General features: G+C 31.5%; 2 protein-coding genes across 2 annotated transcripts; both read left to right on the forward strand.

Annotated features, from left to right (window-relative positions):
- Nucleotides 1-2,995: 2,995 nt before the first annotated feature.
- Nucleotides 2,996-5,517, forward strand: LOC120089772 (GRB10-interacting GYF protein 2-like). Its single transcript, XM_039047163.1, has 4 exons — nt 2,996-3,479; nt 4,532-4,642; nt 4,783-4,863; nt 5,154-5,517. The coding sequence occupies exons 1-4, from the start codon at nt 3,243-3,245 to the stop codon at nt 5,226-5,228; spliced, it is 504 nt and encodes a 167-aa protein (XP_038903091.1). The 5' UTR covers nt 2,996-3,242; the 3' UTR covers nt 5,229-5,517.
- A 39,466-nt stretch (nt 5,518-44,983) lies between these two features.
- LOC120089713 lies at nt 44,984-48,699 on the forward strand. The gene is made up of 3 exons (XM_039047079.1): nt 44,984-45,915; nt 46,444-46,621; nt 47,950-48,699. Exons 1-3 carry the CDS (start codon nt 45,211-45,213, stop codon nt 48,453-48,455), a joined length of 1,389 nt encoding a protein of 462 aa, XP_038903007.1. The 5' UTR covers nt 44,984-45,210; the 3' UTR covers nt 48,456-48,699.
- Nucleotides 48,700-72,089: the final 23,390 nt, after the last annotated feature.

Raw genomic sequence — 72,089 nt, forward strand, 5'->3', positions numbered from 1 at the left:
TTTAATCTAAAATTAATTTTAAAAGAGAGAATAAAACTGGAATCAAAAGATCATTGGGTGTCTAGAGTTGTAAAGTCTTTAGTGTACAACTTTTGACACCAATGAATGGATTTGTTTTCCTTAAAAAAAGGATTTTATTTATTTATTTATTCTTTATTTTAGCCCTCTGCTTTTATAAAGTAAGTTTATCTACCAATAATTTGCTCGTCTTCACAATCTACCCATTTAAAAATGTCTCAGAAATTTCTAATCAAATAATTTTTTTGTTTAAGAAGTTTCCAAGTTAATGTATAATCATTTTTAAATTTTCTGATTAGGATTTCAAAAGGAAAAAAAAAATTAAAAAAGCATTAATACATAAACCTAATTTCCAAAAATAGAGATGGTATCAATCAAATGGGGCCTATGTATTGATAACTTTGATTTCTTAAAAATTCTCCATAAAAGTTGAAAATATCAAAACATTATGTGACTTCCAAATTTCCAATCATTGCCTAGAGACAGGAACAGGTTTATAGATCCACTAAAAAAATGTTCATAATTTCTTTTTATTTAGGAATTTTTTTAGAAAGATGTTCCTTTTATTTATTTATTATGAAAAATATTGATTTGGAAGAATATTTATTTATAGAGTTGTGGGTTATGCACATGTGTAGGGAGTTGGACAGCAGAGTTAGTTGAAGTTTGCTCCTTTACCAACTTGTAAAGTGACCAAACCCATTCCATTTTTTGTACCATTTTAGAACATTATCAAATTTTAATTTAAAAATAAAAAATTTTTAAAAAATTAAACTTAAATTATAAGTTTTATTTGAATCAAAGTTAAATTAAGTTTGTTGATAAAATTTGAGTACTATGTCTTTTTATTTTTTATTTTTAGAAAATTTTGATTATATTTTTAGTATTTAGTCTTTATGATGATACTAATAAATAAAATGCTAGCATAACATATTTATTACTTAAACTTTTTATTGTGTTTATATGATGTGGTAGATAACGAAGTAGACTAATTGATAGATATATTGTATCCACATTATGTCAATCGTATGATATAATGATAAAAAAGAGATGATTCAAAATGTTGTGTTTAGTTATCATTATAATTTTTTGGTTGAAAGTTTTTATTTTAAACCTTGAACTCTATAATTGTTACTAGAAATATGCATTGAAATTTTTGTTTGTCAAAATGAAAGATGAAAATTGACATGATGCATGTATAAAAATTGGAGGCATAAATGACATTATTTACTATTCAAATTTAACTTTGGAACAGTACTTAACGCGTTAACTACAACACTGCACAGGTTGATACGCACAGCGCCTAGTATCCATCGTTTACTGCTAGGACTACTGGGGTATCTAATCCCATTCAAAACTACCATTCATCTCAACTCAAAAGATATTGATATCGTTGACACCGTCAATTTTTAGACATTATGTGTCATATGGATTTGATGTAGTAAATAATGTAATGCGTGTATTTCAATTTTATATGTCGACTACAATGTCATTTTTCATCAAATTTGACGATAATAATAAACTCTCTAGGGTTACTTTTAGAATAGTTTCAAAGTTTAATAGCTAAAATTAAGGCCTCGTTTTATAACTTTTTGGTTTTAGTTTTTTTGTTTTTGAAAACTAAGCCTATAGACATTACTTCCACCTTTAAATTTATTCTTTTGTTATCTATTTTTAACAATGATTTAAAAAATTAAGTCAAAATTTGGAAACAAAAAAAAGTAGATTTTAAAAATTTGTTTTTATTTTTAGATATTGTCTAAAAATTTAACCATTATATGTAAGAAATGTGCAAATCATCGTAAGAAATGAAAAGGAAAATGATATTATCTAATCAACTAGAATAAGAGACCAGATGTTGGAATTTCGAAATAAACGTTCACAAGTGAAAACAAAAAAGAAGGCCCTAAAAGACATAGTGTAATCAAGTGGGATTTGGAATATTGTGGGAAAGGAATTTAAAATTTGGAGAGAAAACAATAAAATATAGTAAAGTTGGGACAGCACCACATCTCCATCAAGTGGCAATGGTTGGCAGTTGGGTCTTTTCATCTAACACCTTTGTTATTTTCTTACTTTTTATTTATCCCATTTAATTAATTTACACATTAATCTTTTTTTCCCTTCCTAAATTAAATTATAACCATATTAAGATTTTCACATTTCCCTAAAACAAAATAGACAAAATCTATGTTTTACTTTCACTCTTCATACACATATATTCTATTATGTTTTTTTCCTCAAAATTTTATATTTTCAAACTTGGTACATTTTTTTCTATTTTTGTTGGTTCCTTATCACAAACTCCATATTCAATTTAATAAAATCTTAGACCACCAATTTTAAATTTGAAGCAACGTTTGAACATAATAATTTATAATTTTACACACACATATATATATTTCTAAATTACCATTTTAATCATATACTTTTTAATTTATTAAATCTTAAATTTAATAAATCAAAATTATTTTTTTCGAAATTGGTTATACCATAATGTTTTTGTAACAAAGAAGATTATGTAAATATATTTTCGCACTTTATAGAGGAGATGTTTATGGAGATAATTTTTTTTTAAAAAAAAAAAATCAATAAGAAATTAACTACTACGACTAATTTTATTATTTATTGAAAGTATATAGAACAAAATGATAACCTATAATTTTTTTAAGAAAAAATATTTTAAATCATAAAATTGCTAAATTTTTTTACAAATATTAGTAAAATCACAGTCCATCAATAATTGACAGCGATAGACTACTATAAGTGTCTCATGATAGATATAAATATGAAAATCTAGCTTTGGGTGCTAGATTCTTTTTTGGAAAGAAAATGTAAAATAAAATAAATTAGGGAAAAAGATTAGAAAAATAGAATTTCAACCATTTTTTAGGATTTTTTTTAAAAAAATTCATTCAAAATACAATACTATTTGATAAAAGGTGAAGCTGGGTGGGCAGTTTCAAAAGGGCATTGTATTCTATTCTTAGTTTTTTATAAGCACTTCGCAATACCCATAATCCACAGCTGAAAAGAAAAACTGAAATACAGCACAAACCCCATCATTTCAAAAGCAAAAGCAAAAGAAGAGAGAGAGAATACACAAACCCAAGAGAGAGAAAAAGCAACAAACCCAGAAAGAAAGGAAGAAGAAGAAGAAGAAGAACAGAGGAAAATACAAGGAATTTCAAAGAAGAAGAAAAAGGGTTTTGTGGGTTAAGACGATGCAGACCGAACAAGCTCAGCAGCAGCAACAATTAATGGTGCAGAACAACACAGGAAGCTTAAGCTTCAGCAGCCATTTGTCCAAGGAAGATGAAGAGATTTCCAGGTCGGCTCTCTCCACTTTCCGAGCTAAAGAAGAGGAGATCGAGAGGAAGAAGATGGAAGTCAGAGAGAAAGTTCAAGCACAGTTAGGCCGAGTCGAAGAAGAAACCAAACGCCTCGCTTGCATCCGTGAGGTAAGGAGGGAACAAATTTTTTTCACAAGATTTTAGGGGTTTTTACCTCGAAATTTTTCATGAGTTTTTCCTAGATTTCGGTTTTTGAGATACCCTTTAACTTTTCTGCTGCGTTTTACATGAATTTGCTGGGTTGGGTTTGGGGGAAAAGTTGGGTATAAAATTGTAGAAGATCTCTTCAATACTACTGTAATTTTGGGGGAAATCTTTGCCAGAAAGGTCTGAGGACAAGGGGGTTTTAACCCCCTTTTGCATGATTTAGTTCTATTATTTTTGGGGTTTGGGATTAATTTAATGTTTTATCAAGGGATTAGGAGCAGCTTTATGTCAGATTTGTAAGTTTATTTGTGTTATTTTGACTTGCATTCTTAACCTATAACCTTTTCTAGACTAATGTTCCATAATTTCTTTCTCTCTTTCTCTTTCTCTTTCTTTTTCTTTTTTTCTTTTTTCTTTTTTTTGTTTGTGTGTGTGTGTGTGTGTGTTCCATACTTTAGTTACCTGAAAATATTAGAAGAAATATGAGGCTCTGATCTGAATTTTAGCATTTTCTTTTGGATGTTCTCTTCAAACCTTTCTATGGGCAAGGAGCAAGAGAACTTGAAAGAGCTCAAAACACATCCCATTCCCTAGTGAGAGAAGAGAGATTCTCATTTGCACAGTCCCTCTAAGGTCTTCACTCATGGATTCAAGGAGTAGAAGATTATGGTGCTAACACATAATCAACAATGCTTTTATGTTTGTCTGTCGGTTGGTTAGTCGACATTTAGTTCTAAGATTAGCTTAAGTGGACAAGTAACTAATAGAAGAAGAGTTTGTATATCAAACAGAAGATATGGCATTGTCTAATGATTTGTATCAGCTGTATGTAAGCAAATAAAGAAAGTTTGTAGGAGTAGAAATATGAAGCTATTCCTAGATAACTTTTTTCTATGCATAAAGAATCTAATTGATAGAAGAAGCATCGTAAAGATCAGTTTTTGGCTGGTTTCGAATTGGATTTTGTTGTTCTTGTTGTCTCTGTTAATGAAATGAAGTTTTGCAAACACCAGGAACTTGAGGCGTTGGCAGATCCAATGAGGAAGGAAGTGGCACAGGTTCGTAAAAAGATCGATGCCGTAAACAAGGAATTAAAGCCTCTAGGACATACCTGTCAAAAGAAGGTAAGATTTGGGGAAGGAATAGCTGTGTGGACAAGCATTGCCTAGCATATAAGATGATGTTGCATTCTGTGAATGTCAATTATTGTACCTTGCAATATCAAATAGGACCACTGAGCTGGTTTTTCTATTGTCTGTCATAGGAAAAAGAGTACAAGGAAGCTCTCGAAGCCTTTAATGACAAGAACAAGGAAAAAGTTCAGCTCATCACGAAATTAATGGAGGTAAGCTCCCTTGAATCCCTTTCGTTTTCCATTATCTGCATGTCAAACGTTATAAATAACCCAGCAGTAGGAACCAAGTCAGTCTTCCACGTCTGGGGGCCATTCAATTAATTTTGAACCTTATCGATTTCGACGATCAGTTCAGCAATTGAAAAACCATGCTGAAGTCTGTGAAATCACAACTGGTCAAGGCAACTTGAATGGGTTCCATCACTTGGAAAACTTTTTCTTTTCATGTATTGTCGTTCGGGTTTCAATTGATGGGTTGATTTGTTTTTTTCGGTGGGCAGCTGGTGAGTGAAAGTGAGAGGTTGAGGCTGAAGAAGCTGGAGGAGCTGAGTAAGAACATAGATACGATTCGGTAACTGAATTGATTGATTGATTGATTGATTGGAGCGACGGATGACAAAGTGATAACCCTCTGTTTATTAGGCTTTTGGTGTGTGATGTATTTAATATAAAGAAGAAAAAGGACTTGTTTGTGTATTTATTGAAATCTGGGTGTTCTCTGTGTTTTGGGTGTTATTTTTATAATTTGTCTTTGTTTGTTTATTTTTCCTCTAGAGAAGTTACTCAGAAACATTTAACTGATTTTAGGAAGGGAATTGCCCTATAAACAGGTTTGTAACTGATCTCCCCCTTTGTTTTTCTTTATCCTCTTTTCTCATCACTTCACTTATCTCTCTCTCTCTGTCTATAAAATGAGGGAGAAAATCCAATTAGTCAAAGTTTAAATATTTGTAATGTTGAAATATTACTAAATCCCAAGTTTATTGATGAATTAGAGTATGTTTAATCTTTAATTAATCTTAACCATCACTATTGACCTCTTTGAACAGCCCTAGTTATTTTTAGGGGATATTCCCTAGGCATGGAGAAATTATTCGATGATTCATCGCATTGCGGCTGGTAGTTTTGCATTGTTGGATGTGAGATAAAAACTGTAAAAGTAGGTCGAATTAGGGATGTATAATCTTGGGGTTGCAGGCCTCATTCCATCGTTTTTTCCAAACATGGGAATGTTTGATTTATGTTGTTTTCTAGGAAAAGTTTATGTTGCCAAGATAAGACAATTTTATATGGAATGTGATAGTTTCTTAGAATAATCAGATTTTATTGAATAATATTCTCCAGTAATTTTTAAATTTAAAATAATAATAATTAGTTTTCTTTTTGGAGAAAATATTATGTATTTGTTTCTTAAATTACTATTTTGTATAATTATTTTTAGTTTAGGTTTCGTTTTGTTATTGAAGTGTATTTAGCTTGGAAATTGTATGTCTTATTATCAAAATGAGGTATTAGATAGAGATGTTGTCAAAGTGAGTATACTTCGATTGATATATGAGTGTGTTAGTAATCACGAAGTTTGTGATTCAAATCTCTTCTCTAATTGTGCTTTAAAAAAAAAAAATAGTTTCGCTTAAATTAACTTGTTTATTGTTATTTTATATTTTCTTAAATACAAGCCTATATGAGTATAATGGTTAAGACTAAGACAGTTACTATTTAATATATCTCTAGTTATATTTATATCTTTATATCTCTTGTTATTTATCTTTTTATATAGAGTGTTTTTCAGAACCAAGCAAAGTTTTTTTTTTTTTTTTTTTTTTTTTTTTTTTTTTTTTTTTTCCAGTTTTTGGAATTTAACTAAGAATTCAAAGGGGAAAGATAAAAATCATAGAAACAAAGTCATAAGGAACAAACACAATATTTAAAATAAAATATCAATTTGCAATCAGACTTTAATATATATATATATAATGTGTGTTATTGAGTATATAACTTATACGAAAAATTGAAAAAAAAAAAAAAAAAAGTGTCCTGCTTGGTTGGCCAAAGTTGAGCCCATTGGGCCTTTATTAGTTGATGGGCCCGTATACAAACCATCTTGACCAGATAAGGCCTATACATAAGAGCTTAGAAAAATCTTCTGAAAATGGGTCGGGCTGGTGTCGATAGGGCCACTAATGCGACTCGAGGTCGAGTTGGGCTCGCTGATCTTAATCAGTTTTTGACCCAAAAATTTGGAAATAAATACTAATTATTTATTTAAGTTCAAGTAATGCGGGGTGGAAAATGAATGATGTGTTTATCTACTGAATTATATTAAGATGATCTGGAATATAAAGTTACTAGCTAGACTTAAGAGTGTAGTAATGGAAAGACAGTACGAAACATGGCAGGAATTGGTTAACTTTTCTAATAAAAATAGAATAATATTTCATGAAAGGTTGAATTTAGAGTTTATAATAGGTTGTAAGTTGATTTATCAGTGTCAATTTAATGAGAGAAATCGAAACTGAAAATTTAATGGTTAAGTTCCATTTGATAACATTCTTATTTTCCGTTTCCTATTTAGTGTTTCTTGTTTCCTATTTTCTACTTTTTAAGAACTACTTGTTTTTTGAAATAATAATTAAAAAAAAAAAAAAAAAAACAAACAGAAACAGAAACTTCTTTCATAATTTTTTTTTCTTGTTCCTTTTATTTTTTCCTTACATTTTCTCCCATTTTGTAGTTTAGATATAACTTAATTATGTAAAATAGAAAAATATATAAACATGCATAAATATATATAAAAACTAATTATAAAAACATAGTTACATCATCAAATATCCATAAGTCCCGATATAAAAATTAAAAAGTGATAAATAGAATTGTTTCTATCATTCATAAACCGTTAAAATTTGATTTTTAATATTATTTCTCACTCAAGTCATTTATCTTAAATGATGCCGACTCAGATATAACTAAATTATATTATTAAGTTACTATTGTGGTTGTAAGAATATTAAAGTAAATTAAATGAATGTCTTAGTAAATTAAAATTTATAAATCGTAGAATCTACCCGGTTTTGAAGGTATACAAAAATTTAAAAAAAAAATTAAATTTATAAATAATATATAAACATTCCAATGGCAAAAAATAAAATTCAAAACTAAAAAAATATTTAAATATAATATTAAACATTTAAATTTTTGAAATATAAATAATAAATAAATCTAAAAATTTAAAATGAAAATTAAATTAAGATATAAATATAAAATATAATATAATAAAAAAGAAAGAAAGAAAGAAAACATAAAAGATAACATAGAAAAGAAAAAATGTAGAAAGAAAAATATATAAAAAAAAAAAAAAGAAAAGATTAGCCTAGAAATCGAATCTAGGACGTTAAAGCTAGAAGACAAGAGGGATAAACCTCCTTAACAACAGACATTGCCAATATTTGATACAAATATGAACAAATATGGCTAAAATAAAATAAAAATAGGGAAGAACTATTTTTAAGTTTTTCAAATTTGGCTTCATTTTTAGAAATGTTCTTAAATTCTAGAAATAAGAATAAGAACAGTTATCAAACAAGTTGATTTCTTAAAAAAAAATAAGAAATTGAAATAGTTACAAGAAAATTGAAATGTTATCAAACGAACCGTTAGTTTTCCTTCCATTTCAATAGAAGCCAATAGGTTATAGGACTTGACTTAATTTTTCGTTGTCTTCTACTTTTTTTTCAAATCATTATTTCAATTCAACACAACTATAAAATTTTTTTTTTTTTTTTTTTTTTTTTTTTTTTTTTTATTTATTTAAGAGATTATGACCAGTCCTCTTTAAATAAATTTTTTATATGTATATAAAATTTATTCTTTCTTTTTTATTTATATTTTTTAATTTTTAGTAACAACATCTAACGGATGGGCTGGGCCTTTAATTTCTTCTGTATTATTCAGATTTGGGTCGTGGCCCACTTGAATTCTGAACGACCATAAGAAGACATTTTGGGATCCAGTGCCAAAGGTCTATTTATTATTATAATCAGTATTACGAAATAATCATAGATAATCATAAAAAATAATCAAATCATTTCTTTTATATCAACTCAAATTATTGAATCAACTAGAGGAAAAAAAAGATGATACGATGTCAAACTATTGATATGTCAATTTATTAATTATTGCACCAAAATTATTATTTATGACATTCATAACTTTAAAAAAGTATTTATTTTGTTAGTTGTTGGATGCATCATCAATAAACACAAAAGATTTTGGTATGACATTAATTATTCAACCAAATAGTTTCTTTAATTATTAAATCAAATAATTACCCAAAAAACAGCACAAAGCAAGCTAAAATGACATGATGTGGGAAAATTTCTTATGCTATTATAGTAGCATAAATTTCTAGTAATACTTCAAATTTATTTTCAACTATATATATGTATATTTAAAAATGATGTTGAGTTCATTAAATTAAATATCATGACATAAGATGCATTAAATAAATAAATTTATTAGTAATCATATTTATAGGAAGTCTAACCAATTCTAGCAATATTATATATTTTTTTCCTATAAAATCGTATGATATATCATATATATATACAACATGATATGTTTACTAATTAAGTAAATACAAAATTCATATAAATCCTAAATTGATGATACTTTCATAAAATTATAGGGATTAAATTAAAAAATAGATATAAAAATAAAAATATAAATACTACCGTTAACAAAAATTGATTTATAAAATTACGAGATGTTGTTTGATGTGGCTTATACTTAAAATCTATTACATAATTTATATGGAATATATTTGTCACATGAACGAATATAATTAGCCTTTATATACATTTTTCATTTAAAAAAAAAAATCATTTAGAAAGGGTATTAGTAACCAAAGAAAAAATGACTAAAAAAAAAAAAATCAAGGAAATGAAAATGTAAAATGCAAAGTTATATGTATTTTGGTCCAATATTAAGTATAATTGTCTGAATAAGAGATAAAAGAAATGATATTGATATAAATATTCTTAATTCTGTATTTGTAACTTGAATAGATTCTTTGAACTATGTTTCAGATGTAAACAAAAAGTATAACTTTTTTTCGATTTATACATACAAAAAATTAAGTATAAAAGAGACCTACATTTATATCGACTTTAAGACAAATGGAATGTCGATAGTTAAAATAAAATGATGAAATTAAAATCTTTCAATGGCATTTTTTTTTTTTACCTTAACATGTCGATGCCAAAAAATGTTGCAACGTTCCATTAAGGAGAAGTTTTTGTAATCATATTTGACACTTGGCTTTTGCACATCAACAGTTGTGATATGCATATCCCTAGTTAGAGTGACATTTCACAACCTTCCAAATGCTATTATTTTGTACTCTCTTTGACACTCCAAAAGCCAACCAAATAAAAGAAATAAAAAAAATTGTAAAAAAAAGGGAGGGAGAGAAAAATGTGGCCAATATTTTTTATTATAGAAGGTACATGGAATCCAATCTATTTGTCTTTCTCTCTTACAAGAGAAAATAGGTCTATCCCAATCAATAGCATCAAATTGCAAGTTTTATTTGACCTTGAAATAGCTAGAAGAAAAAGGAAAAAAAGAAAAATTTAGGTGTAACTCAGTCAGTTTAGTCCAATAGGATTGTGCCATTGACACAATGATTTTTTTTTTTTAAAAAAAATTGTGAGTAAAAAAAAGAAGAATACGAAAATAGGTGTAGTCTAAACTGCATCTAATCGTTCCCCAATAAAATAAAATAAAAAAAACCTTTTTTTTGACATACAATAGAACCCACCTTTTTCATTTACATATTAAATACTCACACACTATTTTAGTGTAGGTTAGGTTAAATTATACAATTTTCTTCTCGAAAATAAAATTATAAGTTTGGTCCTCCTTAATAATTTTATATAGTTACAAGTTAATATTTATTATTTTTGAAGTTTCAAATTCGTCTATAGGCTTGTGTGTATCAATTTAGTTATTGTGGTCTTAAAAACTCAAATATGAATGCTTTAAATTGGATTGAGTTTAAAAATGGTTCGAATAAATCTCATAAATCATTCATAGATTGTGTTTTACACTAAAAAAGAAAATAACCTCATAAATAACCCATAGATTGTGTCTTACCCTAAAAAAGAAAATGTCATCTAATTTACTTATATTATATTTATTTAGGAAATCTAATTAACATAATTATTCAACTAAGTCATTTAAAAATACATATAAATATAAAATAAGTTAAATTATTTGTTCCTTATGAAATGTTCTCCAAAATCAAATATATGTATTGAGAAAAAAAGGACAAAGTTAAGAGGGTGTGTGTGGGGACCAACTGAACATTGGATTCGAACTGTGAGAGAGCAGAGAAGCCTGTTTTATTATTATTTTATTTTAATAAAATTAAAAAAAATAAGGCGATATTATTAATATTATTATTAATTAATTAATTGAGTAGAGGAATATAGTGTTAACGATGTTGGTGCGACGTCGTATGTGGGGGTTTGACTTTGACTACATATTGCGGGGCCCACGACATGCTTCAGACAGACTTCCGACCGTGTCTCAGACTCGGATGCTCTATTCGATTGAAGTTGCACACGTGCGAGAACGTCCACTCTGGGCCCCACATTTCTGCTTTCGTGGACGAATGCACCAAATCGACGGTGCACTCATCAACTGACTTTTTTTCCCCTTATTTTTGTTTTTGTCGTTTCTGGAAAAATATAATTTTGTTAAGGGCCCCAATTTGATTGGAAATTACAAATATGCTGAAGTTTTTGCTTTTTAGTTGCTTCTTTTTTAAATTACATTACACAAGAAATATTTGTGGGGTCGATGATATTTTCGGGGAAAATTGTACGTATGACTCATATTATCGAGTGTATAATAAAATTTGATCTACTCGTTAAAATCTTAATTCTAAAACCTTTTGTTTGTATCATCTTGACTTGTTGATATATCAAGTAGTGAGTAGAGAGCGACGAATTTAGCAAAAAATAATAATAGTAAGGTCAAGAAAAAAATTTATGTTAATGAATCACGTAATGTGGAAAGAGAAATTTTAAAAAGAGAGCAAATAGCAAATAGCAAGAGTCGAGTTTCAGCATGCGTATACAACAAGGTTGATTATGATATTTTCACTTTGTGATGGTGCAAACAAAATGTTATAAAATTTATATTTTTAGAAAGCAAGTTAGATTTCATTTGAGCGGCCTTGTGACAAGGATCATCCATATAAAATATACATCTTCCCATTACCCCTATTTTAATATATTAACGTTATGGATGTTGATGAGGTTTATTGAGTTTCAATTTTTTTTTGTTCAATAATATGTGAAACGAGAAATTCAACGACTATTTATATTTTTTTTATTGAGAATAGTTAAACTTTAACTTTTAATTATTTGATCTATGTTTAAGTTGACACAAGAGTAAAGGGTACTTAAAGGATATTATGTTTAGGACAATTAACACTCTTTGCACCCATTTTATCTCATCACATACATAGAAATAAATTAAATATTTTAAAGAAGAAGTAAGACGAATTTGACATGTGTGACAAATTATGATCAAACAATTTGATGAGATATACAAAGATGGATGATGCATATGATCTTTCTTATTTTTATATTTTTAAAAGATTTCTTAATTTTTCTAGAAGAAAAAGAAAAGTTTTATAGAACTTATATATCTACTCCTCAATATAGGTTATTAGTTTTCTTAATTAAATATAAAATTTATTTTAAATATAGGGACAAACTTGATAAAAGAGAAGCTCTTTCCACATGCTATATTATCCAACACTTTTAGCTTATTGGATCTTCTTCCTCATTATCAAACACTTATTTGGAGAAAGAGGTATTTCAGAAGAATATTTAGACATGACACTAAAAGTAATATGTTTATTGATATATATTCTTTGAATCAAAGGTATTAACAAAAGTGATTTAGTTATAAGGGATTAATAATAGTGGTAGGTCTGATTTAGGTGATTAAAAAAAAAAATTTGATAATAAATGGTTTAACTTTATTTATTCTAAACAATATAAAAAAAAAAAAAATGTTGAGTTTTGAATTATGGTTGAGTTAAACTCGTTTTAACTAAAAGATTGAATTTAAATTAAAGGGGTGGGATTTTAAGTTTTTGATTATTTGATATTGATAGTAAGTGAAAAAGTGAGGGAGAGGGGAAGAGATGGTGGAAAAGTAGACCCAAAATCCAAAAAGAAGGGAAATGGTGGGGGGTCTTTTTTCCAGAACCAATCAGTCTCTTTTTCCAAAAGGACAATTTTGTCCACACTCCACAACTGTGGGCACTGCAGTAAAAAGAAATAAATAAGTAAATAAAAAGGAAAAAGTGAAAATTGTAATAAATAAAATAATCGAGGGAATTTTAAATTAAAGGTGTTAGTAGTGGGATTGGATATGGACTCGACAGTCGGGTACGCTGACGGCATGACGCTCCTTCCTTCACGTTTTATAATATTATGACCCACTATATATATATAATTCTACTTCTTTTTTCTTTTTATTTTCCTTCATGTAATATATCATTTGTGTTAAATTACACGTTTTTAGATGATGAATTTTCATGTTTATATCTGTTATAGGATATTTTTGGACTAATAATCACAAGCTCAGGAAGATAGGAGGAGCTTAAGAAACGGGTCAATCGGCCGAGGGCAGAAGAAAAAGAGAGGCTTTGGGCCAAAAAGCCCAACCCGTCCCCCAACTAGGAACAAGGAAAGTTGGGCCAACTAGCCCAATTCACCCACCTCAATCTCGGAGGCCAAGGCTGAGGCATACCCTTTTCCACCCAGAAAGGTTTGTCTCTCAGAGGCCACAATCTGAGTCCCCTTGGTCGACTTGTATCGACATTTCTTAATCTACTTTAGAAATCTACTCCTCTTTGGGATTAGAAGTCCAAAACAACTACACTATAAATAGGAGGCCGTAGGCACACCCAGAGGTAAGTTCTTCTCCCTCATTTCTAGCTTGCTTTAACTCTTTGCTATGTACTGACTTAACCATCAGAGGTTTTGTTGCATACACCACACCGATTTTTTCTTTTCTTTTTTTTGTAGGTCATCTTCCTTTCCCAAAGTTATAAATTCATCGTCGAAGGCACGTGGAGGTCAGGTGAGTCCTCCTGCCCCAATTTTGCCATCAATAATTGGTGCCTTCTATGGAAACGAGTATACGACCTCAACAAACTTAAAAGAGATATTGGAGATTACAACATGATGGACATGCACAAGAGAGACGAATAGGATATGTAACAACATCCTAAGCGAACAACAAGACAATCAACAAGAAATCCACTCGCCTTAAGCCCACCTCGGCCTTGTCCTCCCAAGAAAGGGGCAGAGGTAAGGTTTACGATTTTAGAGGCAAATAGTGGATCGAAACCTCGCTCTAATTGTAGGAGACCAGTCGGGTCGGCCTCATCCTCGTAAGGAAGAGACAAAGCTAAAGTCTACAAAGCTGCATGGAGCAGAGATGATGGATCAAAATTTGGTTCAAGTTCTGAAAATTCCAAAGAAGCAAGATCTACTAAAAAAAAATCTGAGAAGTTCAATCGAGGTTGCCCACATTCTCACTAAAGAGGATTGCCCTCAAGAAAGAGGTATGAGAAAATTTAACACCCATAGTCAGAAGCCATGTAAAAGGCAATATTAAAATAGGGATAAATTGTGGTGACAAAAATAAAGAGTAGAGATTATGAAGACTACACAACTCACCTAGGCATCCGAGGCCAAGAAGAATCTAGTCCAAGCCGTGGCCAGGGTAAGCCAAAGGAGAGCCAAGGCCAAGTCGAAGCTAGGTAGAGGCTAAGCTGGTGAACCCGAGCCAGGTTGAGGTTGAGATGAATCTAGACTAGGCTGAGGCTGAGGTGAGCCCAGGTCGGGCAACTGAGCCCTTGATAATTCAAAAAGAGATAGAAAGCATTCAGTGATAACAACAATCTAGGCCCACTTTGGCCTCGGTGGCCGAGGATGAGGCCAAGTCAAAATTTCATTATCCTTTATAAAGAAGGTAGCATGCATGGGGCCTTAAAGATCGAATCTATATGAAGAGGTATGCCCTCGAATTTGTAAAGAAGAGATTTGTAGCCTTCTTGGCCTTGGTGGCTGAGGAAGAGGCCAAGTTGAAACTGAAAAGATTTGTGCCCTTTTCTACCTTGGTGGCCAAGGAAGAGGCCAAGTTGGAACTGAAGAGATTTGTGCTCTCCTTGGCCTTGGTGGTCGAGGAAGAGGCCGAATTAGAACCAAAGAGATTTGTGCCCAAAGCCGAGGAAGAGGCCAAATTGGAATTGAAGATATTTGTGCTTCTATTGGCCTTGGTGGTTGAGAATGAAGATAAATTAAAATTGAAGTGATTTATGCTCTTTTAGGCCTCAGTGGCTAAGAAGGAAGCCAAATTGAAACTTAATTGTTTTTTGTGCGAAACTTACCTTTTTGAATAAGTCCATAATCCTTTAGAGGTATTCCCGCCTTGGTTCGTTATTTTAAGAATAAAGAAGTTCATATGATAAGTTCTTCCTATTTTAGAAGAAGAAACAATAGTTTCATCGAGAAATGAGATTGAGACCAACTTAGGACGAAATATAGTTGGGTTGAAGGCTGAGGTGAATTCTCTTAAAATAGCTAGTTATGGAACCCTGTGGACCTTATTTGTTGACGGATCAATAAATGCCAAAGGATGTAAGGCAGGGTTGCTAATCGTATCCATTTGTGGAGAATGTTTTGAATATGCACTTAAATTTAATTTTCTAGCTTCCGATTATTAAGGTTGATGCCCTAAATCTCGTAGGGTTCTATAGTTTGTAAAAATTATCGAACAAACTTATCATGTATTTAATAAAATATATGATGTTTTATTCATTGTCTATAAAATATATGATATTTTAATTGCATTAACCACAAACTAATAAACTAATATCCAATGTTATCTTTGTAACTTAAACATATATGTAGAAACATACAAGTAGATCATGTTTAAGTGATAACCTAAATGGTCTGTAGTAGATGGATAAGGCTGGGTACCTTATCCTGGTGACACTACGAGTATGACACGCTTTGTAGGTGTTACAATTGTTGTAAAATGCTACAAATTATCTGATCATGATCATTTATGTATAGACATACGAGTGGAGATATTATATACAAAGAAGTTTGTATAAGATCGGACCACGAAATATTTAGTCTCATTATATAATATCATTCATAATAGAGACTTACATTTCATTAGGATGACCATGGTAACATGACCTGAATCCTGAGTGAGTTGTGAACTCCTATCTATGAGGGCAAACCTTTGATTCGTATGAGTGAGAGTGACCAGGTCGTTGACTCAACAAGTCTACCATTTTTGGGATTTTTCTGATAAGGGAGCTGGGAATACAACTACACAAGATGGAATTCACTCCTTCCCCGAGGCAAGGGTAAGTAGATAAATTGCTCCTTTAAGGGCTAATTCCGGGTTTTGAACAATGTGACGCCACACCCTTTCCTGGCCCGAGAGGAATTTAGTCATAGTCGGACTATGATCTATTGTTCATTAGAGAGATCAATGATACTTAAGGAGTTAGATGTAACTATAGGGACAAAACAGTAATTTGGCCTAGCTGTACTTACGAGTAATTTGTGAAATGTCATAGTACTGTTGATTGGTTATATCCAATGGACACAGAAATATATCTTAGTGCGACGAATGCAGCTGTCGGTCTTTAGTTGAGTGCCTGACAGTTAACGAAGTGGTGAATAATTAATTAAACTAATAATGTAATTAAATAGTTTAATTAATTATTCATGTACTGTTGGAGTTCAAGCTACAGGTCCATGAAGTCCCCTTGGTAGCTCAATAAGATTAATTGAGAATAAGTTTTTTGATTAATTTGAATTTTTTAAATTAATAAAGGGATTTAATTATATGTGATATAATTAAGTTGTTTCAATTATATGTGATATAATTGTCATAATATATTTGATACATTATAACTTAATGGAAGGAAATAAATATTTGAATGAGAATCAAATATAGTTTCTATGAATTGGATTCATAGTCATTAAATTTAATATAAATAAGATTTATATTAAATGCCAAATAAAAGAAAAAAGAAACTATAGTTTATATTGTATGTGATATAATATTAAATTTAATATATATAAGATTTATATCTATATTAATTATTATTTTAATAATAAGGGAGGGAGTTATAACTCCCTTCCGCTTCTTTTCTCTCGTGGGTGGTGGTTATATTTGGCATATAGAAAATAAATCTTTCTTCTTCTTGTTGGTTAAGTTGAAAGTTTTTGAGACAGAGAAAACGACAAAAGAGTTATGTGTGTTTGAGTTTTTTAAGGAGTCTCAATCTTTCTTCCTCTCCATTAAGTTTTCCCTCAAAACCAAAATGGCCAGAGCCCACCACTCATGAGTTCTCACCTTGTGAATACTAAGGAAACATTCTTGGTCGTGTTCGTTCGTGTTCGAGGTTATTCTTAAAGAAAGTCTTCAAGGAGTTTGTGAACTGTTCGAGGAAAATTCGTGAAGAAAGGTCTTCAAAAGTGAGGTTTCTAAAACCCTTTCATTAGCATACTGTAATTTATAATTAAATGCATATCTTGTTTCTAGTTTATTAAATTTATATTCAATGAAAATGGAATTTGGTCTATCCACTTTCGCTCAAGGTTCTCTCCCCAAAGAGATCCTTTACCAATAACGAAACTGAATATGAAGCTCTTCTTACAGGGTTAATGGGTTGAGAAGAAAATAGGTCTTTATGATCTTTTAATAGTAGGTGATTCTTAATTGATTATAAAGCCGACGATAACCAAATATCAAACCAAGGAACAAAGAATGGCAACATATTTATCTTAAGTCAAAGAAATGCGCACCTCATTCTTGAACTACGAAATAAAGTAAATTCTAAGATCACAAAATGCAAACGTTGATTCTTTGGCTTGGTTAGTAGTTGCTTATGAAACAGAGTTGAGCAGGATAGTCCTAATAGAGGTATTGCTCTAGCCAAGTGTCTCTAAAGAAGAAACTTTGAAAATAAAGGATTATAGTACTCATAAAATTGATTTCGAAACTGAAATAGAGCAAAGGGATGGCATTGTGGCGGAAGAGGAGGTTAGAGAGGAAACAACTTGGAAGGATTTAATAACAAGATATCTAAGAGAATGAGAACTACCCTTAAAACGAGCATAAACCAAGAAAGTGCAGAGACAGGCAACTCATTATATACTAAGAGAAGATAAGCTCTATAAGAGAAGTTACTCAATACCCTTGCTTAAAGTGCCTTGCAAATGATGAGGCAAACTATATGATGAAAGAGATCCATTAGCGGGTATGTGGTAACCACTCTGGAGCAAGGTCCTGATGTTACAAGTTTATGAGGTAGGGATATTACTGGCCAACTATGCTTTAAGAGGCTTGAAAGGTTGTAAAGGCATGTGACCAATATCAACGTTTTACACCAATTTCAAGACAACCACCAGAACTACCGACTAACGTTATTAGCCTTGGCCATTCGAACAATGGGGAATAAACCTCATTGAACCACTTGCCCATGGCCTAATTAAGATTCACAACGATAGCAATAGGTTATTTTACAAAATGGGTCAAAATAGAGACATTAGCAACCATAATTGAGAAGAAAATGACTAAACTTCATATAGAGATACGCTATATGTCAAATTTGAATCCCTATTGCAATAGTTATTGATAATGGAAAACAATTTTGACATTGCTGTATTCAAGAATTTTTTTCAGATCTTGGAATCAAACGTCACCGTTTGTTTCTTCTTCATCCTCATGCTAATGGACAAGTCAAGGCAGTGAACAAAATTATAAAACAAAACCTACAAATGTTAAAAGGGGTTATGGCCAGAGGAACCACTAAATGTGCTATGGACATTTGGAACCCCAAAAGGTTTGATAAGGTCATTCCTGAGATAATCCAGGGATTAAGAACCTAGAACCTTTGAACCTAGGAAAGCCTTGTCGGGATTTATGCCCTAAAGCCTTGTAGTTAATTAGTCATTTGATATAATAATTAATTATTTTACATGTGCAATATACATGAAAAATCCAAGGTTGTTCATGAGACTTGAACAATATGTAGTGGATATATAGTTGGATTATGTTTCAAATAATAACCTAAAGGGTCTATAATATATAGATTAAGATTGAGTGCCTTATCCTAGTAAAACTATGGGTACACCCATTTTATAATTTTTACAAATATTGACATGTTACAAACGATTTGATCTAAATCGTTCATGCAAAAACATACGAGTGAGGGTATCCTATACAATGAGTTTGTATAAGACCGAACCGCAAAATACTTAATCTCTCATTATAACGCCATTAATTGAAGAGATTAATATTTCATAGGATAATCATGTAACTCGATCTCAATCCTAAGTGAGTTATATACTATTGTCTATGAGGTCAGTCTTTTGATTTGTATAGGTGGGAATGGCGCAAGACGCCGACTTAATAAGCCTACCATTTTGGGGATTTGTCCATGTAGAGAATTGGAAACATTATACATAAGATGGAACTCACTCATTCCCACCTTTAGGATAAGTAGAGGAGTAGTTCTCTTAAATGCTGATTCCGAGTCTTGAATAAAGGGTACTCACCCTCTCACCGGTTCGAGAGGAACTTGGTTTATAGTAGGATTATAAACAAATTGTTCATTAGAGGGATCAATGGTACTTAAGAAGTTAGAAATACATGGTTAAGATCGAAATTTGACCCAACTATCATTACGAATTGCTCATGAAGGATCGATTTACTAGTAACGGTTAAGTCCATAGACGTAACACATTTTACAGTGCGAAGATTGCAACTATGGGTTTTTAGTGGAGTGACCGATAGTTAATGAATGCTGATTAATTTAATTAAAGAGTTTAATCAATTAACATAGGATCATTAAAACTTCTAATTTGTAGATCAATTTCGTCGCCTTGCTAGCTCACAAAGGATAAATAAGGACCAATAGTTATGAAAAATTTGACTGTTCAAATTTATTAAGGGAATAATATTAATTATATATGATACAACTAATACAATGTATATAGATACATTGTATATAAAGTTGGTTTTGAATAAAATTCAAAAGTAAACTATATGTAATAAAAAGAGATTTATTATATTTGAATAAGATTAATATTAAAATAATATGAATTAGATTCATAATAAAATTATAGATTAAAAGTTAATATGACAAAATTCATATTAAAAAATTATAGGTTATGAAAGATACATATATCTGAATAAGATTCAAATATTTAATTAAATATTAGGTATTTAATTTTGTAAATTGATTAATTATTTAATTAATGTAAGTTAGTTATTAATTATCCTAATTAATAATTAAGTTAATTAAATTAAATTAAATTAAATTAAATTAATTAAATGGAAGTGGGTGATTTTTTTCTTTTTGAAAAATCCATCCCACCTCTCATTGAAAGGTGTGAAATTTTTCTCTTAAAAATTAGTTTTTGTAGAGAAAACTAATGCATCAAATTGACTCTCTCTCAAGTTTGAATAAAGAAAAGTTTTCTCTATAAAATTCTTCTCTACAGCACAAAATTCCCTTTTCTTTTTCAAAAGAAGGTTCCCACCAACCGATCCTTATCAAGAGAATAGCAGAGAAGACATTTTGGAGGCGTCTTTGTACGTGAGAGGTTAGTTGCAGAAGAATAAAGACCTGTAGAAGATTTGAAGAAGTGTTATTCAAAGATTTGTTTTTTTTTCCCATCTAATTTCATACTTAACTTACTACATATTGATGTATGTTTCTTCTTTTCTGTGTTGTAATTTGCGATCACTCGCTTTCGCTGTTGGATCCCTTCAAGCCTAAAATCAAACCCCAAGAGGCTAGGTCACTCTCAAGATAATCCGAGGATTAAGAAACCCGAAGCTTTTGAACTAAGGAAAGCTAAATAAAAGCCTCAAGTGGCTTTATATGGTAATTTCCAGAATAATCTAGGGATTAAGAACCCAAAACCTTCTTAGAAAGAAAAGCCAAAAGTCGGGCTGACGAGCTCGACAAGTATTTCCAACTAAGTCACAAGAAGAAATTGTTATTTGGAATTGAAATTGGATAGCCCAAAACTTCGAGGTGCACATCATGTAGGGTTGAGACTATCAGGTAAACCATACTCCTAAGCAGGGTCTAATGAAGAACAAATTCAATAATTTGGTCCTTTAAAGTCCAAACTAAGGAGTGAGGCTAATGTTATAGGATATTTTCGGACCAAGAATCAAGCTCAGGAAGACATGGGGAGCGTAAGAAATGGGCCAAAAGGCCCAACTTTTCTGCCTCGGTCTCGGAGGTTGAGGTGAGGTGGGGTAGTTGGCCCAACCTGTCCTCCACGATCAAGGTCGAGGCGAGGTGGGCAAATTGACCCAACTTGCCCTCTGATGCTGAAGCGGGGTAGGCCAAATAGTCCAACCTACCCCCCTAACCAGGAGCAAGGAAAGTTGGGCCAACTGGCCCAATTCACCTACCTCGACCTCGGCCGGACCCTTTTCCACCTAGAAATATTTGCCTCTCAGAGACCACAATCTGAGTCCCCTAGGCCGGTTCGTGTTGAGGTTTCCTAATCTCCTTTATAAACCTACTCCTCTTTGGAATGAGGAATCCAAAGCAACCACACTATAAATAGGGGCTATAGATGTTGGAGTTGGTATCCTAAATCTCTCATATTCTTATAGTTTGTAAACTTGTATAAACAGATTATTATTAATAAAATAATTTTATATGTGCATTAACTCAATCTAATAAACCAATGGCCCATTTGGATTGACTTAAGAAAAAAGTATTTTTCAAAAAACTCAATTTTATTTAAACACTTTTGATAAAATTAATTAAAATAAACTTGAAAAGCTATTTTGAGTGATTGCCAAACACAACAATTCCTTCTAAAATGACTTATTTTTTAAATTAAACACTTAAAAATGTATTCCAAATACACCCTAAAATTCTAAGTTATTTTATGTAGCTTAAACATGTATGCAGTGACATACAAGTGGATCATGTTTAAGTAATAACTTAAATGGTCTGTAGTGTATGGATAACGTTAGGTGCCTTATCCTGGTAATACTACGGATACAACCCACTTTTTAATGTAAAGTGTTACAAATGATTTGGTTTTGATCATTCAGGTGGAGACATGTGAATAAGGGTATCTTATACAAAGAGTTTGAATAAGACTGGATCACGAAATAATCAGTATCTCTTTATAACGCTATTACTTAAAGAGATTTATATTTCACTAGGATGACCGTAGGTAACTTGACCTTAATATTGAGTGAGTTGGGTGAACTCTTGCCTATAAGGGTGATCTTTGATCTGCATGAGTGAGAATGGTCAGATTTGCCGACTCAATATCCTATCATTTTGGGAATTCATTTGAGTGGGGAGCTGGGAATTCAACTACAGAAGTTCACTCCTTCCATTTGTTAAGGTAAGTAGATGAATTGCTCCCTTAAGGGCTGATTCCGGGTCTTGAACAATGAGGCCCTCATCCTCTTACTGTCCAGAGAGGGGCCTAGTTATAGTAGGACTATGACTAATTGTTCATTAGAGGGATCAGTGGTACTTAAGGAGTTATATGTAACTATAGGGGTAAAACGATAATTTTGATCCAGATGTACTTACGAGCAGTTTATGAAAGGTCAACGCACTATTGAATGGTTATATCCAATGGGCACATAATTATATCTATAGTATGAAGAGTGCAATTGTCGGTCCTTAGTAGCGTGATCTATAAGATTGGTATGGCAACCCTAGAGGGGTGAATAGAGTTTAATCAAACTAATTAAATCTTTTTCCTAATGTGGGCCCAATTAAATAAATTGACAAACTTTTTGCTAACAAGTAATTTAAATAATAAATTCATGCAAATAAATTCAATTCAAAATAGCCAAGTAATTAAAACTAACAATTTTAAGCACCAAATTTGATTTTAATAACAAGATTGGTATGAGATGTAAAGATTAATTCAACAAACCTAAATAAACATTAAGCAATTAATTTAAGGAACAAATATTGCAATTAATTTCATGCAATAAAATATAAAAACAAATTAATTGCAAAATTAAAGTAGGAGAGGGATAGAGAAATTAACACTGGAAATTTTATAATGGTTCGGCACAATTGGCCTTCATCCACTTCCTATGCTCCTCTTGGGCACTTCACTAAAAGTCTTTGACTCTTTCCATGGCTTAGAGTCAAACCGCTACAACGTTCTTTTTTCGAACGCAAGAACAAACTTGATCCTTTCCACGATTGAGGATCAAACCGTTACAACGACTTTTTTTCTAAGGTCAAAAGCAACCTTTACAAAATGTTTGTAAGAATAAAAAGCACACTTGACATACTCTTTACAAGAGTGAATTTACAAATTTTAACTTACAACAAATTAATCATCACAATACATAAGATATCTTTCTCAAGAATTAGATGAAAAGAAGAAAATTGAAGCTTAGAAAGAGAATAGCAATGGTGTCTTTGGATTATGGAGGAAGTGTAAAATTGTTGTTGTGATTTGGAGAAGAAAATGAGTTTAAATAGAAAGGAAAAATTGTTGAAAATCACATTTAATTTGGACCATTAGATCTTAGAAAAGAAAAATCAATGATGGAGGTTTAAACTAAACTAGCTGTTAGACATAAACAAAATATAATATTAAATTCTTTTTCTTTTTTAAAAACTCAATAAAAAGTAAAAACCCACCATGTGTCCAAAACTAGTGGTTAGACACAAACATAAAAACAATATTAAATTCATTTTTTTAGACCAATCCAAAAATCAAAAGTTCACCATGTGTCACTCCTTCATTGCTCCAAGTGACACATTTTAATTGGTCCACTTTTGATGAGAAAACTTATGCCACGTCATTAGCTTAGGATTTTTCCGTCAAGCTTGTTTCGGTCATATGTTATTCCTCTAAACTCCGATTTGAATGATCCAAATAGCATTGAAACCGTTGTTTCAAGCTCTACACAATGAACACTTCAAAACACCCAAATTGCTAATAAATAAAATTAGATTTGTTATCATCAAAATATTAATTAATTAATTAGAGATTAAGGGTAAAAAAGCCAACAATCTCCCCTTACTTTAGGATGAAAAACTACTCAAGCAAAATGAAATCCAAAGTGGTATGTGATATAAAATATGAACAAGAACCAAAATCAACACACATATAATTTCAAGTTGCTTGAACACAAATGATATATTTCAATAACAACAAGTTTTCATTTTTCTAATTACTGCTTCCCCTTTTGGAATCAATAGAAAAAAAAGACAATAGAAATAGTTTAAAAATGTGAACATTTCTCCTAAAATTTTGAACATGATATTTTGCATATTTCTTCTCCTATCAATATTCCTTCTAAACATAAGCAGCGACATGTAAATTCCAGAGGCATTAAAAAGAATCAATCAAGTTTAGGTTAATTCTATTTATGACCAATTTCACAAAATTCTCCCCATTTTGAAATCAATTGAGTACTCCACCTTAATAAAGGACAAAAAAATGTTTAGCACATAACTCAACTTAAGGGTAGAAATATCGAATAAATTTTCAAAACAAATTTTTACTCAAAATACAATAACTTCCCTTAGAAGAATGAATAATATCCATAAAAGGGACACAAAACAATATAGTAATATGGGAAAATCAATTTCATTCAAATATGAAATTCATATTTAAAAGTATGTAACTCCCCTATGGAAAAGAATTCAACAATTCTTCAAAACAACATGCTCAAACCACATTCTTTTTAATAATATAAGTAATAGAATATACATAACTTCATGCTCAAAAGACATTTAATAAAAACTCTAGTCAATTTCATCCAAGAGCATAAACAACATATAATCACTTAAACAATCACAACCTCTTGATTTTAATCATCATCACATTTAATCTCTTTGATACTAATCAGCCTTGATAGCCTCAGCCTTTTCCCTTCACTTCAGCTTGGTCTCCTTGGCCTCGGATTTAGTAGTCTCGACCTTAACCAAGGTCACCTTAGCTTTGGGTTAGACTCCTCAGCACAGTTTGCAGCATTGATTTTGGTTCACTAATTTTGTTCTTATCTATCTTACTCATGCTTTGTAAGGGTATGCAAATTATTAGTAGAACATTTTCTTCCTCACAAATGGTGCCAACTATTGATGCCAAATTTTGGCCAATGATAAACATACTTGGCCTCCATGTGACAACAATAGGGCTTCAATGCCTAAGTCAGTAAGAGAACTAGATATATTGAAGAAATCAGAACTTTTAAGTTACCTCATATGGAGACATAAGAGGTGTATTTATAGGAAAAATTAACCTAGGTTGTTATCTAGAGTTTCACAATTTCCTTAGGATAATTTGATGATGTACCAGGCCAAGAGATGAATCCGATTTTATGTTTTGGCAAGGTTGAGGTCGAGCATCTTGTTTCAGCTATATCTCCGGCCCAAAAAACTCTGACGCATGCCCCGTTAGGCATTTGGCAAGGCTCGACCTCGGCCTTGGTCGAGGTCGAGCACGTTGGCTTAGGCTAGGCCCAAGCCAACCTTCTTTTCCTTGGTCCATTTTGGTTCTCAGTTTTCACTTTTGGTTCATATTATGCTTCTTCTTGACCTTGTCGTTTCTAAATGTCAATTATACCATTCGGTCCAAAATCACCCATAACAAAACTCTCAAACTTGTTAAAAAAACAAAATCTAAAGTTTATAGACTAACTATACACTCTTAAAATTTTGATCAAATTTAAATTTTCAAGATTTGTCAAATGTTCTTCAAATTGAAAAAAATGTTCGAACATTATTAATGGCAAAATCCAGGCAGGGGACTCACTGACCTTCAGTGCCTTCGACAGTGAATTTATAACTTCTGGAAGGAAGACGATCTGCAAAAAAAAGAAATGAAACACTGGTGTGGTGCTTGCCATAGAACCTTTAATCTTAAGTCAGTATTTAGCAAAGGGTGAGAGTAAGCTAGAGATGTGAGAGAATAACTTATCTCTAGGTGTACCTATTGAAGGGGTGATAGCGAAAGCATACAAACGCCTTGTTTCTTAAATTTTTATTTTACATAATTTAAGAAACCGAGGAGACAAAAACTATATGATAAACATATAGATTTTAAGCATGCTTCTACACAAAAAAAAAAAAAAAAAAAAAAAAAACAAAGAGGGAAAAGTACACAGTGTACATATCCTTGAAGATCCAATCTTCACGCTTCCTCTTCGGTAAGATCATGGTTGGTGAAATTCCTCTTCGTCACGAACAATTCTCACGAACACAACAATATAAAACTTCTTGGACACTACCATAAGAAGTCTTCCTTGTTATTTTCAACTAAAGGCAGAGTGATAGGCTTGCCTATGGATTAATTTTGGTGAAAATGAAAATTCTTTTGTTGAGACAGATTTTTATGTAGATGAAACGAAGAAGATGAAGATCTTTTAGAGTAGAACACTTATGCCAAAAAATCAATCTCACATATTTTTCATCCTAATCAAAATCATCTTTTTGAAAGAATTTTAGTTAGGGAGCTACCATAACTCCCTAAAAAAACTAATTAACAACTCCTAAGGAATTATTAATTTTTTAATTCAAAATTAAAAAATATTGATTTAATTGTATTAAATAATTAATATAATTAAACTATATATTATATCTCACATAATATATAATATATAGTTTATTATATCACATGTATAACTTATAGTTTATAATTCTCTCATTTAACCTATAGTATCAACATGAATCATATTCATATTAATTTTAATATATAGTTTTTATATGAATTATATTCATATAATTAATATCTGAATCATATTCAAATATTTATTTCTCTCATTAAAATTTTATATTATAATATATCAACATACATGATATTAATTGTATCTCATACAATTAATTTTCTTTAATTAATTTAAACAATTCAAATTAAATCAAAATTAATTTGACTCTCATTAATCCTTATTGAACTAACAAGGGGATTTTATGGACCTGTTATTGAGCTAATAAGGGGACTTAATTAATTAATCAACTTTCATTAACAACATGTGTTGTCAAAGTGTTCTACTAATAGTCTGCACACCCTTACAATGCATGAGTAAGAGAGATGAGAGCAGGACTAATGGACCAAAATCAGTGCTGCAAACTATGCTGAGGAGTCTGACCCAAAGCCAAGGTGACCTTGGTTGAGGCCATGTCTACTGAGTCCGAGGCCAAGAAGACCAAGCTAAAGCAAATAGAAATGGCCGAGGCTATCAAGGTCGAGGCCGAGGAGACCATGTTGAAGCAAAAATCAAAGGTCGAAGAGACCATGTTGAAGCAAAAAGCAAAGACCGAGGCAACCAATGCTAAGGCCGAGGAGACCAAGTTAAAGTGAAGAGTAGAGGTTGAGGCCGAGGAGACTAAGTTCAAGCAAAGAGCCAAAGTCAAGGCGTAGGCTCAAAATTGTTAATGAAACGTGAATTTACGATCAAAATTTCATAGGGGACTGATTGAAGCCGACCTTAAGTGCATCAAGATGAAATATTTTCATTATCCATATGCATCTAAGTACACCTCACGCATTCTGGAAAGTAGCCAAGGCCAAGGCCAACCATAAGCACATTAGGGTCAAAGATCTCTGCCAGCCTCATTTTAACGTCTAGGAGGTTGTGAGAACCTTAAGGGGATGTTTAGGGAAAATGGTTGGTTATTATAGTTCTAGATTATTATAGTTGAGTTATAATAGTTTGTGTTTAGGGTATATATTATTTTAGTTTGAGTTATAATAATATGTGTTTGAGGTATAAACTATCTTAGTTTGAGAAGAAAATAGTAAACACTATAGCTAAAAAAAAAATGATGAATATAAAATAGTAAAAATTGTAGCAAATAGTAAATACTATAGCAAATGAGAGTTTTGAAATAGTGTTGACTGTAGCTAATTAGGGGGTTTTGAAATAGTATTTATTGTAATAAGAAGTGATTATTATAGTCTTAAGATAGTTCTTGCCCCAAATACCCCATAAATGTTCAAGGCTGAGGTCGAGCTCAATCTTATCGATGAAAAGCTGAGTTGCTTAATATCTAGAGATAGTCCAAGGTTGAGGCCAAGAAGCACCATCAGAGACCAAAAATCAATTAGAAACTCGAAAGTTGATGGGACAACCAAAAGAAAATCATGTGAAGCTTGATTGAAGAAGAGCCACCACCCAAGGTTGACTAGCCCCAACTACCAAGTCGATCAACCAAGCTACAGGCTGACTTCATCTTAGGAGGAACTGTTTTCTTCAAGATATTAAAATTTCATACCCAATCAAACATTTTCTTTAAGTAAAAGGTTTCTTGAGCAGGGGGCTTCATAGGAGATATGTTTCCCTATTGAACAAAATCTCTACGACAAGCATCAAATTAATTTCACAAGACAACTTCAAATCTGACAGAAAGTTGGGGGCTTCTAAGGAAAATAAGCTAAAGTCAATGTCATCCAAAGAATGATAAACAGAAGTAATGACAAGCCAGGTCGAGGTCGAGACAAATATTGATTCATCCTCTTTTAGAAGTTAGTCATGCATTCAAGTCTTTTGGTTGTAGTCTGAAAGCTCATCCTTGACAAAGAATAACAAATCATTAGATAGACATTGACTTTCACCTAGACTCTTTTATTACTAGAATGCACCACACATTTTCCAGCGTCACATGGTCACTATCCATTCTCTTAATTAGGATCAATATGCCTCCATCAGTCACATTCCAACACATATTCAAGGATATCCAGAAAAGTTATACAAATTGTTAGACAATTACAACTAGACTGAATCCAAAACATCAATATTAGAAGAATCTATAGAAATTTTAAACAAAGGCCAAGTTAGCTAAAGAACTTCCATAAAAACTTAGAGGAATATTGTTACTAGGTCCTAAACAAGTTTTTAAGTGAAACAATTATTTGGTGAAAATTGGTGGCTAGCCACTCATAGTTGCAACTAAGGATAACTACATGGAAGGCACATAATCTTTTAGAAATTGATCATCATCTTTCTATAGAAAATATGAAGCTCCAGAGATGGCCATTTGCTGGTCATCTCACCTCTCAGAAATTAATATTCATCTTTCTTGAGATTGTCTCAAGCTCCAAGGATGGTCATTTGCTGACCACATCTTCTCTAAGAAATCGATTATCATCTTTCCATAGAAAATCTCAAGCTTCAAGGATAGTAATTTGCTGGCTACATCACCTCTCAGAAATCAATATTCATCTTTCTCGAGAAGGTGCTTATAATCTTAAGGAAATCGATTTTCATCTTTTCGACAAGATTCAGTACGGGGTCTCGAAAGAGGGTTGGCTTTGTAATAATTAAACCTAGAGGAACCCCAAACCTCTACCCTAATTGACTGGCTCATCCCTAGGATAATCTAGGAACTACCACTACAACAAATATCATATACTATAGTAGACAAAAAAATGCTATCGTAGGATTTGATAGCGTTTTTCGAGACGCTGTCATTGGCAATGTTATTGAAAGTCCAGCGTTCTTTGTCTGCAATAACATATGTTGTAAAAAGTTCCTTTTTTATTGTAGAATTATCATGCTATGTCAACATTTCATAGCGTTAAACTAAAACACTATGTTTTTTTTTTTCATAGCATTTTTAATAACATGGAAAAAATGACGTTAAAAGTGAACAGAAAACCAACGAAGGTTCCTACAGTGGAATGCGGGGATCGATCCTAATTTTTAATTCTCACAGAATTTATGAGAATTACAGAATTAAACGAGAAGGATTATGGATTTAATCTAAACCAACATGCTTTTCTAAAGAAAAAGGGAAGAAGAAAATACATTTGAAGAACGAATTTTTCAAGAACTCCCTCGAATGGATCTTTTTCTCCAAAAGGGATACCACCAAATGGAGCCTCCTGTATTCTCCTTAGGGATTAAGAATGGCAGAAGGTGTGGGCTCTGCCTTAGGGCTTTGGAAGAAGGAAGGAGATGGAGAGGAGGAGAGGGAGGATAAGAACTTTTCTTCTCTATACAATTTCTGCGGGGTCAATTCCAGAGAGATTTTTGGGATCCAAAAAATATAGAAGAAGGTAACTACATTCTTCTCACAACCCATGTTAACTTGAGTGAAAATAGGGAGGGAGTTACAACTCTCTCCCTTTAATTAAAATTAATTTAGATTAAATTATATATATATATATATATATATATATAGTAACTACTTTAATATATATACACACTATATGTTATATCAAACATAACATATAGACTATAGTTTTATATTGCATCAAATACAACATAACCTATAGTATTATTTTTTCCTAATAATACATGACATTTAATATAAATCACATTTATATGAATCTCATTCATTTAATTGATATTTGGATCATATCCAAATATTTAATTCCTCTAAACTTATTTATGGTATTTAATATAAATCATATTTATATTAAATTTAATTACATGAATCTCATTCATATATAGTATTTGAATCATATTCAAATTCCTCTCATATTACCTTATATTATAATGTATCAAAGACATTATATTAATTATATTACATATATAATTAATTTAATTAATTCACTCAATTAATTTAAACACTTCAAATTAATCCAAAATTAATTCTCAATTAAATCTCTGTTGAGCTACAGAGGGGACCTTATGGACCTATAGATTGAAGCTCCAACGGTACTTGGATAATTAATTAAGCTATTTAATTTAATTACCCAACATCCATTAACTGCCAGTCATTCCACTAAAGATTAACAGCTGCACTCTTCGCACTACAGATAAATTTTTGTGTTCATTAGATATAACCGATCAACAGTGCAATGACCCTTCATAAATTGCTCGTAAGTATAGCTAGGCCAATTACCGTTTTGCCCCTATAGTTACATCTAACTCCTTAAATACCACTGATCTCTCTAATGAACAATAAGTCATAGTCCAATTATGATCAAGTCTCTTTCGGGAGGAGAGGGTGTGGCTGCTATGTTTAAGCCTCGGAATCAACCCTTAAGGGAGTAATTTATCTACTTGCCTAAACATCAGAAAAAAAGTGAATTCTGTTTTGTGTAGCTGCGTTTCTAGCTCCACAGTCAGAAGAATCCCCATAATGGTAGGTTTATTGAGTTGATAATCTGGCCACTTTCACCCATACAAATCAAAGGACCGCCTTTATAAGCAGGAGTTCACAATTCACTCAGGATTTAAGTCATGTCACCTATGGTCATCCTAGTGAAATGTAAGTCTCTGTTATTAATGGCGTTATATAAAGAGACTAATCATTTCGTAGTCTCGTCTTATACAAACTCTTTGTATAGGATACCCAACACATGTCTCTACATGAATAATCAGAATCAGATTATTTGTAGCACTTTACAAAACTTGTAACACCTACAAAGTGGGTCGTATCCATAGTGTCACTAAGATAAGGTACCCAACCTTATCCATCTACATTTAGGTTATTATTTAAATAAGATCCACTTGTATGTCTCTACATACTTGTTTAAATTACATAAAATAACCTAGGATCTTTAGTTTATTGGATTGAGTGTATGCTCATAAATTAATAATTATTTTATTAATAACAACTTGTTTATACAGAGTTTACAAACTACAAGAATACAAGAGATTTAGAACATCAATCCCAACAAAAAGTATTTTATAGCATTTTTAATAAGCTGGAAAAAAATGTTGAGTTAACCATATTATAGCGTTTTAAATAGCATGAAACAAACACTATTAAAACTTTATTTTAAAATTTTTATAGCATGTAAAAACGCCATTGTAATCCTTTTATAGCATTTTCTCTAAATTGTCATATCTGTTGTTCAAATCGTATTATAGCATTTTTTTCAACGTTATAGAAAGTGCTATGCTTTATATTTTATAGTATTGGCCAAAGTGCTATACTTTATATCCTATAACTTCTTTTATAGCACTAAAAAAAATGCATACAAAACTTTTTTCTATGGCATTGAGAGAGGAGCAATAGAAAGTTAACATGTTTTAAATGTTATTTTTGTTCACATTTGTAGCTCTTTTTCTGTATATGATTAAAAGTTCATTTCCTTTTAAATGTACATAGAATATTTAAAGTTCTAAAATATAATAATAATAATAATAATAAAACCATTCACAAACCAAAAGTTCACACGATCAAAAGTATAATTTAATTTTCTTATTTTCAAAAGCATCCAATACAATTGTACTTATCATCCTATGTAGCTCTCGCTTGTGTCGCCACTTCATTCACCTAATAAAATACAAAAACATTATGATTTTTAACTCTAATAATTCATCAACTAATAAACCATATTAATAGTATTATTCACATAAAATACTTCAACTAAGTTGAAAAAAAAATTTGCTTATATATTTTGACTTTATCAACCAGCTAAGTAATAGTGGTGCCTAATGCATCATCAATGACAACCATGTCAGAAATAGGCCTCCATAAAATTGAATCATGCTTTCTTACTGTATCAACTCACACGCACACTGCATTTGGATCAGGAGGGATCTGATGAACCAATGTTTTTGGATCATTAGAAGACCATCTTTTAACAATTACTTCTCTAGAGCCAAACTAATCTAGAAGCATGCATTTATGGTGAGTATTTTAACACTCTTTCCCAATATAAAAAATGCAAAATATCAACTTATAGTAATTTTGAATACAATATAAATAAAAACATTAAATATAGTATGGAAGATAAATTTACCCGTGAAGAATGGGTAATTGGATTCGAAATATGTGTTGGAGTTGTTACATTAGTGGCATCAATAATTTTTTTTTCGTCCAACTTTACCTTATATATGTATAAAGAGACAACATTAATAATTAGAATTTTGAAACAATAACTTTAAATGACTAAAAAAGAGTTAATAATAACATTACCTTTTCCTTTAGTAAGGAAGATACTACCATCTTCAACCCAACCATATTGGACTCTAGTTGTACTTGTCTTCAAGAGATGCAATAATCTTGTCTTTTTGAGTTGATATGGATAACATTGACTTAGTCACCCCAAATCCTAATCCTTAAAACTGTACTAATTGCATCATTGACCACATTATTTGAATGAGAATTTGCTTCTTCATGACTACTATTTTGTTCAATATGCTCCTACAAAGTTAAAAAAGTCATAACGACATTATATAATATAACACAACCAAGAATCTTATTCCTAAAATGAGGAGAGGGAGACAAGAAGTCCAACATTGTGCATAAATTAAATTCAATGGAGCTAACAACCCTAAAGTCTGAATCCTATAATCAAAATAATTCAGAATACTCATTCAAATCATTAAGGGGCATAATGATAAAACTACGTTAAACGAGAAGTCCAAATTCACAACTTAAAGTCAATGGAGCTAATAACCAAGAGTCTCAAAATCCCATAATCAAAATAACATATTTCATACACACATAATAATGATTCATAAGCAACTTAAAGTCAATGGAGCTAATGGGTGGGGGAGTTTACATATCAAACTGTCGGTTACTTGTGAGTTAATCGGTTAACCATCTTTCTTTAAGTGTGCCTTTTCCAAACCATTACTCGTGTAATTGTAGTTAAAGAACAAGAACTATGCTTATACACATGGTTAAGCAATAACAAGTTAGAATATTATTTATCAAGTGAGTTAAATCCTAACAATATTATTATGAAGAATTATACCATATCCTCCACCAGTCGAGCATAACCTTTCCAACTACAAGTGTGAGGATTTTTTTTTTTTTTTTTTTCATTTATAGGAATTTAATTTTTGCCAAAAAAATTATGTCCAACACAAAAGCCAACAAATAAAGTATGAAGTTTGAACTTTTTTCCAGATCTTAAACATTAAGTAATAAAAACATTATCATTTTACCCAACAAATATGTATCACATACCTTAAATATTGCACTTGTTTTTCCCTTGAAAAAGTCCATCCAATCATGTATTGAGGAAATATTATCTGGCTTAAGCTCAACCAACTCCTCATCAGCTGATGCATTTCAAATTTGACTCACCAAAGGGGACTTGCTTGCCCTCCACAACTCACCCATTTTTTGAAAGTAGTATTTTTCTGCTATGCTTGATCAGTGTTATATCGTGCCTAAAAAACAAAACATAAAAAGATGAAACTTAATCATAATAATAAAGTCATTTACATACTAAACCATACATAAAGCTTACATACCTTAATAAAATGCCATAAAACTTCCTTTTGCCTTGTTGAAACCTTCTTCCAATTATCCACATTTACTAAAATTACTTCTTTAACAAGTGAACTAAAAAAAATCCAACCCAATAGATGTTGCCCTAATAGGTTGTCCAAACCATTTGTAGCGTACATTTAATTTCAACTCTTGCTCATATTTTCATTTTTGTGCATCCTCTTGTTTTTTTGGGTTTCGATTGGTCTTTAGGATGTTCGACAACTTTTTCTACATCGTCTACAATAGTAGTTTGAACCTGTTCAGTGGTTGACAACCAGAGAAATGATGCTCTTGTACGAGCAATAAAAGAATCTAATGGATAATATTTGTAATTTGGTGAAAGATTTTTCTTTTTTTCACACTTAAGATGAACAGTTTTATTGTCATGTGGTAAGTGGGAAAGAGTAATGGTAGAAGAATCCCTATTCCTAGACTCAAAATTTCTATGAGTCTTACCGGCTTCTTTCCCTAAACTAAACTTTACATTCTCTAGTTCATTCATTATCTTTTGATTAACAACTTTTGTAGGATGGAGTAATAGTTGCTCATCTTCACTAGTTTCGTCATCACTCATTTGGGTCGTCGGATCACTGAATGATTTTTCAAATCTCCACGATGTTTTCTCCAAAGTACGATAAGATTGTTGTTGTTCAATTGTATATTGGGGTGCACTACAAGACCTTCTACATTTTCTGTTTGCTACAACTTTCCTTTTAAGCAAATTCTGAAACAACACAATGAAATAATATTATACATTAATCTTCTTTCGCTATACACAACCATAGAGGTAGATTATATATTACAAGCATGATTGGCCAACAATTATAACTACCATTGAGGTTAGAAAATGGGTTAAGACCATATGTAGAAAGACCAAATCTTATGTTACGTGAATCATTAGAAAAATCTGGTCACTTTGCATCAATTGACCCCCATGACACACAATTAACTAGATGATGCATTTTTCCATAATTACTTTTATGGTTTGCATGCCACCATAGTAGTTTAGACATGTCATGCAATTGAAACATTCTTTTCAGCCTTGGAATGAGTAGAAAGTATCTCATTTTTTTTTTTTTTTTGTATATCTTGCTTCATTTATTTGGTATGTCTATCTACCTTCCATCGAAAATTTGCACAAATTAGACAACTCTCCAAGTCTTTGTTCTCTTTCGTAAATAAACAACCATCATTTACACAAGCATGGATTTTTTCATATCCTAAATCAAATACTTTCATAAACTTCTTTACTTCATATGTAGATCTTAGGATGACATTTTTAAGCGGTAACATGCCATGTAAAAGATCTAAAAGACTTGTGAAGCTTATCGGTCAATCATTAGTAGCCTTAATGTTGTATAACGATACAATGGCAGGCATTTTTGTATACTTAGTACATTGTGGATACAATAAAGTATTTGCATCTACGACCTTTCTAGTGACATCGATGTTCACAAAAGGTTCCTCATTTTTCTTCTTCGTTTAGACTAAAATTATTACAAATGGTTCATCTTCAAACATTTACTATAATTCAACTTTATCTACTGTTGATGGTACTTTTTCACCATGATGGTACCAAATGTTATAAGTTGGATCCATGCCATTTATAACCAGATGCTCGTAAATGATATTAAAATGTATAAGTGACACTTTAACTCCCAAAACAATCTAAAATACCTATGTATCATTTTAACTTCCAAAACAACTATGAACGACCAAAAATGACCAAAGATTGTGTTGGGAATGTCCTAGAACTTGCAGTTCGTAAATTTTTTATTAAACATTCTATTTATCAATAAAATATTATTGAGTATCTTATTTCAATAAAGTTTTTTTTTTCATTCTATTAATCCAATAAACATAACTATGACTATAGTATGAATACTTTAATTTTATGTGGTGATATAAACAGGATCAAGTTAATAGTATATAACTTAAATGGTCTATAAGTATATAGATGAAATTAGGTATCTCATCCTGGTAGGTAGTACAAATAATGCGGTCCACAGATCATTCATATAGAGACATGTGAGTGGGGGCATCCTATCAATGAGTTTGCATATAGACTGGATCATGAAATAGTCATTTTTTTTTCTTTATAACGACCATTTACTATTAAAACTGACTATTTCAAATTAAAGTAACCTAGGATAACTCGAACTTAATCCTGAGCCAGCTATAAACTCCTGTTTATTCGAGATTATCCTTTGATCTGCATGGGTGAGGGTAGTCCAACAATATTGCTCAATAAGCCTTACATTTTGGGGATAAGACCGGATGGATAGCTGAGGATATAACTCTATAAGATGGAATTCACTCCTACCCATTTTAGGGTTAGCAGATGAGTTGTTCTCTTAAGTGCTGATTCCAGGTCTTGAACAACAGGGACCTGTCCTTCCCATGATGGAGAGGGACATGATTCATAAGTGGTATTATGAATTAAATTGTTCATTAAAGGGTTAGTGGGAACTTAAGGAACAAGATGTATTTATAGGGGTAAAACAGTAATTTTGACCCAACTATAATTACGAACGACCTGTGAAGGATCGATTTACTTATTATGGTTTACATGGACAGAAATATATCTACAGTGAGAAGAGTGCAACTATCGAACTATAGTGGTGTGTCTTGATAGTTAACGAATAGTAATTAATTCGTTAATAGTAATTAATTCGATTAAAGAGTTTAACGAATTAAGTACAGATCGTTGGAGTTCATGATCTATAGGTCAATTAGGTCCCTCTACTAGCTCATAAATTGGAATAACAAACTGAGTATTGAATTGGATGAATTCTAGAATTAGGATTATGAATTTGAAATGTTCAAATCCAATTATTAGGGTTTTCGATTGGTTGTATTTGATACAATTAAAAACATTTAATTTAGTTGAAATTAAATGAAATTGGAGAATCAATTTATATTTAAATTATGATTTAAATATGCAATTGAATCATATTGGTGGAATTGGTATTTTATTAATTTAATATTAAGATATTAAATTAATTTTCTATTAATTAAAAGGTTTAATTAAAATAAAATTAGTTTTATATAAATTAATTTTATAAAAAGAAAATTTAAATAAAATAGTTTTATTTAAAACTAAAATCAAATTTGGAAAATTTGATTTTAGAATCAAAATCCACTATCTCTTCAAAGTGAGAATTCACCATTTTCCATCAAATTCTTCAAGATAGAGTTGCTTTCCATGTAGCTTGATATTCCTGCATAATTTAGTGTATATATATACATGTTGCATGCAGAGAAATTTGGAGAGAATTTCTGGAATTCTAACCAAACTACTGGAAAATTGAAAACCCTCTCAAACCCATCAAAATCCCTCTCTAATTCAGCAAGATTTGAGTGTTTCCACCATATATTCTTTATTGAGCCTTGTAGAGAAGATCTTGGTGGTGGTCTTGTTGAAGTTTCAAGCTCAATCTTGAAGTGATTCTACTGAATTCATGGATTAAGTCTTCAAAGGTAAGTTTTGCTTCAAACCCTCTTTGAACTTCTTTCGAATAACATGTTTAAAACTCAAATTAAGAGTAGTTAGAATGCTTATTGATTCTGATTTATTTCGCTGCATGTTAGATTACTCCTTCAGATTGACTATAACCAAAATTTTCTTATACAAGCCCATGGTCCCTATCATGAAATAGAGGGACCTTATCTATAAAAAAAAAAGTTCCCTCATTGTGAAGCCCAAGTAGATGCAAATCATGGCAAAGGGGTTTAGACAAAACAAATTGGTGAGTTGTTTTCCATGTCAATATGCAGCTAATATTTCAATTGTTCATGTTAGGTGAAAATTTAAATTTCAAAATAAGAGGGAACCAACATTTGTTGAAGAATCCCACATTAGAAAATTTTGATTTGGAAGCTTTCTTGTACTCCAACCTTGGATTTTGGGTTTGGGCCCCAAGGGGTACCTATGTTTTGGATGGAGTGAGGAAATAGACCAATTAGGTTCGGAAGAAAAACTTGGTCCGCCGTGGCAGGTTTTTCTTTTTAGGCTGTTTTTATCCTGGGGACGACATGACAATATTCATGACCTATTTGCACACTTGGACAGAGCCGCGGAACGTCTTAAAGATTGCAAGCTCCGCGACTCAACCTATAACGAGCTTTTGTGTTGCAGGTTTTAATCTTTGCTCGATCGCTGTGACCTGACCGTTTGCTACTGTCCTATTTGTCGTCTGAAGGTCTTGCCGTTTCCAACCGTTCATATTAAATGAAGTATTCAAAATGAGATTTCTTCAAGCTAACAATGGTTTCGCTTACTTATTTGGATGTTCCTTTACAATTAAAAATACATTATTAATAGAAGAAAACAAATTGAAATGTCTCATATTTTGTATTCATCCATCTTGTCTTCTATACTGGACAAACTAAAATGAAAAGCCAAAAGAGAGGGAAACTACACAGAGAAAAATGTGGAAAGTGAAAAATAATAAGCAATTTATGGAATCAAATACAAAGGCAAATAGAAAACAACACAGAATCAAAATTTCAACTTTTTAATTACTTGCCTAAACGTTTCCTCCTAAATATTTGTATGATACCTAAACTCCTTTTTAGCTTAATTGTATGGATTACTCTACCAGAGCAGAAAATGAAGAGTTAGAGTAAAATAAAAGCCAACAATATTAGCACAAAAGAAAACTTTTGTAATGTTTAAGTTAAGAAGACATGGATACATATGCTAACTTTGCTAATGACAAACTTGATGGTTTTGTGCTTTGTTTTGTGAGTCTTCAAATGGCCAAATTAAAAGAATCTTGAGATCCCAAATCTTTAGTTGCATAATTATGTGCGATTTCAATTTAGTCAATGTGCGGGTAAGAACTGAAATTAAGAAAAATTAGAGAAAGAAACCTTAAGAGGAAGATGAAATTTCTGTTCTTTGAGAGAGAGAGAATTACAATTATGGAAAATGGTGGTGAAAATCGAGAAGAAGAATGGTATGAAGAGATACCTAATTTTAGACGATGGCAAACGATGATGAAGGAGATGCTTGTTAATGGCGGTTCGAGAAAAGACGAAGAAAATATTAATGTATTGAAAATAAACAAAGGAAAAAATTTAGATGCACTTACATACTATAATAAAGGTAAAATCGAGTTAAATTATATAAGAATTAAAGAAACTAAAGAGACCAACATAATGTCAACACATTGTAAATGTAATATGCCAATCTAAATCAAATAAACACACGGTAACTATTGCGTCAAAATCCAACTAAATATAAGATATCAATCATGATTCAATTCTTTCCAATGGTCTCTAATTAATATTTAATACTATGAAATGAGTTTTTTCCTCATGTCATCAGATTAGAGTAATTCAGATAGATTAAAAATTATGAAAAATGAGGACAAAAAAAAAAAAACAAAAAAACAAAAAAACAAAAAAATTGCCAAGACAAGCCCACATGACCAGATAACTAATCTAAATCTATAAATCAAATGCTTTGCAACAAGATTGGCACCATTGAAACCATTGATCAAATTTCAAGTTGAGTCTCTTAAACTTCGAAATTTGTGTGAAATTAAACTTATATGTGAAAGACATATTAGGCAAGATCTAAATCAAAGTGGGGTATCACAAATTAATAATGTATGAAGATGTAACCAATAGTTGAAGCCATAAAAGTGCAAATCAGATAATGTATTTTCATAAAACAGGCCTCAGAAGCAAAAGTTTTCACATTTAGTAGTAAAAATAGAAAGACTACGGAACAAAAAGAAGAACGATAACAAAAGATTCAATAGGAGAAAAACTTAAATCATAAAAACCTTAAACTTGGTGTGTTCTAGTTTACTCTTCCTTAGAAACATTTTCACCACTCTTGTTATTGTCTTTGCGTATCTCCAGTTCCTAAGGACTTCGATTCCATCTAAACTCAAATTGACGAGACAAAGAAATCTAAAAATTTTGGGTTAAAAAGAAATCTAGAAATTTTGGGTGATAGAATTTCAGAGAAAACGTGGAGACACCATGAATGTGCAGTGATATTGGAGACGATCGGAGACATGGAAACGTGGTAGATATGGAGAAACAGAGAGAATCTAGATGAAGAAGATGAAACAGATGAACAACTTAAGAGAGAATAGTAGATATGGAGAGAGAATAAAAATGAAATCTGAGAGATTTTGTGTGAAGGCTTAACATAACGAGGAAAAACCTAAAAAAAAGCATTTCTTTGCAAGACTTTTGCGCGCTTTCATTTTGCATGGTTCCCTTTTATTTTTTATAGCGTGTTATAAGACATGCTACGGTCAGATGCTATTAAATGGTACATTTATTGTAGTGCATCCTAAAACACCGCTGAGATAACTCTAGGACCTAGAGCACCATCCAAGAAAGTACCCAATATCCATCTTACAGGTTGGATGGGTCAATTTGCGGGCATCTTACATAGACACCTGTGAGAAGCTCAGACCTTACTTTGAGTCGACTGACAGGGTCATTGAAATAGCACATGATAGAAGAAAATATACTCCTAAGTCGAGCTTAGAATGTTTAGCTCATAACAAGTAGTCAAATCTCGAGATCCAACATGAGAGTGAAGCCTAATCTTATGGGTGATTTTAGACTGAATGATATAATTGACATTTAGAATCGAACAGATCAAGAAGAAGTATGATACGAGCCAAAGTAGAAATTGAGGACCAAAATAGGCCAAGGAAGAGAGAGGTGGCTTAGGTCATGCCCAAGCCTGGCCTAAGCCATCGTGCTCGACCTTGACCAAGGCCAAGGCCGAGCTTTGTCAAATGCCTAATGATGCATGTCCTGACCCGAGATATGGCTCAAACAAGATGCTTGACCTTGATCGACCCTAGCCAAACATAAAATCGGGCTCGCCTCTTGGCCCGACAGGTCATCAAATTATTCTAAGGCGATTGTGAAACCCTAGGGAACAACCTAAGTCAACTTTCCTTGTAAATACACCCCATATGGTTCCACATGAGGTGACTTAGAAGTTCTGATTTTTTCTATATATCTAGTTTTCTTATTGACTTAGACATCAGAGCTCTTTTGCTTTATTTTGCAAGTCCTCTCTTCCGTAAATTATATTCACAATTGTTGTCACGTGGGGGCCAAGTATGTTTACCCTTAGTCAAAATTTGGCATCAACGAGTTTTTTTTTTTTTTTTTTTGGTGTCTAATAGTCTATTAAATCTATTGAACATTTAATGATGCATGGATATTTTGAACTTCATAGATTTTTTAGACACAAAATTAAAAAGTTTATAATTTTATTAAATTAGACCCACAAAAGCAACCTCTAATTCAAATTAGTTTTTAAAATTATTTTTTTAAAAGATGATTAGTTTTCAATTGAGAAATTGATTTAATTGTTTAAAATAAAAATAAAAATAAAATGGTGATTTTAATTTTGGAGAACATTTATCGTTATGTTTATATACATATATTTTTTGGCTTTGTCCACTTCATTTAAAAAACTCAACCAACATAGAGTAAAAAATCATGTATATTAATTGTAAAAGGAAAACAAAGAACGGTTTGCATATTCCTTTGCTCTTTTTTTTTTTTTTTTTTTTTTTTTTTTTTTTTTTAAAAAAAAAAGGAAAAAAAGAAGAAAATCCTAATGAAAGGTTTTGATTTTTGAAACATTTATAAAGAGAGGATGGGTAGAAGAAGGAAGGGAAAAAAACAGGGAAAAAATTTATTTTTTTGTTAAAAAAAAAGCTAGTTGGATGAAATAAATGAGCATTGCATTCTTATGGAGGGGAGCATTGTATAAAAAATGGAAGTACAAGGTGGGACATAAAAATATATGCTAGAAATGTGTTTTTTCCTCAAAATATATAAAATATAAACAAAATTATATGATATATCATGTTTGTACAATAAGTCCAAATCCTATTTTAGTCAGATTTAATTCATTTATCTTAAAATTTTCCCAATATTTATCTTCTTAAGAAAGTTAATAATCATCCCCGTTTGTATATTTTACGGTTTATATATAGTTATAACTAATAATCACATTATTACTAAAAAAAAAAAAATAACAAATAAAAAAATATCAAATTATTTATAGAAATAGTAAAACTTCTATTAATATTTATCACATAGTATTAATGATAGAATTCTATCGTTCTATCACTGATAGATACTGATAGACTTCTTTCAACCTCTATCAATATCTATAAAAAATATTAAATTTTGCTATTTTGTATAAACAATTTTTCTTATTTTTTTTATTTTTGAAAATTCTTTAAAAAAATCACATCAATAAGTTAACCATATAAGTATTTAAAATCATGTTATTCAATCACTTATACAATTGTGATAGCAAAATATCAACCATTGTTTTGAGTATTGAAACTAAAAGTGACTACTTTAACAGTTCAAAAACAAAAATCTAATTTACCCTAAAATTATAAGCTAAGATAGATATGTTAACGCTTTTCGTTTCTTAGACCTAATCATTATGACCCGTTGTCTTTTTTTTTTTACATCATATTTATACTTTTTAGTAATAGGACAAAATACATTCTTGGTTCTCAAATTTAAATTTAATTTTTATTTTGGACTCTTTTGATCCTTATAATTTGAATTTAATTTATTGCTATTTGGTTGATCTTGAAGTTTCAAAAGTGATATGTTTGATCTCGATATTTGAATTTGATTTATAATTAGTCTTTAATGTTTGAAATTGGTTTTGATTTAAACAAATCTAAATAAATATGGTGGATCGACAATTGACCTAATCTGAAATTAAGATGTAACAATTAACATATTCCTAACTAACTAAATATATAGATATATATATATATATATTTGGTGTTTATCCTCACATAGTACACACAAATTTTAAGTTTTGAAAATTAAACATGTCATTTTTTAAATTTCAAAAATCAAAAGAAAGCTAATACAAACTATAGAGATTGCGATTAAATAACCAAATAAAAACTAAATTTCAGTCCCAATAAAAAAAATCTTACATAATAAAAAGGGCAGTTGCAACTTTAATAATAAAAAAATTGAAAATTGAGCGCGTGTCTTTAAGTTTTACTTTTTTGTAAATATGTCAAAAAACTTCTGTCTACAAATTTGATTGCTATCAGATTTCTATGTGATTGTTATCTGATTTTTATATGATTGTCATACCTGCAATTACAAAAAAGTTGAAGTCATGAATTTGGTTTCTTAAAATGAATTTGCCATACAATGTAATTTCCCTAATTAAAAAATAAACAAACAAACTCGCTATCCTCAACATATCAACTAATTTCACTAAATATTTCATTAATAACACCCAATGAGACCATTTTTTTTAAAAAAATGTTTTTTTATTATTTTATTTGTTCTTCCTCTCACCTTCACAAGTTAACAATGGAAGATGTAATTCGAGAGAGAGAAAGGAGAGAGAAAGCAATGAATTATAAATAATTAGTAAATATTATTATTATCTCACTTCTTCTCTGTGACCATACAATCTTTCTGAAAATTAACACTACTCTTCAATTTCCAGACAGTTAGCCCTTTTTTCTTTTTCTTTTTCTTTTTTTTTTTTCTGACATGTTATATATTAAGTTAACTACAGTTAATAAAACCAAATTGTTGGTTATTATTAAACTAATATACAGTTATGAATCATGTCTTTTTCTCACATTACATTTGTTTTCTTGTTAGATTTCCTCTCAAAGTGTTAGTTTAATGTTATTCCATTTTTTTAATCAATAATCCCATACATGTCATGTGGACAAAAAACCTTTAAATCTTACTATTGGAATTAATTTGTCTCTAATATCTAGCTCAAATATAAATTTAGTTTATAATTGCTTGTTATGGTTAATTTGAACTAAGAATTTTAAATCTTTATGTCTCTTATGATTCATTTTAATTTCAATTAAATGACTTTTTGCTTAACTTAGCAACTTAAATATTGAAATGAACAAATGATGATATGACATATAAATATGCCAAATAAATAAAACATTACTGAATAAAAGGCTTTTCTAATCTTATATAACTTGCTCTTTTGTTATGAACTATTTCTCATTTTTTAAATTGATATGTCATGTCAATTTATTTAAGATTAGTGTTACTTACAATGTATGCTGTAGCTAAAATCAAAGAATTTTTTAAATGATTTAGGTATTAGTTTCATCATGTTTTTAAGTTTTATCTATTTTAGCCTTTATATTTTTTAAATATTTAATTTGATTTTTCTTCCTCTTAAAAACGACTCTTTTGATTCTTCGTTTTTTAAAATCTTACTTCCAACCACACTCTCTATAACTTTCTTGAAATATAATAATAATTTCGCATTAAAGAATTTTCATGATGATGTACACATTTTATATTAAAATTTGTAAATATGAATCAAAATTGTAACTTTTTGAAAGTTTAGAGAATGAAAACAAATGTTTAAAAAGAATAAGGACTAAATTGAAAATACGAAGAACCCAAATGAATCAAAATTAAAAGTTCATGAACAAACGTATAATTTAAAGGTTAAATTACAAGTTTAGTTTTCAAGTTTTGTTATTTAGTCCTTAAAAACTTTTGATTCTTGTCTAATAAGTCATCAACAAATTTAACATCATTAAAAATTAATTATTCTAGTTAGTATAACTTAAAATTTTATGTCCAGTAAATTTGTGAATTTTAAAAAATTCGAAATCTCAATAACAAAGATCTATTTGATAACCATTTTACTTTTTTAGTTTTAGTTTTTTAATATTATATTTACTTTCTTACTTTTTTTTATAGTAGGTTTCATATTTTCTATCTAAACAATTGAATACATAGTCAAATTTCAAAAAATATAAACAATTTTTTTAATTTAAACTTAACTTAATTTTTTAAAATACTGGAGCAATCAAAGAGGAAAAGTAATCTTTATAAGTTTAATTTTGAATAAGAAAATACAAAAATGCAAATAGTTATTGAATAGAGTATAAATTTAAAATTTTAATAGTTTAGGGACAAAATTTTATACGGTTGAGATACTAATTATATTTTAATTACATATTAACCTCGATTTTGCTGCCTTGATTTTGAATCAGGGAAGTCCTTCTCTCCACATTCCCCTCTCTGTTTCTCTCTCTCTTTGTCACTCACACAGTTTCTTTTGCTCTGTTCTATTTGTGTCAACTTCCACACTTATCTTTTCTCCACTGAAAGTTGAAATTTCTTCAACTTGGGCTTTACTGAAAATCCATACCTTAAACCCAAAACAAGAATTCTCGATTTGATTCCCCCATTTTAGCTTTCGTTTTCTCTTTTGCAGAGCTACTGCCACTTCCATGGCTCAAAAGCACTTACACGAGCTTTTGAAAGAGGATCAAGAGCCCTTTCTTCTCACCAATTTTATTGCCGACAGACGCTCCCTTCTCAAACGCCCTTCTCTCAAATCCCATTTCCATCTCAATAACCCAAAACCCATTTCCCATTCCTCTGATTTTCCGGCTAAATTTTGCAGGAGCGCTTGTTTTTTCTCTTTTAATCACTCCCCTGATCTCATTAACTCATCCCCGCTCTTTGGGTTTCAGTCTCCGGTTAAAACCCCTTGTCGAAACCCCAATCCCATTTTCCTTCATGTTCCGGCTAGAACGGCTGGACTTCTTTTGGAAGCTGCTCTGAGGATTCAGAAACAGTCAACGGTTGCGAGATCCAAATCCCTTGGGAAATCGAATGGGTTGGGAGTTTTGGGTTCTTTTCTTAAGCGTTTGACTCATCGGGGCCGTGCTCGGAAGCGAGAGATCGACGGAGATGGTCGGAAAAATGACCCCCGCGATGGCCCGCCATTGCCGGCGAAAATGGCGATTGAGGAGAACGAGAACGAGAACGACTCTGTTTCTCGGCTAAGTAATGTAACAGGCTTTGATTTCTGTGACAGTAATTTATGCGATAGCCCTTTTCGATTTGTGCTTCAATCGAGCCCTTCCCCCGGTCACCAGACGCCGGAGCTCGCTTCGCCAGCGTCTTCTCCGGCTCGTCTAGACCATCAGGTTTTACTTATTTTTATTACTGTTTTTGGGTTTCATCTTTCAACGTCTTGGCGTAGAAATTGCATTTTTATTAACTGGGTTTCACCGGCAAAAACCAACTGTCGGCAGTGTTATGTAAATTCTCTGAATTTACCGCCGGAATGTTGCCGTTTCAGGCGTCAAAACACGTCAACCCCACCAAAAGGACTCTGAATTTTGACGAACAAACTGATAAATCTCTCATTTTCAATTCCACGCTTTCCTTTTTCCCGGAAAATTATGACCCTCCAAGAAAAAGACAAACCCCCTTTTGTATTTTCCTTTGTATTCCGACCCTCTTCTTACAATTAAAAATTTTCTCTTTTGGCCTTGACTTCATTATAATAATTAGTAGAAGAGAAAAAAAAGGGGGAAAAAAACCCCAGTAAAGTGAAGATGTGTAAATCAACAACTTTATAAAACCAACTAAATTAAAGATCCCATTTCACATTCATTTTCTTTTGTTAGTTTGTGAACTTTTCTTTGCCTTGTTTCCACACAAATTTACAGGCCAATGATGTAGAGGGCTTGAAAAAATTGCCGGTCGAGGATGAGGAGGAAGAGAAAGAACAGAGCAGTCCCGTGTCGGTATTGGATCCTCCGTTCGAGGACGATGATGAAGGACATTACGAGGATGGTGAAGATGAGGATGATTACAATTTGGAACGTAGCTTCGCCATTGTACAACGTATGTAAGCATGATTCAACCCAACTGCTAATCTTCTAAAGGAAACATATTAATTTTGTTTTTCTGTATCAATTCGAGTTTGTTGTGCGGTCGTTATCGATGGCATTTGCATTTAGGTACTGTCTAACTTTATATTTGTTACTGATACAAATGTATGTATGTTACACTCTATAGAAATAGTTAATAGAGCTTCACAACTCATAAGCTTATTGCTGTGCTAAGATATAAACAATTGTATCTTTGGTGGGTTCCATTGGGAAGATTTGAATTATCAGAGGGGTAGAGGTGAAACCAAGACAAACTTTTGAATTTAGGTAAATCTGTACTAGAATAAAGGGAAAGAGGGGGAAAATGTTTGACGATGACATCACGAGAAATTTCAGCACAAAGGTATTGTTGAGAACTCGTTTTCGGTCTGGATGGCCTCTTCTGTTGGAGAAATGTTTTGGAAGTCTGGCCCTTTTCTTTATCTTGTTCTTCAAAACTTCAAATCTGTCCCACATTTTGCTGTAAGAGAGGTGCTATAATTGTGGGAGTCCTCTTCAATTTATTAGACTGTTCAATCATTGAACCAATTTATTCATTGTCTTCAAATGCCATCATCCCTGTCTGTACTTCAGAACAAGGTCCCCCCTCTCCCGCCCTGCTCGTCCGATTTTCATTTTTACTGTTTGAGTATTCAATAGGCATTTTGAAGCATATCAGTGACTATTCTGTGATTCTGTGAGTGCATGTTAATGAGTTGTTTTAGTCACTAGGCATATGCATTTCATCAGTAAAAGTTGACTTTGTTGCATTGTCTACTAATTATCTTGTACTTCTTAGCTATGAAATAGCTAAACTGTCTAGTTCATCCTTTTTCATTTGACATATGATTGCATTTGAGCTTGAGATTCCAAATGATACTCTTTGCATTGCCACTTCTTCATTCTCTTTCTGAATTTACTGCTCTGCTCTTTACTGGAGATGAAACACTTGGTGGAATTTCAAAGTTTGAAGACCGAAAAGATGTCTGTCTGTCTGCAATTAAAAGGACTTTGACAATAATAATAACCACATAAAATTTTCTACCTCGTTAGTACATTTCAGTTGCTTGAACTTGGTCGAAAATTTTCCATGAATTATCGTAATAGTCGTGGCCCTACTTGTTTTTTGTACAGTCAAAATGGCATAAATGTCGAATTTTCGATCAAGATTTCAAATTTTCTTTTCACCTTCCAGGATTTAAACTTCCACTGTACTTGAAGTTGAAGTAAAAAAGGCATATTTTCATGATGAATTTAAATTTAATTCTGATCTGTTTGTGTCATATTTGTCATTCTTTTCAGAGGCGAAACATCAGCTACTGAAAAAACTTCGACGATTCGAGAGGCTAGCAGAACTAGACCCAGTAGAACTTGAGACATTTTTATTAAAAGACGAGGACGAGGACGAAGACGAGGATGACGATGACATTGATCATCTCAAGGAAGAAGAAGACTACAAAAAGGACATCAAAGAACACGACATAGAGGCCAATGACAGTTCAAGGTTCCAAATTCCTCACCGACCCGCCAGAGATATGACGACACTTGTCTGCAATCTCGTTACTGAGGAAGAGAGAGACTTAGTTGTGATCGAGAAGAGAGAAGAGATGATGAAGGGAATGTACGTGAGATCAGATTTGTGGAAACGAGTGGACTCGAACGCTATCAACGTGATGGTGGGGCAAGACTTGAAAGAAGAGGTTGATGGGTGGAAGAGAAATAAGGAGCAGAGAAGAGAAATAGCCATAGAAATAGAGGTTGCAATCTTCAGCTTGCTGGTGGAGGAAATGCAACCTGAACTACATTAACTGCAATTGAGTGAGTCCACAAAAACAATATTTTAAGTTTCCACAAAAATAATCTCTAGATTTTTAATTACTTTTAGGAATATATAATCTGACTTTAAGAGCATAGGTTTAAGTTTAACACCTCTTAAGTAGAAAGATTAGGATGAAAGGGACATCACTATGATTTGTAAATTCATTATCCCTCCATATATTATCATCTTCAATTTTAATTTTTGAAATGCCCATTTCCCCCCTTCTTCTCCTCCATATTATATAAAATGAAGTCCATTTTTGTGCTTTGGAAAACATAATTTGAAAAGGACATGTCAGTTAAAAAGTGAAGAGATGGTTAATGGCAGCTCCTGCTTGTCGATTTTGTTAGCAGGTTTTCCTTACTTTGATGCCATTCTAATTCTGACAAAAAGTTAGTGTATGCCATTCAATGCAGCTCCATCAAGTAGTGTGAATGAATGGCATTCATGTCTTTTTCAAAAAAGAAACAATAATAATATGAAAAAAAAAAGTAATATTAGAGTTTTGAAAATTTACGTTCGGTGGGAGACAACGATTATAATTCTACGAAACGACTGATTAACCTTTTGTTGTTTATTGACTTTGTGTTTGAGGATGTTCTTGTTGCATGTAAAGAAAATTTAAGTACTTCTCAAACTCCATTGATTGATGGTAGTCAATTCTTGTTTTGAGTACAACAATTGTAGGAATGATCGAATCTTTAGAGTGGAAGGTCATGTCAATTATCGTTTAACTAAGTTAACTTTAGTATTTTTAAAGATCATGTCAACCATAACTGTAAGATGAATTGATTTGTTGTTTAAGGAAATACTATGACAGTAGTAATGTAGTGTAACATTTGTGTTTCCTTTTTTGTAAGAGTGGTGTTACGGTTAATGCTATTCAGTTTTCATGTTGCTTTACTAAAAAAGGACAGAGATATTTGCCTTATTGGAAGAAGATATGGGAATTGAGATAATGCCTTTAATTGCTTTAATGATATATTGATTTAGGTAAGAATAGAGAGTGTTTGGGATTATTATTTTATTATATATTTATTTTGTATATAAGGAAAGAGCCTTTGAAATAAAATCACTTTTTCTTAATTTAGAAAATTTAGTTTCAAAAAAAAAAAAAAAATCTACTTGTCTGATAATATATAAAAATAAAATTGATTTGAAACATGTTTTTATGTTTTGAAAAAACACTTGGAGAAATGATGATTCGTAAAGTAACTAATAAGGGTTGAACTGAAAATTAACTTCAAAATATGTGGTAATAAAAAAAATTATAATTAGGAAAATCACTCCTTCAAAAGAAAAAAAAGGTAAAGTAAAATCGCTTTTGAATAATATAAAAAGCTTGCACACAAAGACGAAGAAAAAAAAAAGAAAAAAAAAAGAAAAGGAAAAAAGAAAAAAAAAAGAAAAGGAAAAAAGAAAAAAAGATAGAGAATAGTGCTTAGCTACCATATCAGGATTGAAGTTTATTAATTTTACAAAATTTTTTATATATATTAAAAATTTATAAATTAGGGACCGCTTGTTTCGTGGGAATCCAAAATTCCTATGGAATGACATCTAGATTACCACATTTATTTTGTTATAATGTAAAATGGCTTGGCATATAAAAATTCCCGGACATCCTAAGATATCCTTATGGAAGGCATCTCGGGAATTTTGGATGCCCCTAAAATATGGAATTTTAAGATTTCTGTGATGAGGGCATCATCTTTTTATTTTTTTTCTTCATATATTTATATATATAACTCTTCTTTATTTTCATTTCATAATTAAAATATTTTTTAGAATGAAATTCAAATTCAATTTTAAATTAAAGTTTATTTTATAGAAAATCTTAAATTAATATATATTATTTTGTTGAGAAGAAAAACAAAAAATAATAAAACTATATTAATTTAAAAGAAATTGAAATTAATAAACACAAATATGTTATATAGGTTTACATTATATTAATTAAGTTAGTGAAGGATCAAAATGACATTTTTGGAACATGATGTGAATAAGACATTCTTAAGTAGAAATCATACAAAACATACACAATTATCTTAGAATATTCTTAAATATCTTCAAAAATATTCCTATAAAACAACATGGTTATTTAAGAATGTTGGACATATGTAATTCCAGATATCTATAATTTTGGGCATCTAAAGATTTCGGTTATCTACATTCCAAGAAAACAAACAACCCCTTAAAGCTAAATTACAAGGTTAGTTCTAAACTTTCAACTTTGATTCTATTTAGTCTCTAAACTTTAAAAATAGCAAATAAGCCTATAAAACATTTATGAATTTTAAAATTATTTAATAGGTCCTTAAATTTTCAATCTTGTGTCAATAAATATCTATATTTTCAATTTCATGTCTAATAAGTTATTGATCTATTCAACAATTTTTAAAATTATTGGATGTAATGGACATAAAATTAAAAGTTTAAGATCTCATTGGACAACAAATTCAATTCATATATATGAGATAAGTTAATTTTATTTTACTTTTTTTAACATGTTAACAATTAATGGACATAAAATCGAGAGTTTAGTGACTTATTAGACACCTTTAAAGTTTGTAGATCTATTAAACACACAATTAAAAGTTTTAGGTTATATTACATTTTTTTTTTTAAATCCATTGGCTTGACTAAAAATATATAAAAATATATAAATATACTATGGATATAAATAGAAAGAAAACTCATCACCATCTTCTTTTAAAATCAAGTTATTCTTGGAAAGACTTCAACTTCTTTTTTTCATTATCAAGTTTCTTCTTCTTCTTTTTTTTTTTTTTAGAGATAGTTACAAATATATCAATCAAATCTAGAGTATTAGGAATGTAACACAATTAAAAGAATTTACATATATAACAAAATTAAATATAACTCTTGGAATTTATTAATGATAGACTATATCGCTAAAGAAGTCTATCATCGATAAAGTCTATTACTTATAGGAGTCTATCACTAATAAATTTTGTTATATTTATAATTTTTTTAAAATATTTCTATACACTTAATTATTAGTCCTAAAGTTGCCATCCATTGCATTTTTTTTTAAGCTGTATTCACAATTTCTCTACCATGAAAGCCCAAGAACTTGAATTTATTGGGCCTTTTCAACATTAGCCATAGGTTCCATTTGTTTCAGTCCACATTCTTTCAGACTTCAGACTCCTAGTTCTTTTGGTATTTCTTTCTTTTCATTGCACAAACATTTATCTTGGTTTTGCTAATCTACCTCTCCAAAATATTCTTGTAATTAATTCTACCCAAGTTTTGTAAACAAACTTTTAATTAAAAAAATATATATTTTTCTTTTTTCTAATTTGGGCATAAATAGTTTTTGGTTAAATTATCAATTTCATCCCAATTATTTGAGATTGTATCAATTTGATCTCCATAAATTTGAAAGTTTTAATTAATCCTACTTAAAAATCCAATTATTCTCAATTGTTCTTCACTCATTCCCAGCTAAATAGAAAAAATTAAGCCATTAGTAATTTATAATGACCGTATAAAAATGCTGCATATTTATTATTTAATTTGACAACACCACAAAATGACTGGTAGAATTTAAGTAAATTATGAGAATTAAATTGAAACTAACCTGATAGAGTTTAGAAATTTAATAGGGCTTTTTTTTTTTTTTTTTTAACAAAAAAAATTTTAACATGATAAATTTTTAATATATATTATATATATATATTGTTTGTTTGTGAACACCAAACAATAAAAACACGGGAAATAAAGGATTTTTTTTGAAAAGACGTGTCGACATGTCAAATTACCACAATGTCCCTCTACCCAAGAAGTTTATGGTTGAAAAACTTTGAAGTGTCACCATTTTTTTTTTCCAAACACCAATTATTGGTTTTGGTTATATATAATTATTTTATACACATGAATCAGGTAAAGGTTCTCTTTTGTTTTTCTTTTTTGGGTTTTAAAACCAATTTAGTTCCGGTGATTACAAATATAACAATTCGATCCACAAAATTTTGATATAGCTCTCTGAATCTATTAATGATAGACTATATCATCGATAGAAGTCTATTAACAATGGAGTCTATTATTGATAGATTTTGCTATATAATTTGTAATTCTTTAAGAACATTGCTATACATTTAATTATTATTCCTAGAAGTGCCATCCATTACAAATATCTTTCATAAAATTGCTTCTATTCTTCGTTATAATTCATTATCAAATTAAATACCCAATAACTTTATGATATAATTAACATATACACAATAAGGCAAGATCATAGGTAGGGATAAGGGCTTCTTCTACTTTACAATCGAAGAAACCTTAAAATAATGAGCTCTACAAATTCCAACAATACTAAAATTGAAGTGTGTAAAGACAATTGAATAAAAACAACTTGAAGTTATTGAGTCCAACTTGGTAAATTAATTTTTTAAAATAATAGTCCCCACATTTTCAATTGAGTGTCAATTTCACATTTTTTTTTTTATTAATATTTTATATGAGATGTCAATTATTTCACACTCGCGACATAATTCTTCGTAAAGGAAACCATGTTTATATTATGGGTCACGTGAGAATTCATTTAAATATTAACACAAAAACTATATCTTTAATTATGTTAGTGATTATTTCCCTAGATTCCCGGTTCTCAATTATACTTTTTGTACCATCGTCACATAAGAAATTTTGTATAGGTTTTGTAATTTTGTAAGATTATCAACTTCTAAATTCGAATAAAAATTCACACAAACATAGTAATTTAGAGTGGTAAATTATGAAAGAAATGACTAAAATAAATATAATTCTACCGATATATAGTATGTATTAAGGATCTAGAGGTTTGTGAATATCACACCTATATACTGTACTTAAAAAAAGAAATTGAAGGGAGCTCAAATAATAAAATAAAAGTACTTTCGTTCTTATATAGTCATTAGTGCTTGATCTCAAAATACACTTAGATGCCATAAAAATATGATCATTTAAAAAAAAAAAAAAAATTCTTCTTAAAGTTCATTGTAAATGGATGTACTTGAGACTCTAAAATTTTAAATCAATATATTGGAAAAGACATTACATTTCGGATATGTTCCTGCAGTAACAATATTGAGAGAAATATTTTAAAAGTATTTTGTGCTCTTCTCGTGGCTGAATGAAATAACAAGTTATTGCTTAAAAAAATCATGAATCTCGATCAACTGGAACAACACTAATCCCTAAAGTGAATGTTGTGAATTTTAATAATCGTGGATGAAAAATCATGAATCTCGACCAACTGGAACAACACCATTCTCTGAAGTGAATGCTGTAAATTTTAGTAATCTAGTCAAGATCGTGGTCATGGTCGAGGTTGTGATTGTGGTAAAGGAAAAAATAATAATTATTTTTGTGGGTTGTTCTAATCATTGAAATTTCAAAAAAACCACACGAAATGATGATTATAAATGAAAAGCTACACAAGATAATACTTCATAAAAATAGAAAATGTGGAAGCTAATTTTGCATACCAGGATAATGATATATTTGATCCATCTCATATGACAAGTTTGGATGTGGCGGACTTCTTCGAATCTCTTGAAGAGAAAATTAGCACCAATGATTGTATGGCAAGGATTTCTTTTGATTTTAAGAATATTTAGTATTAATGTTGTCTGTTTCCCCCCTTATTTTCATTTTTTTTCTTTCTTACTTACTGTTAACTTTTGTGTATTTCAAGTTTTGTTGTTGTTGTTTTTTTTTTTTTTTTTTTTTTAATATTGTAATTATTTTCTTTAATAAAGAAGCATGAACAATTTTCGTATGTTGAGTAACTAAAAAATGAGTAAAGAAGATCTATATCTGGCAGATAGTGTAACTATACATACAATACTTATAAGTAAAAAATATTTTTCCAAACTGACAGTGCTAGAAGAAAAAATAAATACAATATCAGGTTCTGCAAACCTAATTGAAGGGTTTAAAAAAGTAAATATTATTTTTCCTAGAGGAACAAAATTTACAATTAATAATGCATTATTCTATAATCAATTAAAGAGAAATTTACTTGGTTTTAAATATATACATTGCAATGATTATCATATTGAGACCGATAGAAAGAAATATGAAGTATCTTTATATCATATTTACTGTCTCATATGAAAAACATATACTAGAAGAGTTGTCTGCTTTATCTTTTGGAATTAAATTATTATACTCATATACGAGTAATTGAAACATATGCAATAATGAACTTGGAGTTCATGAATCCATACATATTTACAATTTAGCATGACAAATTAGGTCATCCAAAGTCTATAGTGATGAGAAGAATTATTGAGAATTCAAATGGACACTCATTGAAGAGCCATAAGATTCTTCAATCTAATGAATTATCATGTGATGCTTACTCTCAAGGAAAATTGATAATTAGACCATCACAAGCTAAAATAGAAATTGAATGACCTGCATTTTTAGAACGAATTCATGGTGATATATGTGGATCTATTAACCTACCAAGTGGATCATTTAGATATTTTATAGTATTAATAGACACATCCAATAGATGCTCACACGTGTATTTATTATTAGGTCGAAATCTTGCATTTGCAAGATTACTTGCTCAAATAATTACGTTAAGAGCACAATTTTCTGATTATACAATTAAGAACATTTTTCTTGATAATGCTGGTGAATTTACATCCCAAGCTTTTGATAATTATTGTTTGTCAATTGGGATAAGTGTCGAATATCCTGTATCTCATGTTCATACACAAAATAGTTTAGTAGAATCATTCATAAAACGTTTTTAATTAATCGCTAGACTATTGCTTATGAGAGCTAAGTTTCCTACATCTTTATGGTGACATACTATTTTAAATACAACATCACTTGTATGTATTTAGGCCAGTAGCTTATCATAAGTACTTGCCATTACAATTAGCTAATAGTCATGAACATATATTTTCCATCTGAGAATTTTTTGATGTGCAATATATGTTCCAATTCCTCCACCACAACATACAAGATGGGTCCTCAAAGCTAGTTAGGAATATATGTTGGATGTGATTCCTCATCAATTATTAAATGTCTTGAACCCTTGATGGATGATGTATTTACTGCACGATTTGTTGATTGTCATTTTAATGAGACAAATTTTCTAACATTAGGGGGAGGAATTAAGAAGCTGGAAAACGAAATTACATGGATTGCATCGTTATTGTCTCATTTAGATACCCGTACAGATCAATGTGAACTTGAAGTTAAGAAGATAATTCATTTTCATATAGCAAATCAATTATCAGATGCATTTATAGATGCAAAGAAAGTAACTAAATCACACATACTAGCTATAAATGTTTCGGCGAAAATTGATATATCCCAACATAGCAAGTTGTCACTAATGAGTTTGGAAAATACTATAAACGTGGTAGACCTGGGTTCCAAAGATAAAAATCCTCGAAAAATAAAAATAATTAATAGTTAGGAAGACTTGGTTGGAGATGTAAATACCCATGAAGAAATTCATGACATGACTAGTGAGGAAGATGAAATACGTAAAATAATAATGATATTTCAATAAACTATGTCATGATAGGAAGAGGATGGAATCAAACTAATTTAGTTATTGACAATATTTTTACGTATAATGTTGTTATTGGTATTATATCTGAAAATGAGGATTCAGAATAAATTCTATTGAAGAATGTCAACATAGAAAAGATTGGCTTCAGTGAAAATAAGTAATCAAGGAAAAATTAAACTCACTTTCAAAACATAAAGTTTTTGAACCAATAGTCTGAACAACGAAAGGTGTTAAATATGTGGGATACAAATGGGTATTTGTGAGGGAAAGATATGAAGCTAATGAGGTCACAAGATATAAAGCAAGACTAGTTGCATAAAGTTTTTTACAAAGACCTGGTATTGATGATTAACGTATTCTCCGGTGCTGGATGCAATTACATTAGATATTTAATTCGTCTGACTGTGTATGAAAATCTGGACATGCATCTTATGGATGTAGTCACAACATATTTATATGGATATCTTGGTAATGATATTTATATGAGAATCCCAAAAGGATTTAAGGTACCTGAATCATATAAATCAAATTCCTAGGAATTGTATTCAATAAAGTTACAAAAATCACTATATGGATTAAAACAATTAGGACGGATGTGGTACAATTGCCTGAGTGGATATTTCTTGAAAGAATGACATCAAAATAATCCAATATATCTGTGTGTTTTTATAAAGAAATCATTGTCAGGATTTGCTATTATTGCTGTATATGTTGATGATTTAAATGAATGAAACTCCTGAATAGCTTTCAAAGGCAATAGAATATCTTAAGAAAAAAATTTGAGATGAAAGATCTCGAAAAAAAACAAATTTTTCCTTGGCTTGAAAATTAAGCATTTAGCAAATTGGATATTTGTTCATCAATCAACTTATACAGGAAAAGTTTTGAAAATGTCATATATGGACAAAACACATCCACTAAATATTCCAATGAAAGTCCGCTCATTGGATATAAAGAAAGATATATTTCTGTTGCGATTGGTGTCCTAATTCTCTCAGAGTCTCATAGTTTGTAAGCTTTGTACACATTGTTATTAATAAAATAAGAGTTATTTTATTTGCATTTACTCATATCCAATAAACAAAGATCCGTAGTTATTGTAAGCATGTATATGAGATATACAAGTGAATCATGCCTTAAGTAAAAACCTAAAAGGTCTGTAGTATATGGATTAAGGAGGGATACCTTATCCTGGTGACACTGCGGATACGACCTACTTTGTAGAGGTTTACAAGTATTGTAAACTACTACAGATGGTCTGATCCTGACCATTCATGTGGAGACATGCGAGCGAGGGTGTCCTATATAAAGAGTTTGTATAAGATCGGACCACGAGATGACTAGTCTCTTTATATAACGCCGTTGATAATTGAGACTTACATCTCACTTAAATGATCATAGGTGACATGACCTTAATCTTGAGTGTTTTAGGAACTCCTGCCTTTGAGAGCGGTCATTTGATTAGTATGGGCGAGAGTGGCTAGATTGCCAACTCAACAAGCCTACCTTTTTGGGGATTTGTCTGATTGAGGAGCTGGGAACTCAGTTACACAAGACAGAATTCATTCCTTCCATAAAGCAGGGGTAAGCAAATAGATTGCTCCCTTAAGGGCTGATTCTGGGTCTTGAACATAGTGGCCACATCCGTCTTGAACATAATGGCCACATCCTTACTTTGGAAGAGAGGACCCAGTCATAGTAGGACTATGGCTTATTGTTCATTAGAGGAATCAGTGGTACTTAAGGAGTTAGATGTGACTATAGGGGCAAAACGGTAAATTGGCCCAGCTTTACTTATGAATGATCTGTGAAGGGTTATCGCACTGTTGATTGGTTGATATAAACACATAAATATATCTGTAATGAGAAGAGTGCAGTTGTCAATCTTTAGTGGAGTGCTCAGCAGTTAACGGATGGTAGATCCCGTGATTATAGAATTTAGTCAGTTATTCACGTACCGTTCGAGCTTCAAACTACAGGTCCATAAGACCCTCTTGGTAGCTCAATGGATTTAAGTTAAGAATCAGTTCTTGGGGTTAGTTTAAAGTGTTCAAATTAACAAGAGGAAATTCAATTATATATAATATAATTGGTGTGATGTACTCATACATCAAGTGGAGGAATTAATATAAATATGATTTACATTAAGTACCATAAAATAGAAAAAGAACTATAGTTTGTATGTTTCATGAGATGAAATATTAAAACTATAGATTATAAATATAATATGGTAAGTTGGTTATCATATTTATTTATAATATATTAATTATTTGATAATTAATTTCTCTTTCTCTAATAACCGATTGAGTGGGAGGTTATTGGTGGTTTAATGGTAACCGTGAAGTAAAAGGAAATTTTTTTTCATAAAATTAGATAGTTGCCTCATTGGGAAAGAACTCACAGAGAAAAGCTATTAAGTGAAAGTGTTTCACTAAGCGATAGCTGACAGAGACTAAACGATTGTGGAGCTTTGGCTATACGATAGTTCATCAGATGATCGTAACTAAACAATCGAGTGGTTAAGTCTATATGATAGGCTGCTATTTACTAAAGGATCGAGCACATCATCTATATGATAGACTATGTTATCTCCCACTTGCTCGATCGTCTACACGATCGTAGTCCTCCAGTCACTTCCTCAAGCCAAGATCATACAGAGCCCACAACTCCTAGATTCTCACACTGAGAATACCAAGGTAACCATTGTGGTGATGTTCTCACTCACTTCGTGAATTGAATTTGACTCGATTGGTTTTGAGAAGTTGTTGGTTGTTTGTTGTGTTCGTGCTATTGGTCGTATTGTTCCGATCGTTGCGTTCGTGTTGCTATGTTGGACGCATTGGAGACTGATTGAGGGATTCGTGAAGAATGTTTCTTCAAAGATATGCATACTCTATCCCTTGATTCTCTGGAAGCATGCTGTAATTTCGTTTTGTGCATGACTGTTAGTTTCTGTTCTTATACTTAATTGATTGTATTCACTCAAATTGAATTTGGAACGATCTCTTCCGCTGCTCATGGAAATCCTCATGCTTGATTTCCTTCAATTTTGACCTCGAGATGATAATGAAGAAGTTCTTGGTCCTGAAGTACCATATCTTATTACAATTGGTGCACTTATATATCTTGCTAATAATACAAGACCAGATATTGCATTTTCAGTAAGTTTATTAGCTAGATATAATTCTTCTTCAACAAAAGGATGTTGGAACGGAATTAAGCATATACTCTGTTATCTTCGAGAAACGATCAATATGAGTTTTTTTTTATTTAAAAAAATAAAATTTTAATCTAGTTGGTTATGTAAATTTTGGATATTTATCTGATCCACACAAAGCAAGATCCCAAACAGGTTATCTATTCGCATGTGGAGAAACTGCTATATCACGATGATATATGAAACAGACCATAACGACCATTTCCTCAAATCATGTCGAAATTCTTGCAATTCATGAGGCTAGTCGAGAATATATATGACTAAGATCGATGACTCAGAACATTCATGAAATATGTGGCTTGGCTAAGATCAATGTTGTGCAATGTATTCTCGACTCTAATGTGGCTTGTCTTCTAATGAAAACATCACTTAGCCATACATGTGGCTTGTCTTCTAATATTTACTAAGTGATTTTTTCACGAGGTGGAGTAAATATGTCGTATTCTTTTAGGAGTATATCTTATATGAAATATGTACTCTTTTTCCTTCATTAGGGTTTTTTCCCATTGGATTTTTTCTAGTAAGGTTTTAATAAGACATATTTCATATATATAATGAGTATCTAAGAGGGAGTATTATAAATATTATGATAATAGATGCTCATGCTTAGTGTCTATTGACCATGTGTCATATCCCCATTACTCCAATGTTGTCTATGTGTCTCGAAATTTACACACTATTAGTGGCCCTATAATCCATATCTTACTTGCCAAATTGCCTATAAATAGTGACATTTGGTGGGTTTTGTAAGATATATATAGATTGGTGGACATTCTATGAATTTTGGAGAAAGTGAAAATTTTTTAATTTCCTATTTTCTATAATTTTCTTTATTTATTCTAAATTTAGTTATTTAGTTATTTAATTTTATTTTTTATATATTATTTTAATATTATATTTTTTGATATCCGTATTCCTGTTGTGACTCATTTTCTCTTCAAATTTATAAACATATGACTAAAAAATATATATAGTTGGAAACTTTACACATACATGTTAAATGCATGAGAAAAGATAAATAAAAAAAGTATTTTAAACATACAATAAAGGATTATTTAATTACAAAAAGATGGTTATATCATGAGTTATTTGTGGCTCTGAGATAAGTTTTAAAATATGAAATTAATATATCTGTGAAGTTAGAAACTCTGTGTTTCGAAAGTAGAATTGTTTAGTCTAGACTTAGAAAGTCTATGCGTTGGTGCAAATTTGAATTCTTATGTCAAATGTATATGTTGCAGTTTTTATATAATCTAAAAAAAAAAAATATGATTTTTTGGTAGCTACTTTTATTTACATATATTTTTGTTTAACCCTTCAATTGCATACATATTTTTTAAAATTTTTAAATCTCAATTTGATATGTCAACTTAAAACATTCATATATATTTTACAATTTTTTACACGTATGTAACCATTGTACTTGAGGTCGACAAAATACTTTTATTTCATTCAAACAACAAAATTATAATATACTTCACATTAGTGGAATGTATGAGTGTATAATACACAAGAAGAAAAAGCTCATCAAAGGGTTTAGAGTAGGGTGGACAACTATCTTCAATGGTATAAAACATCTTGGGTAAAACCAAAAGTAAAGCCATGAGAGCTTATGTCCAAAGTAGATAATATAATACCATCGTGGAGATATCTAGAGGTTCATATACTCTAACAAGTTATACCAGAGCGGGTGTAAGGCTTTGACTTTAACCATGTCAATAGAATTGTTGGGTGTCGAACAGAGAAGTGGAGAGTCTCAGAAGATGTAGTCATGGTGGTATCTATCAGTGGGTGAGCTATCGAATAGGAAATGGAATGTTCTTTTTAAAAAAAGTCATTTACATTTGAACCCTTTTTTTAATTATTAAAACTGTTTAAATTAAAAACATAAATGTTTTGGTTACATTTTCTCACAATGTTTTTATACACAAGTTTGTTTAGTTTGGGTATATGGTTAAAGTGTTTCTGTTACTGTTAATATACTATATAAAATGACTATTAAACACTATGAACTAATAATTTTAATTTTGTATTTAGAAAACACTTCACTAGTCGAATTTTTCAAATCTTTTTTTTTTGGTATATGATCAAGTGAGTTGGTTGTTAAAGTTAATCTTTGGAGATGATCAATGAAGTTTATCACCAGAGGTGATCGCCGAAATTGGTTGCCGAAAGTAGTAATGTTTGGATGTATGTCCTAAAGGCTCGTAGTTAATAAGTTATTTAAAATAATGGTTGATTATTTTATATAAGCAATTATCGATTAAGGAAAAATCCAAAATTATTTCATGAGACTTGAATAGTTTGTAGACATATAGGTGGATCATGTTCAAGTAATAACTTAAAGGGTCTATAGTATATGGATAAGGTTTAGTGCCTTATCTTGGTAACATTATGGATACTACTCACTTTATAAATGTTACAATTGTTGTAAAGTGTTACAAATGATTTGATCCAAATCGTTCATATAGAGACATGCGAGTGAGATATCACATACAAAGAGTTTGTATATGACTGGGTCATGAAATATTTAATCTCTCTTTGTAACAGCGTTGGTCGAAGAGATTGATATTTTATAAGATAATCTTGTAATTTGATCTCAATCCTGAATGAGTTATGAACTCCTATCTATGAGAGCAGTCATTTGATTGGTATGGGTGAGAGTGACTCGAGTCACCGATTCAATAAGCCTACTATTTTAGGAATTTGTCCGAGTAGGGAGCTGGGAACATAACTACACAAGATGAAATTCACTCTTTCTACCATTAGGGTAAGTAGAGGAATAGTTTCCTTACGTGCTATTTTTGGATCTTGAACAAAGGGTACCCACCCTCTCACCAACTAAGAGGGACTTGGTTTATGGTAGAACCATAAACATATTGTTCATTCACTATAAAATATGACATTTCATAGCTTTTGATTATAGCATTTTCAAAATAGGCTATGAAATATAAATGGAAAAAAGTGCTAAATATTAAAAACAAAAAATTTGGTCTGGCACCTAAATATTTGGAAAAGAAACCCTTTCTGCCTTCCAAAACCCTTCTTTTATTTCACTTTTTATTTTCTTATTGTTGCCTCCATAATCTCTATCATTGGCAATGGAGAATCCCTCCTTCTTCCCGCATCTCCCTCCCTCCAAAGTCTTTTTAATTCCCGTCGTTCATCTATGATATTTGGTAACAGTAGCACTGCAAGACTGGGGTGGCCACTAAAGCTTGAGGGAGGCGATAGATTTGAGAGAACATTCTCTATTTTTCTTCTCTCCCTGCCCTATCTCTCGTACTCTCACACTAGAAATCTTTTATCGTCTTCTAAAATTGGTGGTATTTAGATGCACACTTCGTTCTCTCTTACTCCAAATTTCATTCCACCACTGCCTCACACAACTTTGACGCACATCATATTCACAATGGTGGTATTTGGACATGATTAATTTCCATAAGATGAAAAATTTAAAAGCGCGCAGAAATTAAAATAGGAGGAAAAGATAATAAAGATGCATAGTGGATTAAATCAAGGTTGTAGGCTAAGCAATATACATCTATACGAACACGAGGTATAGAATTTGAGTTTATTTTCTCTTTGCAATTATTTGGTTTTTAAAATTTTTGTTTCATTTATACTTTTCGAGTTCATTTGTTTCCTATAAAATCTATACTCTTCGAGTTTTTCAAATCTCGTCTATTTATCTCTCAATTACTTTTTTTTAATAGACATCATATCAAATCAAATTTCCAGTATTGAGCAAGCTTGTAGATCAAATTTTGTAGAGTTGCAAAATGGGCAAAAGGTGGTTCATTAGCTCCATTTATCTCTCAATGAACAATCATCTTACAACAAAGCTATACTTTGTAGGGTTGATTTCTATGCTAAAGTAAGCAAATTTTGCCTAAAAAATAGCTTCCTCTTTTTATTTTTTTTTTTAATTTTTTTTTTACCTCTTTTAAGTTGTTTGTGAATGATTTGACATAATTTTTTTGATTAAATGGAATGATGAGAGGTGTCTATTCAAGATTATGAGGTTTTGATAAGAGAGACACCAGGAAATGAAGAAGTAGGGAGAGCCCTATTTGAGGCACAACTTCAACTTAGAAAGCAACATGTGTAAGATGTCAAATACCTAAAATTTTGCTCAATTTGATGTTTATTTTTAGCATTGAGCATTTTAGGCATGTTGTTACTTCTTATGGTAAATTACTGTAAAAAAATAATAAAAGACTGATGTACCCATATAAAAATTTTACAATTTTTTTTTAAATAAAGATTTGTGTAGGGATGTCTATGGTTTCGTTATGTAACAAAGGCAATAAAAAATAGGGGATATAAGTGCTTGAGCAAATTTATAAGAGATTCCCTCAGTTAACTTTCTCACGGTAAAGCTCTGCTTATCATTCTACTTTCTGGTTGTTTACAAGAGGTTTGAAGAAATATCATCCTAGGTTTTGGCTTTAAGTAGAATGATATATTAAAGAATAATTTGTGCCAAGAATTTTCACAAACATTGAGGAAGTGGTTGCTGCTACTAGGTAAGTTTTTGCCACGTTTATATAGCCTAAATGATTCTATTCTCTATAAGTTGGTGACACTATACTTATTACAATTGGAGGGAGTTCATTTGACCTCTAATATTCAAATAACTAAAGAAACTTTGACTCAAATATCTCAGTTTTTTGTTTGTTTATAACCAGCTTTGTAAATGGTCAGTAGGTATACCTTATAAATACCACTGATTTTAAATTCAAATAAAAGTTATCATCATTTTCTTAGTTTCCTATAAATAACAAAAATATGTACGCAATCTTCATCAGTAAAAAGAATTCAAATCTTCTCATGGACGTAGGCAATCTTGTCGAACCATGTAAACACTGTGTCTCCATCTTCTTCCCTTATCTTTCTTGTTCATACGAGTGTTTCTTTACTGCAAATTGCGTGCCATTCAATTATCTTCCAAATCACATCGAGTAATCTAAATATCGAGTTAATCATGCATCGATTCTTCGCTATCGAGTAGCTTCGAGTACATCATTTTCACCTTCGAATCGCACCAAGTATCGTTCAAGAACCATCGAATACGATCGAGTATTAGTTCTGTTTTCATCGAGTTCCATCGAGGATATAACAGAGACTCGTTAGATGAAGAAGGAAATTCTCATCGAGGATCGAGTAGGAAGACGTCGAGCGTCAAGTTCTGAGTATCGAGGATTTGACAGAATATTTCTGAGCCATTTTTTCATCTTTTGAGCGTTGATCTTGAGTATTTGGGACTTATGAAGAGTGGTCAACCCAACAATTTGTGGTATCAGAGCGATTAAAGATCATCAAAGTCAACTTTCTTGGAGCATCAAGATTCTCAAAAAATCAAGACTCGATACTCGATCGGATTAGAAATGGCTGTTGCAAGATATGAGATTGAGAAATTTGATGGAAATTACGATTTCGGCCTATGGAAGGCCAAAATCAAAGCCATTTTTAGACAACAGAGAGCACACATGGCCCTTTTGGACCCATCAACTTTGCCATCCACTATATCAACACAAGAAAGAGAAGACATGGAGCTTATAGCATATGGGACACTAATTCTGAATCTTAGTGACAGTATTTTGAAGCAAATAATTGATCAAGACACGACCTACAAGATGTGGGTCAAGCTGGAAGGTCTTTTTGAAACCAAGGATCTCCCAACAAGATGTATCTAAGGGAGAAGTTCTTCACGTTCAAGATGGATTCTGCCAAGCCTCTTTCAGATAATTTGGATGAGTTCAAGAGGATAGTCTCAGAGTTCAGAAGCCTTAGTGAGATGGCGACGAGAATGAGATTTTTGTGCTATTAAACTTTCTATCCGAAGCCTATAAGGAGGTGAAGAATGTATTGAAATATGGCAGAGAATCAGTTACCACTGATGCCATCATTTCAGTATTAAGAACTAGAGAGTTAGAGCTCCAGTCAGTCAAGAAAGAGCATCCTAGTACAGAGGGGTTGTTTTCCAAGGGGAAGAACAAGTAGAACCAGTCTAAGGGGAATAAAAACCAGTCAGGTGAAGAGCACAATCCTAAGACCAAGTTGAGATGCAACTACTGCAAGAAGAAAGGTCACTTGATGAGAGATTGCTACAGCCTGAAAAGGAAAAACCAAGAAAAAAAGAAGGATCAGAAGGGAAAACAACCAAAAGCTTCAGTGGTTGAAGGTTTCTACTTTATTCTGATGACTTAACCTCCACCAGAAATAAAACCAACCAAATCAGTCCTCTTGGGAAGCATGATTGGGTTTTAGACACCAGTTGTACCTATCACATGACACCTTCCAGACCTTGGTTTAATACTTACAAGGAAATAGATGGAGAATCTATGTACATGGGAAACAATAAAGCCTGCAAAATTAAAAGGGTTGGTTTAGTATCCTTGAAGCTAAAGGATGGATCAATTAAGCTTCTAAGAAAAGTGAGACATGTACCTTTGCTCAAGAAAAACTTGATATCTCTGGGCATGTTGGACTCTATTGGGTTCGAATGCAGAGGAAAAGGTAGAGTTTTTGAGGTGATCAAGGATTCCAAAGTTGTGTTTGTTGGTGAAAAAATCAATGACCTTTACATTGTGAGAGGAGTAGAGATGATGACAAGTGCCTACTCGGTTTCAAAAGCAAGGTTAACAGAGGCTGGCTTGTGGCACAAAAGACTATTCCATACTAGTGAAAAAGGGATGCAAGCACTATCCAAGCAAGGAATTCTGCCCAAAGGTATTAGTGAGCACCTTTCCTCTTGTGAACGCTGCAATTTAGGTAAAGCAACTAGGCAAAGTTTCATAAAATCTCAACACACCACCAAAGAAACATTGGATTATGTCCATTCTGACCTATGGGGACCATTTCCTATACCAAGCCTCAGTGGCTCAAGGTATTTTCTAACCTTTATAGATGTCTTTTCTAGGAAGAGCTGGATATGCTTTCTTAAAACTAGGGACCAAGTTTTTGGGAAGTTTAAGGAATGGAAAGCCATGATAGAAAATCAAACATATAAAAGGTTAAAATACTTTAGAGCTGATAATGGGCTTGAGTTTTGCAATGAACAATTTGATAAATTTTGTATGAGAATGGTATAACTAGGTATAGAATTGTGAGGTATACACCTAAAAAAAATGGGGTTGCTGAGAGGTTAAATAGAACCATAATGGAAAGGGTTAGGTGTTTGCTCTCTGATGCTATCTTAGGGGAAAGTTATTGGGCAGAAGCTGCAGCCTATACAGTGTATACCTTGAATAGGTACCCTCACACATCTTTAGAGTTGCTTACCACTGAGGAAAAGTAATCATCCTCCTAACCTAGATAACCTCCAGGTCTTTGGATGTGTAGGGTTTGTACACCAAAATGAGGGAAAGTTAAAGGCCAGAGACATCATCTTTAAGGAAGATGAGATGTTTATGCAAAAGGATAAAAAGGTTGAGGATGAAGGAAAGTGATCCAACATAGGAATTGAGGTGGAGTTACCAACTAAGCAGCCAATTGAGTCTAGCCAACCTAGTGACACATGAGAAACTGAGGAAGATGTAGGAGAACATGAGGAGACAACATATGAGCAACTTGATTTGAGCTAGTATGACTTAGTTAGGGATAGACAAAGGAGAACTATCACACCTCCAGCTAGATATACTGAAATGAATTATATGAATCTGGTATTAAAGACTATGGTAGCTTCTACTAACCAAGTTGTGCTAATATAAGGGATTGGATTGAAGCAATGAATGAGGAGATGTATTAAAAGTGAATGACACTTCGTCTTTAGTTCCTCTACCAAAGGGTAACAAACCTGTTGCCTCTAAATGGATTTTCAAACTTAAAGAAGGAGTATCCTGTGATCAAAAGCCTAGGTACAAAACTAGATTGGTTGCAAAGGGGTTCACTCAAAGGGAAGGAATAGACTATTATGAGATTTTCTCTCCTGTTATCAAATAGACTTCCATAAGATTTATTCTATCTTTAGTTGCTCAAAATAATCTAGAATCGTATCAACTAGATGTCAAAATTGCCTTTCTTCATAGACATCTAGAGGAGACAATCTATATGATGCAACCTAAAGGATTTGAAGTTAAAGGAAAAGAAAATCTCTTTTGTTTACTTAACAAGTCTATATATGGGTTAAACAATCATCTAGATGTTGGTATAAGAGATTCAATGACTATATTTCTAGCATTGGGTTTAAAAGAAGTTCATTTGACATATATATTTATGTAAATACAGATTCTTACAAGGATAAAGTTTACCTACTCATATATGCAGATGACATGTTGCCAGCAGGTAGGTCCAAAGAAGATCTAGCCCATGTTAAAAGCCTCTTAAAAAAGAATTTTGGCATGAAGGACATAGGAGAAGCAAACATGGTCCTAGGAATAGAGATCCATAGGAACAAAGAGGAGTCTATTCTAAGCATCAATCAGTCCAACTATTGTAAGAAGATCCTTAAAAGGTTCAACATGAATGCTAAACCTGTGAGCTTACCTATTGCTCAGCACTTTAAGCTTTCCCCATCTAACTCTCCAAAGGATTCTAACTAAGAACATTAGAAATAGATGGCTGTCATACCCTATAGTCAAGCAGTCGCCTAATGTATTTAATGATTTCTAAGCGTCGACTCTCTGCAGCAACCTTCTTGAGTAGATATTTGCGAGTGCAAATGACCGTATAGCCTTGTGGTAATGTAATATTTTGATGCGCTCTGCCGTTGATTTCTTTGGATCGTATTTTCCGCCTTGCGTCAACGCATATTCCACAAAAAAATACATAAGTTAACTGTTTTGATGAGATGGACGCATGCAACCGCAATATTGTGAGCTTAATGCTTTTGGACGCAATCTTGTATATTTTTATCAACGCAAACCTGCATTGTTTAATAACTTAGCATTATAGTAATGTGCATTTCTGCCAGCTATCACAAATCTAGCACTCCTAAAATCAAAATCATCCTCGAGTGAGATAATAAGTTAAACAAAATTCATCTGGCGGATTATATGGTTTCAAATAAGCAATATTGAAGACAGGGTTGATATGTAGATTTTCTGATAGATCAATTCGATAAGCATTGGTCAATATTTTGCAAGTACTTTACATGGTTCAAGCTGTCTATCCTTCAATTTATTATAAGTTCTAGTAGGAACTCAACTTTTGCATAAATGAACCACGAAATCTCCTTCTTCAAATGTTACTTCTCTTCTTGACTTATCCTTGGCTTCTTTACATGGTAAGGTTGTTTTTTCTAAGTGATTAAGGACTTCTTTGTGTCGTTCTTATATTATTTCCACCATATTGTTAGTTTCAGTTCTTACATCCACAAAGGATGGTAAGTTGGATAGATCAAATGTGAGTCTTGGAACTCAAGTATATACTGTTGAAGGCAAACTCCGCTTGTGCTAGGGATAAGTTCCATTGTTTAGGTCTTAAGCCACTTAAACAACGTATATGATTTCCCATTGTTATGTTGGTTACCTCCATTTGACTGTCTGTTTGTGGATGAGATGTAGTACTAAATTTTAGTGTAGTATCAAACTTCTTCCATGGAACATACGAAAAATGGCTAAGGAACTTGACATTTCTGTTGAATATGATAGATTTAGGCTCTCCAAGAAGTCTAACAACTTCTTTAAAGAAGAGGTTAGCAATGTAGACCGCATCATTCATTTCCTTGCAAACTAGAAAATGAGACATCTTGCTGAAACGATCAACAATTACCATAACTGCATTATATTCCCATTTGTATTTTAGGAAGTCCAAGTACAAAATCAACTGATAAGTCCTCCCAAATGGTTGTGGGTATAGGTAAAGGTCTGTATAAGCCGAAATTTATGGAAGTCCCTTTGGCTCTTCGGTATATGGAAAATCTGACAAAATTATTAGTGTTTCTACGAAATTATGGCCAATAGAATCACATAGAGACTAAGTCAAAAGTCTTATCTTGGCCAAAATGTCCTGCCAATCTTCTTGAGTTAGCTTTCAATATTAGAGCCTCTTGAAGAGATATGTGTGGGATACATAATTGTTCACCTTTGAATCGGAAGACATCTACAATATGAAAATCTTCTGAATTTATGTCTTTAGTGCAATTGTACCATACCTTCCTAAAGTCTACATCTTCTTCCTATAGCTATGGAATGTGGTTAAATGCAATCATATCGGTAGATAGAATGGTTAGTAAAGAACTCTTTCTACTCAAAGCGTTGAGATCCTTTTTTTCTTTGTCGGCTTGATGCTTGATAACAAAATCAAACTGTTGGATGTATGAAATCCATCTAGCATGCATTTGGCTTATGTTTTTTTTGAGCTTACAAGTATTTTAATGAGAAGTGATCGGTCAACAAAAGAAACTCCTTGTAGTAAGTAATGCTCCCACTGTTTTAATGCACGAGCAAGAGCATATAGCTCTTTTTCATAAGTACTCCAAGTTTTCCTCGAGGTGCTGAGCTTCTCACTAAAATATTCTATTGAATGGTATTTGATGGGACAAGACACCACCAATCCTCATGCCATATGCATCAATTGCAACTTCGAATGGAGCTGAAGAATCTAGTAACTTCAAAATAGGGCTGGTGCTCCACTTCTTTTTAATACAATCAAAGATGGTTTGTTGTTTTCCACCCCATATAAAGCCACCTTTCTTCAAACAATCAGTTATTGGTGTTGTTAATGAGCTGAAGTCTTTAATAAACTTTCTATAAATGATGCTAAGCGAAGGAAAGCTTAGATGTCTTTCGTTATTGATGGAGCTGGCCAATGAGTGATTGCTTCAATCTTCTTTGGATCAACTTTGATTTGATTTTCACGAATTGGGAAACCAAGGAATACAATCTCTTTCACAAGAAAAAACACTTCTTGTGTTGGATTTTATGTCCTAAAACTCGTGGTATGTAAACAATGGAACTTATTTTGAAAATTCAATAAGGTTTTATTGAATAGATGTTTTGCTTGATAGAAATCCAATAAACCTAAAAGTACCTTGACTATTGGATGAGTACTTGAACTTTATGTGGAGACATAAAGGTGGATCAGGTTCGAGTAAATAGTCAAAATGATCTATAATATAAGAATAAGGTTGAGTACCTTATTCTGGTAACACTATTGGATACGACTTGCTCTGTAATTGTTACAAAGAGTTGTAAAGTGCTACAAATGAGTAGATCCTTATTCGTTCATGTTAGGACATGAAGAGTGGGGGTGTCCTGGTGCAAAAGGGTTTGTATAAGATCGGACCACGAAATCAGTTACTCTTACTTTATAACGATGTTTACTATTTAAGACTGATTATTTCAAAGCAATGACCTAGGTAACTTGACCTTAATCCTGAGCTAACTATGAACTCCGGTTTATTTAGGATTATCCTTAGATTTTCATAGGTGAGGATTGGCTCAATAGCGCTGACTCAGTAACCTAACATTTCAGAGGTAAGACTGGATAGATAGCTGGAGACATAGGGTGCAAGATGAAATTCGCTCCTATCTGATTTTAGGGACAGTAGAGAGGTTGTTCCCTTAAGTACTGATTCTGGGTCTTGAACAATGGGCCCCACCCTCTCATTGGTCCGAGAGGGACTCGATTTTGTTGATTGGATCACAAAATAATTGTTTATTAGGGGATTAGTGGGGACTTAAGGATCAAGAGGTAATTTCGTGGATAAAGCAGAGATTTGACCCAACCTTTATTAAGAACAACCTGTGAAGGATTGAATTACTAATCATGGTTATATCGAGTGGACATAATATATCTACAGTGAGGGGAGTTCAACTATGAGTTTTAGTGGAATGACCCAGTAGTTTACGAATGAGGGTTAGACTGGTCTAATGAGTTTAACCGATTAATCTCGAATCATTGGAGTCCATGATTTGTAGGTCCACGAGGTCCCCCTACTAGTTCGAAAATGGATTAACTCTAGAGTAGCGTGATAAGTTAATTTGAAACTTTCAAATTAGAAACAAACGGAATTAGAGAATATATATTTAAAATATGATTTAAATATATGAAGATGGAATTATGTAAAATTAATTTAATATTGGATATTAAATTAATTAGAATTATTCAAATTGTTTAAATAATTATTTATTAATTTTATTAAAAAATTAATTTTTAAAATTAATAAATTTGGATTTTAGAAATCAAATGTGATCTTAAAATCAATTTTAGATTTTAGAAATAGAAAATACATAAAAGGAAAAATGGGATTTTTCAACTTTATCTTGAAGTTGCTCACAAACAACCCACCATCTTCAAGCTTCATTTACTCCAAGCATGAGCTGCATCTCATGCAGCTATCTTCATTGCATGATGGTCTGCAATATATTGTAGAGATTGGAGAAATTTTGATGCAATTCAACCGATAGAATTTTAGTTGAAAATTCGGGTTGAAGAAGGTGTTCTTCCTTTGGGTTGCTTCCGTGAGTATTCTCCATATTTCCTTGATTCCAGCTTATTCTGAGTCCCACAATTCAATCTAGAGTACTAAGAGAATAGTAGGGAAGATCTTGTGATGGTCTACATAAAGATTTGGAGGATTTAGCAACTAGAAATCGAGATTTTAAAGGTGTCACAACCCGCACAAGATTACCCTCCTAACCTGGACGGAATGGTGACTGCAGCAGTTACCAACCCTTTTACTGGCTCTTACTGCCTATCTTACCTATAAGTAATACTTAAACCCTGAATACATACATATTAACTCATAACTTAACACATTTACATTACAGGGTTTCGCAGTATCGTTTATACATGGATATTACAACCTAGTGAGCCCCATCAAGAGCACTAGTCACTAGAGAGACACATGTGTACTAACTAATACAGGTCTTCAATTACATTTCCTTCAACCTGTTTCCGTGGCAGAG

The sequence above is a fragment of the Benincasa hispida genome, chromosome 11 (assembly GCF_009727055.1).
Source record: "Benincasa hispida cultivar B227 chromosome 11, ASM972705v1, whole genome shotgun sequence".
NCBI classification, from domain to species: domain Eukaryota; kingdom Viridiplantae; phylum Streptophyta; class Magnoliopsida; order Cucurbitales; family Cucurbitaceae; genus Benincasa; species Benincasa hispida.

Excerpts from the sequence above, each read along its gene's own strand:
- LOC120089772 (XM_039047163.1), top strand. The coding sequence starts at position 3,243 with ATGCAGACCGAACAAGCTCAGCAGCAGCAACAATTAATGGTGCAGAAC. Across the intron at positions 3,480-4,531 it reads GCCTCGCTTGCATCCGTGAG|GAACTTGAGGCGTTGGCAGA; the intron begins GTAAGGAGGGAA and ends TGCAAACACCAG. Across the intron at positions 4,864-5,153 it reads TCATCACGAAATTAATGGAG|CTGGTGAGTGAAAGTGAGAG; the intron begins GTAAGCTCCCTT and ends TTCGGTGGGCAG.
- LOC120089713 (XM_039047079.1), top strand. The coding sequence starts at position 45,211 with ATGGCTCAAAAGCACTTACACGAGCTTTTGAAAGAGGATCAAGAGCCC. Across the intron at positions 45,916-46,443 it reads CGGCTCGTCTAGACCATCAG|GCCAATGATGTAGAGGGCTT; the intron begins GTTTTACTTATT and ends ACAAATTTACAG. Across the intron at positions 46,622-47,949 it reads TAGCTTCGCCATTGTACAAC|AGGCGAAACATCAGCTACTG; the intron begins GTATGTAAGCAT and ends CATTCTTTTCAG.